Source organism: Rhinatrema bivittatum, chromosome 9, assembly GCF_901001135.1.
Source record: "Rhinatrema bivittatum chromosome 9, aRhiBiv1.1, whole genome shotgun sequence".
NCBI lineage: Eukaryota > Metazoa > Chordata > Amphibia > Gymnophiona > Rhinatrematidae > Rhinatrema > Rhinatrema bivittatum.
In genome coordinates this window covers 176807600-176879688 of record NC_042623.1, presented here as the reverse complement: position 1 = coordinate 176879688, position 72089 = coordinate 176807600, and the positions used below count along the sequence as shown (strand labels likewise).

Sequence of the window (72089 nt, the reverse complement as noted above, 5' to 3'; positions counted from 1 at the left end):
GAATAAGCAGATAAGCACCGACACACAGTACTTAGGACGATACAGTAGAGTAGTCTATGAACCCCACATCACAACTAGCATATTGATAACACTATGTATGATAAATTTACCCGTAAAAGTACTTTCAGTACACTCGGTCATGACACACTTCTCTAAAAATTATTTTGTCTAATGATATATTGTAACCGAACCTTTGACGGCACCTGTTAGAATGTACTATAGTACACTTTTACCTACATTAAATATGTGCCTACATGTAAACCGTTGTGATGGTGTATAACTTAGCGACGGTATAGAAATGATTTTAAATAAATAAATAAATAAATAAATGTTGGTATTAATTTATTTTGTTTGAGTAGAATTCCTTTTTTTGCTTTGTGGATGAGTTTTTTGTATTCTGCTAGGTGTGCTCTGTATGCGCTTAGTAGTGTGGTTGTTTTGTTGTTGTTCCTCCATGTTTTCTCTTTTTTTCTGAGTTCATGTTTGGCTGCTCTGATTTTGTCGTTGTACCATTGGTTCTGATGTTTTGGGTTTTTTATAGTTTTCTTGATCATGGGGTTTATTTTATCTGCAATTGTTTTAGTGATGGTGAGCCAAGATGAAGTTGCGTTCTCTGCATTAGATAGGTCTATGTTTGTTAGTTCTGTTTGAAAGTTTTCTTGAAGTGTTTCGATGCAAAACGGTGGTCGGTATGAGAAGGATTTAGGTGGGTTTTTTGTTGTAGTAAATTTACTGTTTGAATATAAATTGCAGTGGATTAAAGAGTGGTCCGACCAGGGTATCTTCGTGATCTTTGTTTGGTGGTTAGTCCATATGTTAGTATTGATGAAGACAAGGTCTAGTGTGTGACCAGCTTTGTGCGCTGGGTCATTGATGATTTGATTAAGACCAAGGGATGAGAGTGCGTCAATGTTTGAGGAACATGTGGGGGAGTGGTGGAAGGTATCTATATGTATGTTGAAGTCATCTAAGATGATTATGGGTTTGTTAATAGATATTTTGGTCAAGAAGAATTCTATAAGTGGTGAGCAGTTCCGATCCAGAGTATTAGGGGGGGCAGTATATAAGACAGATTTGTAGTTTTGGTGAGTCAAATAGTGCAATTTTTATTGGGGTGTAGTTGTTCGATGTGAGTAATTTCATTTGAAGGGTTTTTTTTGATGAGTAGCAAAAGGCCTCCGCCTTTCTTTTTTGTTCTGGGGATTGAAAAAGATCTGTAGATAGGGTTGTTGATTTGGTTGATTAGTACTGTGTCTGTGTTTTTTAATCATGTTTCTGTGATTGCTATGAAGACCGGCTTGACATCTTGAAGTAGGTCGTTTATGATGGGTATTTTCTTTATTATGGATTGTGCGTTAACTAGCAGGAAAGATAGTGCTAGATAGGTGTTCTATGTTTTAGTGTTGTTGTGAGTTGAGTGTTGGTATTTGTGAGGTTTTTTTGTTTTCCTGTTAGTGTCATTATTATGTTTATCTAAGTTTAGAAACAAAGAAATGAAGGCAGAATAAGACCAAACGGCCCATCCAGTCTGCCCAGCAAGGTTCACACTTTTTTTTTTCTCATACTTATCTGTTTCTCTTGGCTCTTATTAACCTTTTGGTTCTATTTCCCTTCCACCCCCACCATTAATGTAGAGAGCAGTGTTGGAACTGCATCTAAGTGAAATATCTAGCTTAATTAGTTAGGGGTAGTAACCGCCGCAATAAGCAAGCTACACCCATGCTTATTTGTTTACCCAGACTATGTTATTCAGTCCTTGTTGGTTGTTGTCTGTATATAGATCCACTTTTCCTCATTCCCCCTGCTGTTGAAGCAGAGAGCTATGCTGGATATGCGTGAAGTATCAGTCTTTCTCCCCTGCCGTTGAAGCAGAGAGCTATGCTGGATATGCGTGAAGTATCAGTCTTTCTCCCCTGCCATTGAAGCAGAGAGCTATGCTGGACATGCGTGAAGTAAGAGCTATGCTGGATATGCGTGAAGTATCGGTCTTTCTCCCCTGCCGTTGAAGCAGAGAGCTATGCTGGATATGAGTGAAGTATCGGTCTTTCTCCCCTGCCGTTGAAGCAGAGAGCTATGCTGGATATGCATTGAAAGTGAAGTATCAGGCTTATTTGGTTTGGGGTAGTAGCCGCCGTAACAAGCAAGCTACTCCCCGCTTTTTTGTGAATGCAAATCCTTTTTGCCACATTTCCTCTTGCCGTTGAAGCTTAGAGCAATGTTGGAGTCGCATTAACCATGTGTGTGATTATTGAATAAGGGGATTATCTCCAGGTAGTAGCCGTCATTCCCGCAAGCCACCCACTCTTCATTCACGTCCTCTAGACTTTATGGATCCACAGTGTTTATCCCACACCCCTTTGAAGTCCTTCACAGTTCTGGTCTTCACCACTTCCTCCGGAAGGGCATTCCAGGCATCCACCACTTTCTCCATGAAGAAATACTTCCTGACATTGGTTCTGAATCTTCCTCCCTGGAGCTTCAAATCGTGACCTCTGGTTCTGTTGATTTTATTCGGGCGGAAAAGGTTTGTTGTTGTCTTTGGATCATTAAAACCTTTCAAGTATCTGAAAGTCTGTATCATATCACCTCTGCTCCTCCTTTCCTCCAGGGTGTACATATTTAGATTCTTCAATCTCTCCTCATAAGTCATTTGATGAAGACCCTCCACCTTTTTGGTCGCCCTTCTCTGGACCGCCTCCATCTTGTCTCTGTCTCTGAGACAGAGACAAGTTTAGATCCTTTCTGTGGTTCTTGCTGTAGTCAGGAGGTTGAGAGTTAGCCATTTCTTTCATAGTTTAGGAGGAAGTATTTGTGGTTTGGGGGTGTTTAATAGTGCTAGCACTAAGGCTTGCACTAAGGGGTGCACAAAGGGGAATGCCCTTTGTCGCGCCCCTTCGGCGCGTGACACACGGTGCGCGATGCCTGGTAGTCGTGCCTCACTTGTAGGTTGGCGCCTGAGCTGATGGCGTCAGGGGGGGCAGGCCTCCCGATCGGGCCTCTCATTGAGGTTCCTACCTTTCTTTTCTCTTTTTTTTTTTCACTTCCTTTTTCTTTTTGTAGACGCCGGGCGTCTGCCGCTGTGGTCCCATGCGGTGCGGTCGCCGTTGGTCGAGCGACGCCTGGTGGTCGTGCCTCACTTGTAGGTCGGCGCCTGAGCTGATGACATTGGGGGGGGGGGGGCCTCCAGATCGGGCCTCTTGTTGCGGTTCCTGCCTTTCTTTTCTCCTTTTTTTTTCACTTCCTTTTTCTTTTTGTAGGCGCCGGGCGTCTGCTGCTGTGGTCCCTTGCGGTGCAGTCACCTTTGGTCAATTTGTAGTCTTTTATTTTGTAATCTAATTTGTAGTCTTTTAGTTCTATGGCTTGGATTTATCAAAATGCACTAAATATCATATGTGATACGAAAAGGGGCATGTTTTATGGTAATAGGCACTTTATCGCAAAGTGTGCTATCTTAGCACTTCACATAGGTATTAGCGCAAACTGCGATAACTTTTTCGCACTTTGCGATAAGTGCCAAAATTGTATTTCCTACATACCACTACTGGGGGGGGGGAGAGCACCTAGCTATAATGCCCTCATACTAGGTAGGTATCTTTTGGTGAGTTTCCTCACTCCGAAGGTCATCAAATCTTCACAAGAGAGCACTGTTCTGTTCATACGTCTCACTTTGAATGTCAAAGTGGCCCCTAACCCCTACACTAATACCTAAACCTCACCTCGAGTTACTAGGTAGGCCTCATATAGATGTATAAATACCTACCTAATATTGAAGGCATTATGGCTAGTCTCTCTCTCTCTCTCTCCTTCTTCTCTCTCTCTCTCTCTCCCTCTCCTTAAAATTGTCCCCCCAGTGGTTGTAGAAGGGCCCTGATAGCTAGGCTGGATCTCCAGGAGCTTAAAACAACATTTGTGATAAAGCACTATTGCATAGCTTTACATAAATGAAAAAGGTGTAGTTAAAGCCATGCAATATGGCTTTGCAAATTATGAAGCCAGCCCAGTTGGTCACAAATCCAGTTCTGTAGTAGTCCACCTTGTTCTGTTATTCCCGTAGGTGATGTATTAATGTTCTAGGGCCTGGTGTAGCATTTGTATTGCTGTTTTTTCATAAGGTTACTGTTATTTGAATCCTGAGAGTCAGTGTTGTGACTGTATGGTATGGAAAAGTTCTACATATCTCTTTCTTTGCAGGAGTTTGTTACTTCACAAAATGTTTAGCAGCGGAGGGATATTTTTTGCTTAGGTGACACCAGAATTTGAATTTTCTTTTTCATTTTGGTTGTAATGTGAATTGCCCTAGCTCTGCTCTGCACCTGTTCTGATGATTAATGCTATTTTATTGTTGTTATGATGATTTCTGACATTCTGCAAAGAGGATTCATGAAAGAATACATTGGTTTTTGTTTTGTTTGTTTTCTTTGCTTTTTACATGATAAACTTGTGCATTATTTATCAATAAGAAAGCAACTAGTAGGTTTCCGACCTGCATGCCTGCAGCCCACCCATGTTAACCTTGTGCCCACCCAAAACATCAGTTCTAGCTAAGCAACTTGTCTAGTGTCCCCTCCCCTACCAGGCTTACAATAGCCTTAGTATCTCTGGAGTCTCATTAGAGCAACAGTAATCTTCAGTCACCCCTGCTGTGTTTGTGTCATTTTTCAAAATGGTGCAGCAAACGCTACTAAGTGCATTTGGGCTCTAAGTTTTTTAAAAATAAATAAAATGAATAAAATTGTATGTTACGGGGAGAGAAGCAGAGTGGGAGAGAGAGCACCGTTCCGACCACAGCTGGAGCTATCCGGGGCGAGCAGTAATTACCTGAACCCGACGGTGAGCCATCAGCGGGACTGCTGACGTCAGGGGGCGGACCCGGCGGAAAGGAAACAGGAAGCTTAAGAACTGGACAGTGTGCGGCGCGCAGCAGAGCCGGCGCGTCGCCAAAGCCGCGCGCGCCTAAGGGGCGCGCAGCATGTCGGCTTTGCCTGGCTTCGCCTGGGTTCCGCCTGGAGAAGCCTGGGATTATCGTCGTCGGAATCAAGGTAAAGCTCTCTCTCTAAAACTCTCCTCCGGAACAACTGTGTGGGAAAATAAGGCAAACAACTGACAAGCAGCTTTAGTTGCCTTAATTAAATTGTTCCTCTATCAGTGGCTATGCCCCCGAAGAGGAAGGGGAAGGTGAGAGTCTTTCCCTCTCTCCCTTTACCCTCTCCAATTCAATTAGATATAAGCCGCTTTATGATCATGACTGGTTCAGACAAGGTAGGATCCGAAGAATCTGGTGTGCCTGCCAGTCAGGGAGGACTGGCAGTACCTGCAGAGGAGGCCTCCCTTAGCCCTAACTCCGGCTTACCACCTGCACAAAGGAACGGAGACGGGGTTGTTGGAGAAGCTTCTTTTGAAGCTCTGGGTGTTGAAGGAGCTGTAGGAGATATAGAATTGTCCCCACAACATGCCAAAGTGGGGGATTTGCTGGTCAACGGGACACCCCCTACCCCGATATCCCGCCCTGCGGTGGTCACTCTAGATGTGTTATGGGACATGATGGCTGGGACTTTAAATAATATCCAAAGGTTGGAAAATAAAGTTGACGCAATGTATGCTGGCAACCAAAGAGATCTACAACAAGTTCACAAGCAAATTAAAGATTCTACAGAGAAAATAAAAGTACTAGAGTTAAATGAAAAGAAAAATCTGGATTTTCAACTTGCAGTTATAAAGGACAGAGAAAACTGTGCTAAGAAACTGGAAAATCTTGAAAATAACCTTAAACGGTTAAATTTAAGGTTTTTAAACTTTCCAAGGGTAATTGGGGAAACTTCTATAATTTCCTTGAAAAAATTCTTAATAGAAGGTCTTGGTTTTGCATTAGAAAGTTCCCCAGTAATTTCCAATTGTTTTTTCTTGCCCAAACCTAGGAATCAAGTACTCCAGACAGAAGATCAAATGTTTCAGGGAGATCTTACAAATTTTTTAGAAAATTCCATGGCTCAGGTTATTGATAGGGGTACTCTGATGGCAACATTTTCCTCGATAGATGATGTAAATCACGTAATGAAAAGATATTTTTCTAAGTTCCCCATCAATTACCTGGGCAAAGATATAAAAGTGTTCCCAGACTTAGCTGCATCAACGCAACAAAGACGGAAATCCTTTTTGGGTTACCGTCAAGAGGTCATTGCTTTAGGATACAAATTTGTGTTAAGATTCCCATGCAAATGTTTAATTTCAAAGCAGGAGGAAGTTTTTATTTTCTTTTCATCCGACCATTTAAGGACTTTCATTGAACAACGAAAATTAATAGCCTCATCCCCATTGGCAGAATCTAGTAAATGAAATTATATAAGACTAGTCTTGTTTGCCCTGTTAAGTATTGAAAGGAAAATTATAGTGATCTCCCTTTATTTTCTATTTTCTCACACCTCTCTCAATATTGATAAAAAAAAAATAATTGATTCAGGGATAGTTGGGATATAGCTGTATCCAATTGTTGATATATTAGTTTTATTTGTTTATTTCTATTTTCCTGAATCAAAATTTGACTATTGTTGTTTAAATAATTTACATGTTATGTAAATTAAGAAAACTGATAAATAAACTAATAAAAAAAAAAAAAATTGTATGTTACTTTGACCTCGTGTGGTGGGTCAAAGTAGCATATGACATTAGCCAGCAACATTTTGAAAATTGATGCAGGCACAGCATCAGTGAGCGAGGATCACCCCTATCCCCACTAGACCCCAGGGATACTGTGGCTACAGTAAACCTCGGGGGAAGATGGCACTAGACCCTAGGGCTTTTTTGTACTAAGTTGGGGGACCACTAGAGACTTTTTTACCTGGGGGTGCAGGACTCTTTTTTGCTTGGAGTTTTTTGCTTGGGCTGTGCAGTCCTTTAAAAATTAATAAATAGTGCACCTGTTTGCTAATAGGGAACACTATTAAGAAGTAGGCATACTACTTACTGAAAACAAATGAAATGGTTGAAACTAAATGCCTGTGGCCCCTAAATGCACAAAAGTATAATTAATACCCCTCAAAAAATAAAAAGCAACAAACAAAATGAAATTTTGAGCATGTACATCACTAATATACATTCCTAATTCATTCATCTTTTTAGAAATGTATCTAAAGTGGAGAGTATATCTCACATATACTTATCTCATGCTTCACCTGTCTTGCAGCTGGTTTCCTGCTATGTATTTAATTTATTGCTATATCCGTGTTGTTTTTATGTTACCATTTTATTGTTTGCTTCATATGTATGAATGATTGTTACCCACTTTGAACTTTGGACGCTCGTGGGCTATAATCTTTTTTAAATAAATAATTAAGACTGAGCAGCACTGAGACTGCAACTCTTAAGGAGTTTCCTTGGGAAATTAACTATCTATATAGGAACAGGTTTTTAAATTTCTGATTATGAATGCAATATACTACACTATTCAGTTAAGAGACTGTCTGCTGCTGGAGTGTATCTTGGGCTAAGCTGAGCATTGGAAGGTGTCAGCACATGAGGGCCACTAGGTCCACCCAGCGGGTGGCTTTACTGTAAGAAAGAGGAGGAGAAAACAGAGAAAGAAAGGCAGAGTGCAGCTAGATCTAGGTGATATGTAAGAGTGAAGGAAAAAGCAAGAGAGTGGAAAAATAATTTATGATACATTAACCCTGCTGACTGCAGCCCTCCTACTGGTCTGAGAGTGGTTTCACTTACCTTATTGCTGTCAGAAACACTCCACTCTCCTATGGAGTGCGTCACAACAGTGGGAATGTGCATAAAAATACTCTTAACCCGCAAAGAGGCCTGCGGCTAGAGATTTAACTCTACTGCTTACAAGTTGTTTGCTACTGAATCTCTTCCCTGCTGTCTCTCTGCTAATAGAGAATACTTTCCATGAACTTCAGTGGCAAAGTAAATTACCAGGAAAACTTTACATCAGTCTGCTATTAAGTATAATAGACAATGATGGATATATATTTCTTAGAAAATTACAAGCCTGCAGAGTTAGAAATGTTTGGTGCAGAGGAAGCACTGATTTAATGTGATTACTGAAGAGGAGGAATCCTGTAATCATTCAGTTTCACGCACAGGACTAATTTAAACCATATCCCATTGACATTCTGCCAAACTAGCAACCTGTGTACAGATTATTGCTGGAGGTGTGAGAATGATGGGAAAGTTACATGAGGGACAGGAAATTTTGTTTGCAGAAATGAGAAAAACATTAATAAGATGTGAAAGAGTGCAGGCAAAAAAACCCCAAAACAAAACAAAACGGAAGGGGGGGGGGGGGGTTTTCTAATACCCCAGAGGGAAGAAAGTTAAGAGCAGTTCAACTGTATGTATATAGAACCTGTCACAGTAAGCTCTCTGGAATAGGGACATACCTACAGTACCTGAATGTAATCTGCTTTGAAGTGCCTGAAAGACAGACTATACATTGCATAACTAATTAACTAAATACAGCTTGCAATGTGTTTTGGTTTTTCTAAACCAAATCAAGATTCAGAATTATAAGGCAAATGAGAATGGCTGGTTGAAAATGAAAACCAAAGTTTCAACCCCTCTAGCAGAGAGAGGTTGAACCATTGGTTGGCATTATGTGGTAAGTGTACTTCATCTTGTTTTCTTGGCCAGAGTTGTTACAAGAGGCAGGCGCCTGCTTGAGGCGCTGCAGCTGCCAGTATCAATCCAGTGGCGAAGGTCTGCTCCCATGGAGCCGCTCTCAGCAGTGGGGCCAGCCATGTCAGGAGGAGAAAACCCCCTCCCCCTGCCTGAGATACCATTATATCTGGCTCCATCCTTTTCTTGGCTCTTCTGGTGTGCTGAGTCTTGCATTGGCTTAGACTCTTAATAATGTTCATTCTACTGAGCTATAATTCTGTACCAACAGTGCCAGCACACCTTCTTTTAAATGACCACTATCATATGCCAAGATCCCCTTTTCAGGTTTTCTTTCTTTTTTTTTTTTATAATGTTATACCTAAATACAGAATTGATACTATATCCAACTGCTCCTAGTTTTCTGTGGTAGTCTGAAGGGAGATTCTGTGATTCGGCATATGAAGTTCTGGAACCAAGATGAAAAGTTTCTGCAGCATGTGCAGCACTTTGGTTCATAGCAGTTTGCTGAGAGCATAGACAATTATCTTATAAAACCTACTGCTGGGGGCACAATGGCTTAATTTTCATTCCTTCCTTTTTTGGTGAATATCTAGTGCTACATCTAATCATAGTAGGTAATTTGGCCAAGTGTATGAATGAATGCTCCAGTGATTCCATATCATATAAGTGTGGTGCCATCTGCTGGCTGGGAAGGTCATCTAGCAGAACGCTGTAATTGTGTAGTCTATGCGTGTGACCAAATGAGGCTCTTTCTATACAGTCATTATAGGAGCAGAGGAAAGCCACTCGGCTAGAAATGAAATTTAATTTCCCTAATAACAATGTTACTACAAAATAAATCAAATAAAGCAATTCAATTAGTGCCAGTTTGTATACAAATTTGTTCTACATAAAAAATACGGTATACCATGCTGGGTCAGACCAAAATCCATTGAGCCCAGCTTCCTGTCTCTGACAGTGGCCCGTCACAAATACCTGGAAGATTACAAAAAGTAGATCTATTTCTTTTTATTCACTCTGAGGGCTGAGTTTTTCACTGCTCTAACTGGCTAATAATGCTTTATGGTCTTGTCCAAACAATGTTTTAAACCCACCATGCTAGCTGCCTTGACCACATTCTCTGGAAACAGATTCCTCAGCTTGATTGTGTGTTGAATGAAAAAGTACTTTTATACAATTTGTTTTAAATTTGCTGGTTTCTAGTTTCAAGGAGTGTCCCCTGGTTTTAATATTATTTGGAATGGTAAATAACCATCCCCTATTTATCGGTTCCACCCCACTCATGGTTTTTTGAACTTCTATCATGTCCCCTCTCAGTTACATCTGTTTCCAAGTTGAAGAACCCTATCCTCTGTAGCCTCTCATCTTTGGGGAGCCATTCCATCCCCTTTATCATTTTTGTCACCCTTCTCTGCATCTTTTCTAGTTCTGCTAGGTCTTTTTTGAGATGGAGCAATCAGAACTGCACACAGTACTCAAAGTGTGTCATGCTATGGACCGATACAAAAATAATATGATATTTTCCAATTTATTCTCCATTTTCTTTCAAATTATTCCTAACATTCTATTTGCATTTTTTGATCATCACCACCACACACTGAGCTGAGGATATTAATGTTTTGTCCACAAGGACTTCAAGGTTCTAATCATAGAGGGTGATTCTCAGTATGGAAGCCAGCATTGTGTACCTGCAGTTGGGATTATTTGCATCACTTTGCACTTTTCCACATTAAATTTCATTTGTCATTCCTATGCCCAGCCTTCTAGTGTCACAAGATCCTTTTGCATTTCTTCACATTCCACTGCTATTCTAAAAACTTTGAATAATTTTGTGTTATCTGTAAATTTAATCGCCATACTAATTCCCTTTTCCAGATCATTTATGAATATATTATGATTAACTTCTTTTATTTAAATTTCGAAATAATAAATCAAGAACTGTTGCAAGTTTGTATGACCTGTGGTGGTGTGCAGAAACCACTCACTCACTACATACACAGTGAGTGTAATTTGAAATGAATAAAAAAATTTGAACATAAATATATAGATGCTCAACTAATATTGGTTGTTGATCTAATACTATTGTAACCTACTTTTAATTTATTGTAATCCACTTTGAGATCATTCATGGTAAAAAGCAGAATAAGAAATGTAAATAAATAAATAAATAAAACCTTGCATTGTGCTTCCAAATTAATTATCTTATCTCCCAACTCCTTGACTATTTGCTTATGAAAGTTGACTTGAGTCTGCAACACCCTAAAGGTAGATATCGCATTGTCAAACCGATCCATTAGAAACTTTTCTAACCTTATGGTAGCTGTCCATAATGTCTCCAATGTATCTGAAGATGGTTCCTCAGGACAAAATAATTGATGGTTCTTCAAGCATTTAGAGTAGTAATCTCATCTTGATTCTTTCTAATTTCCAGTGCCACCTCTTGTACCAAGATCTTCCCATCACCAGAATGGAGATTGATGACACTTTTGGACAATGATCTCACATCTTCAGATCTTGCAACAACTTCAAGCCTAACACTATCAGAGCTAAGGGAGAAAAACGTTTTCTTAAAGGTGGTACTGGAAACAACAAGCTCATCAGTTCCTGAAAACACATCAATAGTAGAGGGATGTATAAATCCTTCTATAGCTGCCTGGGTCAGACTTGGGTGGGAAAGACTGAACAGATCCTTTCCTCTTCTTTTCCATTGGCAAGCAAATGAAAAGAAAGAGCCTCTAAGTGATCTGTATAGCAAAGAAACAATACTTACAACCCACTGGAACATGTCAACTTCTCCCAATATTTCCCAGGGGCGCAACCCTTTGGCTCGCTGCTTCAGCTGCGTGCCATAGGCAGCTGAATTTATTCAGGACCAGATGTCATCTGATAACATCAGACGTTGCCACTCAAATTACCCGATTTCCAGCTGATAATGGAATGACAAGACCTGGGGAAAGAGAGACAGCTGAATCAAATCTTCTCTTCCTTGTAGCAGTCCCCAAATATGTGCCACAGGCAGCTGAATTTATTCAGGTATAATGACATCAGGCATCACCACTCAAAGAGAATATGTTCCAGCTGATAACGTCATCTGATAACGTCAGGTGCTGCCACTCAAAGTGCCTGTATTCCAGCTGATAATAGAAGGGCAGGTTCCTGGGGTAAGAGAGAGAGCTGAAGCAAATCTCTTCTTTCCTGTATCAGTATTCCGACTCCCTCTCATTTATGAATATATTAAACAGAACAGGTCTCTATAGATCCTTGTGGTACCCTTCCAATAACCTTTCTCCATTTGGAAAAAAATTTGGTCCTACCCTACTCCAATAATTCTCAACAGCAACCAAAAAATTGAATTAGCCGAGAAGGTACGCAACCTCAGAGTAATAATTGACACAGAGCTAAACATCAAACAGCACATAATACTAAAGTTAAAAAAGGGTATGCTAAACTTATGGTACTTAGAAAAGTTAAACCATTACTGTTGCTGCCAAACTTTCGCACAGTGCTTCAATCACTGATATTTACAAGCACTGACTACTGCAATGCATTACTACTACTACTTGGTTTACCTTACACTACGATAAGACCACTGCAAATATTACAAAACTCCGCAGCTAGAATTCTCACTGGAAAAAGTAAAAAAGATCACATCACAGATACACTAGCCGAACTACATTGGCTACCCATAGAACAAAGAGTTCAGATGAAAGCACTTTGCACAATACACAAATTGATCCATGACGAAAAAGCAGAATGGCTGAACACAGCACATCCTCCAGACCCATAAGAGAGTACTATAAGGAATCTCTTCGGGTACCTCACTCCAAAACCTCCCTTCATATAACCTTCAGAGACAGGGCATTCTCCACAGCAGGACCTCCTCTTTGGAACTCCATCCCACCGGAGCTGCGGCAGGAACCTTGCCTCCCAACTTTCAGGAAAAGACTCAAAAAGTGTCTATTCAAAAAAGCCTTCCCAGACTCGGAATAAATCTTAACTACCTCTAACCAACTTCCAATCACTACCCTTACGCAGAAAATTATAACTTCCAGTCTCCACCCTTACGCAGAAACTACAAAATACCAAATGGACATGTCCTAGTAAATACCATAAACTCTGTAAATGTACCCCGTCAAATTTCGGTTAATACATTCTGTTAAATTTACTATCACTTTTCTCTGCTCCCAGTTGTACTTTTCCCTGTTTTATTGTCACTGTAATTGTTTTCGTTCAGCACATGTTATTTATTTCGTTCACTGTAACTTTTATCACTCCCCCTGTTTATTGTAAACCGGCATGATGTGATACTCTCACGAATGCCGGTATAGAAAAAACTAAAATAAATAAATAAATAAATAAATAAAGTACACGTCCCACATAGGAATTTAAGATCAGCAAACAAAGCCCTCTTAACCATTCCATCTGCGAAAACAGCAAGACTAACCCAGGTTAGGGAACGTGCACTGTCTCTGGCTGGTCCCATATTATGGAACACTATGCCCCTTGATCTAAGACTTCAGAGAAATCATAAACTTTTCAAAATAAACCTCAAAACCTGGCTCTTCAAACAAGCCTTCGATAAAGAAAACGACGCAGGCAAATAAATAAGGATAAGCGGATATAGAGCACCCAGCACACAATCTCCAGATACTACCTGTAAATTATTTTATCCCTCAGATAATCGTAGTCAACAAACTGACAGGTTGAATAGCAAAACATATACTCTCCCATGAGAATTTCATCAATGTAAATTCCATGTCATAAACCAAATAGTACTTAATGTGTATTTGTTACCAGATAATATTGGCACCCTTTATGTAAAGTATGATCTATTTTTGTTGATATATGTGCCCTATTGTAAACCATTATGATGGTAAATAACTTAATGCTGGTAGAGGGAGGAGGAATAGCCTAGTGGTTAGAGCAGTGGACTATGAAACAGGAGACCAGGGTTTGAGTCCTACTGTCACTCCTTGGGCAAGTCACTTTACCCTCCATTGCCTCAGGTACAAAAACTTAGATTGTAAGCCCTCTGGGGATAGAGAAATACCTACAGTACCTGAATGTAAACTGGTGTGATATCTTGATTGAGATCAAATGGCAGTAAATAAAAATATATAAAAAATTTCCTTTCTTTTAACCAGTTATCAATCCACAATAGGACATTGCTTCCTAACCCATGATATTTTAATTTCTTTATAAGTGTTAGGATTTGTAAGTATGTGGGCCCTTTGGTCGAGGTGAGGATGGTACCACCCAGGGGAGGAACCCCACTGAGCCTCACCATCGGGAGGCGGAATCTCGGCTGCAGAGGTATACAGCAGAGGTAGAGAAGGAGAAAGAGAGGGTGACCCCAGGAGGCAGGCCATGGAACAACAGTGCAGATGCTGACGTCAGACTCAGCTCGGATGACGAGTCAGGCAATAACTGCGGCACTACCCGAGGAGCGGGGGTGCCAGGAGATAGTTACAGTCACTGAAGTTACACTTCAGTGACTGTAAGAGATGGGTCCATAGAGATGGTACACAAGAGGGTTCCTCGGTGGAAAATCACGGTAGTGGTCCGCAGAGCAGGGTACACCGGTGAGGGTTCCTCTAGCGATATCACGGCACGGATCCGCAGAGCAGGGTAGACCCGGAGATGGTTCCTTTAATGATATCACGGCAATGGTCCGCGGAGCGGGGTACACCGGAGAGGATTCCCACATAGATATCACAACAGGGGTCCACAGCATGGTTACTCACAGAGACTGAAGACAAGTAATAGTTCCGTAGAAAGCCTCGGGAAGTGAGGTAGGCAGGAGTCTGGGTGAAAGGCCCTCTGAGGAGTGGATAGCCAAGAGACAAGGAAGGGCCCCCGAGGAGCGGGTACCCGATAGTCTCACACCATGGAAGCAGAAACAAGAACAATGCTGAAGTGAGAGTAGGTAGATACAGCAAAGTGATCTCGTTGCCAAGTCGCCGGCTGTCTGGGCTGGTGAGCTTAAATATCGAAACTGTCATCTGAGGGGACACCCCCGAGGTTCTTGCCATGACATGGTTAAAGCAGGTCGGTGAGCGCGCGCACGCGCCTAGGGAACCCCGAGGATAAGATGGCGATCAGCAGCGTCCATGCTGCTCAGGTAGGCCCGGGAACGGAGGCTGGAAGACCGGCGGTAGCTGGCAGAGGCTGTAAGTTCTTCCAACGGAGCCAAAGCAGTAAAAAAAGAGGTGAGCAGCAGTGGTTGCAGCCGTCTGCGACCGCAGAGTGTAACAGTAGCCCCCTTCTTAGGGCCCCCCCCCCCCCCCCCGGGAGTTTGGGTTTTCTTGGGTGATAAGTATGAAACTGCTTGATCAGTTCTTTATCAAGAATGTTGGCTGCAGACTCCCAGCTGTTTTCTTCAGGCCCAAAGCCCTCCCACAAGATCAGATATTCCCATCATCTTCCTCATTTCCGCATATCCAGGACATCCTGTACTTGATAAGTGATGTTCTCCTCCGATGCCAGAGGTTGAGCTTCAGGTGGCTTTTTGGAAAATTTGGATAGAATGAGAGGTTTAAGTAATGAGACGTGGAAGGCGTTATGAATCTTGAGTGATGTGAGCAGGCACAGACTGTATGTAACTGGGCCCAGACGACGAAGTACAGGGAATGGCCCGGTGTATCTGGGAGCGAAGCGGACTGAAGGTAGTTTTAGACGAATGAATCGAGTACTAAGCCATACTTTATCACCAGGACTGAATTGAGGAGCTGCCCGATGATGGGTATCACAGCATTTCTTGGACTTCTGGGCAGCTTGTTGTAGAAGTCGTTTAGTGTCGTCCCAGAGTTGATGCAACTCTTGAGCGGTGGCTTGTGCCACAGGAGAGGCCACTGACAGGGGCAGTGGAAGTGGAGGCAGGGGCTGACGTGCATATACCACTTGGAAGGGTGAAGACCCAGTGGATGCAGAAAAATGAGAATTGAGGGCAAACTCAGCCCAAGGTAATAACTCGGACCAGTCATTTTGTTGTGTGTTTACGTATGCCCAGAGAAACTGCTTCAAGGTCCGATTTGTCCTTTCCATCTGACCATTGGCCTGCGGGTGATAGGCCAACGTGAGGTCCAAGGCAATGTCAAATTTGTTACATAAGACCCTCCAGAACCTGGCCGTAAATTGCACCCCCCAGTCAGAGAGTATATGCCTCGGGAGTCCGTGGAGTCGGAATATGTGGAGGATGAACAGTCTCGCCAGTTCCAGGGCTGAAGGGAGGCCAGGTAGAGTCACAAAGTGAGCCATTTTTGAAAACCAGTCCACTGTGACCCAAATGGTATTATTGCCATTGGAAAGAGGAAGATCCACTATGAAATCAGTGGCAATGTGTGTCCATGGTTCACTGGGTGTGGGTAGTGGTTGCAAGAGACCCCAGTTGACCGCTTCTCCAAAATGGCACATTTTGTAGTGTTACCAGGATTACCCTCTGCTGTGAAGTTAGCGAAACTCTTTATCAGACACATCTTGCGCCTTCATGGGATGCCTAAGCATATTCTATCCAACATGGGAGTATAATTTACTGCTAAATTTTGGAGAGCTTTATGTCAAAAATTTGACATCGCATTAGACTTAACCTCTGCCTACCATCCAGTCTAATGGTCAGACTGAGAGAATGAATAAGACGCTGAAACAATTTCTGCGATCTTATGTCAACTCAAGGCAGAGTGACTGGGCGGAACTATTGCCGTGAGCTGAATTTGCTATAAACTCACATCCTGCTACTTCCAAGGGGTCATCCCCCTTCCAACTTGTCTATGGATGACAACCGCTTCCTCCTCTACCAATTCCACTATCAGTGGCCTCGCCTGCTGCCCAGGCTACTGCAGCAGAGTTATCCCAACTTTGGAAGCAAATGAAGGAGCTACTCCTTAAAGCAGGACAAAAAGCAAATAAGATCCACGATGCTCATCATCGCGAGGCACCACAGTTTCAGCCTGCGAGGCACCACAGTTTCAGCCTGGAGACAAAGTCTGGTTAAGTACCAAGTATCTCCAACTTAAACTACCATCAGCATGTTTTGCACCTCGCTATGTTGGACCTTTTGCTATCCTTTGGCGATTGGGAAACCTGACGTACAGTTTGAAGCTACCTTCATCAATGAAGATACACAACACCTTCCATGTCTCTCTGATAAAACCCTTAATGCTATCCGAGTTCTCTAAAAAGACACCAGAACCAACTAATCTGGACACTGAGGACAATATAGAATATGCTGTGGATGACATCCTGGATGTCCATAAGAGAGGCAAGACATGGGAGTACCTTATCTCCTGGGAAGGCTATGGACTAGAAGAGAATTCATGGGAACCTCTGGTCAACATCATGGATAAGGACATGGTACATCAATTCCACCTTGCTCATCCACGAAAACCTAGACCACCAGGAAGAGCTCCTAGAGGGGGCCATTTGAAGGGGGGTACTGGTGCGTCTTGTCAGTCGCAGACGGCTGTGACCACTCTGCCTCACCTCTTTTTTGCCTTTCTCCACATCCATGAGCAAGAAGGCTGCCTCCGGTGCCGAGTGCCGAACCCTCAGCGTCTCCAACTCAGCATGGGCATCCCCGTCCGCCATGCTCCTTCCCGTGGCCTCCTAGGGTGCACGTGCACACGTTGCTACACTTATCTACACATCATGGCTGGAACCTCGGAGGCGTCCCCACCGCATGACGTTAATACCTCTGGATATTTAAGCCTCCGCTCTGCTCAGAACGAATGAGTTAGCAAGGACTTTGGTTTAGCTACTCTGACTGCTTCTAAGCTGCATGCTTATACTCCTCGCTACCCTCCTGGGTATTCGCTCCTGAAGAAGCTCTGGGCACCTGCTTCTCGGGGGCCTCTCGCTTCCAACTAACCCTTCAGGGTCTTCTACTACTAACTGAGACAACCGTTCCTCGGGGGTCTTCTCTTACAGGATCAGCTGTGCTACCTGGAACTTGCTCCTCAAGGGCCTATCCAGCTCAGTGATATCCTGCATCACGGACTGCTGGTCCCACCTTTACCAACCACCAGGAGGATCCCTGCACTACTCTTCAGTGAGTACCTCTATGATCCTGCTCTCCATTTCCACCCACCAGGTTCAGGTTATCCTGCTCTGCAGAACACTACCAACCTTGTACATCTGGGTGAGACTTTCCATCTGAGGCTGTCTGAACATATTGGCACCTTGCTGGACTTCAGTGCCATCTCTTCTTGCATTATTACCATCTATCTACAGCAGTACAATAAAGCTTTCCATCTCCAGTGTCTGCTCTCTGAATCTAGCCTATCGTGGTGGTTCCCCACGGGGCCCCTCCCTGTGGGAGGAGTCATCTCCACAGCGAAGAGTCCACACTATGCCTCAAATCTAGCCTACACCAGGCCAACTCCAGTCCACTGTGTCCATTGCATGCAAATGTATCTCATGCATATTTATTGTGAATATCCTAAAAACCAGACCTGTTTATGAGTCTTAAGGACTGAATTTGTCTGCCCCTGCCATACAGATTTGCATAAATTAGCCTCTTGTTTCACAGAAAAATTATGATTCTTCATGCATCAAGGATAAAAGTTAGAGATGATCTAGATGAAATTCCAAGTGGCAACTGCTAGATTAAACTATAAACTTAATAATTTTAACATTTATAAACCACCTCTTCCAGGCTAAAGACCCACTCAAAGTAGTTTCGATCAATATAGAAACATAGAAACATAGAAATGACGGTAGAAGAAGACCATTCGGTCCATCCAGTCTGCCCAGCAAGCTTCACACTTCTTTTTTCTCATACTTATCTGTTTCTCTTGGCTCTTATTAACCTTAGGTTCTATTTCCCTTTCACCCCCACTATTAATGTAGAGAGCAGTGATGGAGCTGCTTCCAAGTGAAATGTTAAGTTTGATTAGTTGGGTAAGCGGCAGCATAGCTCTCTGCCACTGAAGCAGAGATATGCGTGAAGTATTAGTTTTTCTTCTCCCCTGCCGTTGAAGCAGGAAGCTATGCATTGAAAGTGAAGTATGCCTTGAAAGTCACATTAACTATCAAACATTGAAAAGCCTAATAATTGGTAATTGAATAAGCCTAATAATTGGTAATACCTATAGCCCATGAACCCATCCCTGTTTTTTTTTTTCTTTTTTTAATTGGGAGATGGCAGCCCTCCATCCTTCCGCTCCGTGAAGGTGGAACACCAACCACTGGCCAGTGGCATCCCACTCCGTGAATGCTTCTATGGCTACTGCCTCTCCGTGCAGTGTTTTGCTGCCTGCTCCTTATACGCGTCCTCTAGACCTGATGGATCCACAGTGTTTATCCCACGCCCCTTTGAAGTGCTTCACAGTTTTGGACTTCACCACTTCCTCTGGAAGGGCATTCCAGGCATCCACCACTCTCTCCGTGAAGAAATACTTCCTGACATTGGTTCTTAGTCTTCCTTCTTGGAGCCTCAGCTCGTGACCTCTGGTTCTGCTGATTATTTTCTGACGGCAAAGGTTTGTCGTTGTCTTTGGATCGTTAAAGTTTTTCAAGTATCTGAAAGTCTGAATCATATCACCCCTGCTCCTCCTTTCCTCCAGGGTGTACATATTTAGATTCTTCAATCTCTCCTCGTATGACATCCGATGAAGACCCTCCACCTTTCTGGTCGCCCTTCTCTGTACCACTTCAATCTTGTCTCTGTCTCTTTGTAGATACGGTCTCCAGAACTGAACACAGTACTCCAGGTGAGGCCTCACCAAGGACCTGTACAAGGGGATAATCACTTCCCTTTTCTTACTCGATATTCCTCTCTCTATGCAGCCCAGCATTCTTCTGGCTTTTGCTATCGCCTTGTCGCATTGTTTCGCAGATAATATTTAAAAACCCACAGTGTAGAGATCTGATCTACTATGAAAAATTACTTTTCAAGCATTCTGTTAAGGGCTGAAAAGTCAATAAATGTTGATTCATTGATCAGGCTTCCAATGATACACTCCTTCTAGATTTTATAGTGTGTTAATTTGACTGAAGGAGATCAGATCAATTTCACAATAGTCAATATCTTTACCCAGTTGGAATTACTTTGTTGTTTTTTTTTTTCTGATAATTTGCTGTCCTATTATAGGAGGAATTTCCACAAAAGTTACACCACCATCTAATACTGAGGTCATGCCATTGTTTTGTCATTGTGTGGGGATCTTTATAAATCAGGGCTTTGCAATCTTTCATTTCCCCACCCTATTTCACATTTCAAGATGTGACTTTACACAGAATGGCTAATTTTCAAAGGCATTTCCATATGTAAAAAGTGCTTTTCCTGCAGAAATGGCTGGTTCTAAAATTGCCCGATTGATAGGTTAGTAAAATTATCCTATATGAATACAAGGTTACCCAGCCTGAGCAGAAGAATTTCTGGGAGCAGAGTTAGGAGGGTTTTAGAATATAAATTTTCATTAACAATCACTAAAATCCTTCCTTTCTGAGTGTGCTACCAAAATGCTCATCTGTTGTCTTATTACCTCCTGTTTATAGACTATTGCAGCTCGCTCTTTGCCGGTATTCCACAGAACTGTTTTTGTCCACTGCAGTGTGTTCAAAATTCAGCTGCATGACTTATCTACAGTATCTTCAATGTCACTATGACCATGTAACCCCTTTTCTGAAATCGCCACATTGGTTCCCTATCTGCCTCCACATACAGTTCGTGATTCCCTTACTCGCCTATAAATGCATTCACTCTGCAGCAACTTATTACCTAATACCTACCTTATCTGCGGTGTCCTATATCCTTCCTCGTGAATTCTGTTCATCGGGCAAGTTGCTTTGTTCTGTGTCCTGCTCCTGCATCACCAACTCTCAACTCTGCGCTTTCTACCTCGCTGCAACACATGCCTGGAATAGGCTTCCTGAGTTGGTACGTCATGCTCCCTCTATAGCCCTATTCAAATCCAGTTTAAAAACTCACATTTTGAAACTACTCTTAAATCCTAACTACTTCATACAGAAATATGTTAGTCCAATAAAAAAGAAATAACTTTTTTTTTTTCTCTGTACACGAGAAATAGTAGTAGTAATTATTAGGATTTCCTGTGCACAAATTTGAGGTGTAATTGTATGCAGATAGCCTTGGTGTGATAATATTCAAAACAAACACACACACATGTTTGTTTTGAAAATTAGAATAACTTATGTGCATATTTGTCAACATTCTTATACAGACTATTGCAAAATGACCCCATTAAAGACCAACTGATCTGAGTCCAGCGCCATTCTCCGACCATATGTTTGGTGAGGGTAATGAATGGCACAATCCAATTGTAAATTTACACACAGCCCCCACCTCCCACCCCAATGAGATACACCAGAATGGACTGTGTTCAGAACATTAGAAAGACCCCTATAGAGGGCTTCCCAAACCTGCCTTATTAACCCCACAGTCAATCAGATTTTCAGAATATCCATAATAAATAAAGTATGCATGAGATAAATATAAGGGATGTGCAGGTAAAAAAAAAATTGTTTTTGTTTTTTCGGTTTGTTTTTGGGAGGATTTTTTCTCACGAATTTTGGTTCATGGATTGCTTGCTTCGTTTCTTTCATGTGAAAAAAAACAAATCACACAATTAAACCCCCCCAAAAACAGCCCAAAAACAAAAAGAAGCCCTCCCTCCCACCAAAATGCTGGGGCCAGGATCCCCACTGGGACCCACTTATCCAGTCCGATAGAGATCCACCAACTAGGACTGGGGCCAAAGTTTCATCTTAGTCCTAGGCCCAAAGCCTGAGCCTCAGGCAGAACCCGGACCCAGGCCTGATGCCGCAGCCTAGCCCAGAGGCCGGGTCCTGACTCCAGGGCCTTGGCCCTAGCCCAGAACCAACACCACAACCCTATGCCAGGGTCTCAGCCTAGGCTGGGGCTGGGGTCCAGGCCCAGGCCCTATGCCATGACCTAACCCGGAGGTCAGGGCCTAGGTCTGGACCCAGGCCAGGACCCAGGGTCTGGGCTGAGGCCCCTACATCGGGACCTGGTGTTCGGGTTGGGTAGTAGCATCGGGCCTGGGCTCTAGCTGAGGCCACGGTGTCAGGACCTGGCCTCCGAGTCAGGTTGTGGCATCGGGCCTGGGTCCAGACCATGGCCCCGGATTCGGAATCCAGCCTTTAATGGATACCTGACAGATCAGGTAAGGTTTTGGTTTTTTTTTTAAATTTTGGTGGTCTCAGCCGAGACCCTGGCATCTTGCTGAGGCCAAGGCCGTGGTCCTTGCTTTGGGCCTCAGCCTATGCCATAGGTGAGGCCCGGCTTCCGAATTAGACCTAGGTCCAATGCATTTGTTTAAAATGACACAAACAAATAAGATTCATGTTATTCATTTTGGTGCCCCTGAATGAAATGAATTAGCCTTATTCATCACATTTTGTACTTCCGTTTTAAATAAATACACATCCCTAAAAAAATATGTATGCACTGGAGACTCAGCATATGCACATTTATCTCATGCATATTCATTGTGGATATCCTAAAAAACCAGCTGGTTGTAAGGTCACCAGATCAGCCTTGGAATGCCTTGTCCTAGAGTGGGTTTCCTCTCTGTTCTACAACGAGCTGCAGGAGTGGACACTAACATTATATGTGATCTGTGTGTGTGTCCTGGAGCGTGTCATGATTTGGCATGCTACATAGCCTCCCTGCCAGCAGAGGTCATCAGTGAGCCTTGCTCACAGCCACTCTAGCCATCCTATTGCTGATCCTGTAGCATGATGACTCCAGACCTTCTTAACTCAGCCTGTCCATTCCCTCAGTGCCTCTTCATCGAGTCTCCTTGGTTCCTTGACCTGGCCTCCTTGTCTTACTCTCCTGCCATATAGCCTTCTCAGCATTCTGCCTTTCCTTGTGGCCTATACTGGCCTTCTACCTTAGCCTTCTGTCTTGCCTCATGACCTACCCTAGCATCCTGCCTTGCAGCCTTCTTTGGCCTCACGCCTTGCTCTGCAGCCTTCCAGGCATACCTGCCTTGCTCTGGGCCCTTCCAGTGCTTCTGGTATTACTCTGCAGCCTTCCAGGCATACCTGCCTTGCTTTGGGCCCTTCCAGGCCTTCTGGCCTTGCTCTGTGGCCTTTGAGGCCCACCTGCCATGTTCAGAACCCTCTTGGGTGTTCCTGTCCTAACTTATGGCCTTTGGGCTTCTATATTCACCTAGCCAACTTTGTGCCCTGTTTGGGCTTTCTTGTTTCCTATTGGCTCTTCTACTCCTGTCCTGGTTCAGTCCTTATCTAGTCCTGGCCTTGTCTTGCCTTGCCCAATCCAGTTCCTTGAAGCTATACCAGGCCTTATCTTTACCTCTGGTCTATGCCTGCCGTTGATTCCAGCCTTGTCTTCTGCTCTGCCTGTATCCAGCTTACTGCCTTTGCTTTGTACCAACTCCCAGCGCCTGCCATGATTTTGTACAAATCCTGCTGGCCACCAGTATCCAAGAGCTCAACCTGCAGGGATGTGGCTGGTATAGGCAGAAGACACAGTCTGACCCTGCCCCTGAGTCTGGCCCTACTACTGCTGGGGGATATCCCAGCCCAGCCTGCCTGTCCCATGATACAGAGAAGCCATTGGCCAAGAGGTCAGGAAATTGTGAGCTTTCCCACTAATTTTTAAGAGGAAAGAGGATGCAATATTTTTCTCATCTTATTTTTCTTACAAAGTTGGACATCGTGAACCAGTACAAGAGGGAAAAGTTATCCCATGTTCTAGGGGTATAGCTTTCACTCCTAGTATTTTTCTTCAGATAGAGAAAATCCTATTTTTTCTGATTTTTGGCTCTCCAGAAAGGGTTCTTGAAACTTGCAGCAACCCACAGTTTTTTGTTTTTTTTTATGAGGAGAAGGAATTGTCACTAGCTTATCTAGCTGGTGTACATGTACCCACCTAGCACTATGAAAAGAGAAAATGAGAGTGCCCATTTGGTACTAAACACAAAGGAGAGGATGAGGACAGCTGTCCTACAGCGACACTGCTTGGTCATGGAAATCAGGTACAGCCCATTCCAAAAGGAAATCCTGCTACTGAGAGAGGGTGTGTGTTGTCTGAATGCAATAGGGAGGATGCAGATTTATTTCCTAAGAAATATACCTTTTGTGAGATTTCCACTAAAGAAGTTGAATTTTGAAATAAAAAAAAGTTTATTTGCTGGAACAATTAGAAAACCCTGAATGATTTTGGAGTAGTCCACTTTTTGAGAATGGACCCCTAGGGACCTAAGTAAGTCTGGCAAGATGGACCCCAGCATAGAGTAGTTGTAGATGGACAGACAAGATAAGCCAAATGTTTCTTTGTTTTGTGGTGAGGACATGGGGAGGGAGGTGCTAATCAAAATGGCACCCAACAAGGAACCTGAGGGCTTACTGGACTTGAAAGTAATTGTTTTGGCGTTGACATAACTATTTTCTTGCATGCTGAAATCACTGTTTCATTCAGGAAAGAAAATTCCTCCCCTGCACGTTTCGAGCAGGAAGAGCCCAAGAAGAAGCGGTGCTGTGCACATGCCCATGACATCACAAAACCTGTCATCATGATGCAGCCAATGGGAGCATCAAGGAACTAGGGAGAAACAAAGCAGGGCTTGAGCACATCTCTGTTCCAGTAGACTTCAGTTAGAGACTGGACTGCGTCTCAGCTTGCAGAACCGCCCGCTGGAAAGGGAGAAAATGACCTAATGTATAAATGATAGTGTCTGGCTGCCTTAGAAGAAGGTGAGATTGGTTCATTTCATCTGCAAAGCATGCCGCTATGTTCAGGTCACATTAAGTATTTAGTGTGAGGCAAGAAAGACAGCAGGAGGTTGATATAATAGCACAATACCTGCCCTTCTTTTATCTCAGTGCTGCAGCTGGTCTTGCCTGTAGAGTAAAGGAGCAGCTTACTGGTTTGTCTGCAGGGAGAGTTGGGCTTTAATCTGCTCTATTGGAAGGCAGATCCCATGGAAATTAGGTGCAGGTTCTGTCAACTTTTTCACTAGTGAAGTCTCCTTGTGTTTCTCGCAGCAAGACCAAGGCTCAAGAGTGAACTGAGCACATGAACCTCTGACTTCTGGCAGCTTATTGCTGCTACTCCCAAAACCTGGGGCAGAGTATAAACAGAACTGAATAGCAGAAAGCACAAACAAAGCCTGGTCAGGATTACAGAGGCATGTCTCATCTGGTCATTACATCTGGCTTCTCTGGTAGCCAGAGTACTGCCAGTTTATTGTTCCAGTAACTATCAACCTGATTTACTGCAGTATTTAAACCCTCCTGCAACACTGGCTTCTTGCTAATACAATGGGACCTGCTTTCTGAAGTGTCTGCTCCGGCCTGTTACTGTAGTTTGGTTCTCATGACCGTACCTGTGATGGACCCTTCACCTCTTACCTCTGCTCAGACTTGGCTCCTTATCATTTCTCTTACAGTGGAATCAGGTACATTCCAACTTATTAGTTCCTCTAGCTGCTGGTTGCCTACATCCTGACCAGTACTGATAGGCTGTCCACATTACATTAGCAAAGGTGACCTCCTGATCACTTAGATGACCTAGAAGCAGAGCCAAGCTATACTCACTAGTTCTGTGATGGAGGGTGATGGGCTGTGCTCCTTATGAAATGACTCCTTAACTACAGGAATCCACCTTTGCTCCTCTTCAATGGGTGGTGATCTCCACTTTTTTCCATGTCTGCAGGTGCCTTTTTTCTTGCCTTTAGGTGGCAGTCTGTGCTTAGGGTCTTCTGTAGTACGAGGTGGTTTATAAAAATGTTCATCTTACTCCTAATTTCTACCCATAAAGCCTTCATCCCTATGCATCAATGTCCTCCCTGACGATGGGCTATATTTCAGACCTGATATAAAAGCCAACATTACCATCTTTCTTATAAAAAAAATGTTTTTTCCAAATAGTCTGCAGTTTGGTATAGTTGCTGTTTGTGTGAGAGTATGTTCCTACCAAGTCTTAATGAGTCTAACGATAGGGAGGTCCCTATTCAGTGCCACTTAGCTGAATAAGTTTTGACTTATCTGGCTAAGTGGCAGTGGCTGAATATGTGTTCAGGATCAGCAGCCACTTATCTGGTTAACAACTTATCCTGCTAAATAGTTAGCTGGCTAAGTGGCAGGCGGGGCAAGAGAGGAGCTGAGATAGCTGGATAACTTGAGTTAGCCAGATAACTTATCTGGCTAAGTCTGGCCAGCCCATAGACCTGCCCTAAAGTTATCCAGATAAACTTAACCGGCTAACTTTAGGATAGCTGGGTATATTAAGCGGCATGCCCATGCCACTGAATATACAGGTTAATTTAACTGGATATGTTTATTTGACTAACTAGCCGAGCCACACAGCGGCTGAATATGGACTTCTTCATTTCCACCCGTGGCTGCCGTCAATTCTAACTGAAGTTTTATTTGTCATGCTTCTGGCATTTGCATGCAAAACATTTTGTTTTATTTATTTATTATATTTATTTATTTTCATTTATATTTTGACCCTACAAGGTCCTATGGGCTTTCAGCTCAACTGAAATCATCCTCTACTGGGCTACAGCACCATAATCCATCATTTGTAACAACTCAGGGCTTCTCCACATTTTATAACTCCGCTCCCCTTCCTATCTAGCCCAGCTATTGCAAAAGTGATCCTTGGCCAGGTAACATTAAATGAATATTTTATATTCCTATATTCCACAAATTTCCAATCAATTGTTCAATGTAGATGATAAAACAAACATATAAATATGCCGTGTAAAAATTAATATACTATATATATTTTTGCACAGATTGTAGATCAACTATTCGGCAGATCCCGAATTGTAGTTGATCTACAATCTGTGCAAAAACATCTCATGCAAATTCATTATGGATATCCAAAACAGACTGGCTGAATGGGTCTCGCTGATCAAGTTGGGAGCCACTGGTGGCTATGGGCCTAATTTCTTAAGATTTTTCCCAAAGATACAGAATGGTAGAAAAGCCTTAGTAAAGCAGGGCCTATGGCACCTCGATTTGACCTTAGTAGGGAAAAATAGTGCATTATAGAAATAGATGGACTAAGGGGCCTATGCATTAAAGCATGAGCAAAACTAATTTAAACATGGGCTTGCGATATATATATAATAAAGATGTTAAAAAGCTACTTATGGAATGATGCATAAAGATGTTGCATGCTTGTAATAAAAAATGTCAGTAATAGCATGTTCACATTATTCTTGTACATGAAAATTTGAAAATGCATTGGCTAAATGGTAAGAGCATGCCGCTTACTGGGACCAGCATGCTAAATTGAGCATTCTTGCTTCTTTTTTTTTCTCTTGACTTCTGCTGCTGGCTTCCACAGGGTATACAACTAAGCCTAGTACATGAGCTTTGCTTGTCAGTGCAGAAGGAGGAAATAGACAAGCTAATACACTCCAGGTGAGGAGGTCAATGAAGAGTGGAGGGTTCCAGGAGAGGAAAAAGCAGACATTACATATTTAGAACCATCTGTCAGTAAGGATCTTCAAACAGTGATTTTAGAGGATGTGGTTAGGGACAGAAAGGAACCCGTAAAGGGAAAGGTACTGGCATCTGACCATTCCTCTCTCTATGACCATTCTGTAGTATAGACACCACAATGGCTACACCACATGGTTTGCTACCTCCTCAAAGCTCACAGACATAAGCTCTACATGGAAATCAACCAATTGGTCAGCTGGAAAAAAAAGCATTTGAGGCTCAGATTTCTCTTCAGCCTTAAGCCTCTGAATACCTACAATAACTGAATGACTACAATAACAATGTCAATGACAGCACAAACCTTTAGCCTCTGGTAACTTATTGCTTGGAAATATATTTGCCTTGTGTAAAGAAAGGTGGATTTATTTTTTAAGTGCTCAAGTGTATGTCAGTCAGTCTCTGTCACCTCTTTCTCTCTCTTTCATAGAAACATAGATATGACGGCAGAAGAAGACCAAGCAGCCCATCCAGTTTGCCCAGCAAGCTTTCCCTTTTATTTCCTTTCATTCTCTCCCTCTCCTCCATATCTTCCCATGCTGGTGCCCTGCGAGAAAGTTTTCTTTCTATATTTTGGCAGAAGGACCATGTGGCCCACTCACTAGTCATTTGCCCTGGGGGAATCCACCAGGAAGGAGGCTCCTTGCTTTTGTGACTAGACAGGGGGTGGGGGTGGGGCTGGGCTTCCCATAAAAAAGGCTGTCATGGATAAACTTTTAAATGCCAACATTGCTTGGTGATCAGACTAACCCCAGTAATGATAACAGTGATCCTGAGAATCACGGCAATACCTTGGAGCCTTTTCATTTCCACACCATTATGAAACCTCTGTGCCTTCTACATTGTGAGGTATGGAGCAATGCTTTAAGAGTCTCTGAGGAGACCTATTTGTGGTATGAATATGTGTATATATGTAAGAATTTGTGCAAAAAGTGTGTGTTAGCTCTCACGCTTTTGTTTTAGCAAAGAAAAGTATAGTCAAATATATTCAACACCAAGGAACTATGGGGTAGATTTTAAAAGATTTGCGCGCGCGTAAATGGACGTGTGATATAAAATGCCAGCTCAGCCCGCGCAAGAGGGGGAGGATTTTTGCTGTTATGTGCGGCGATGCATCGGGGCCTTCCCCAGTTCCCTCCCAGTCTGCTCCCATTAAGGAGCGGACTGGGAGGGAAGTTCCCAACCCCCTAGTCTGACCTCCCTTCCCCTTTCCCTTCCTCTTTCCCTATCCTGTCCTCCCCCTATCCCTATCCTAACTCCCCCCCCCCCCTAAATACGTTGTCTTACCTTTTGCGTCTGCTTTGAGCAGGCACAAGTTGTGCACACCGGCATCCTTTCGGCACGTGATCCCCCGGCACAGCGGCAAATGGCTGCTGAGCCAGGCGCCTCTAGTCCCACCCCGCTCCCCGGACCACCCCTTTCACCAACCCTGGGACTTACACGTGTGGCTGGGCCTAGGAAAATTGGCCCAGCATGCGTAGGGCCCAGCCATGCGCATAAACCTTTGAAAATCTACCACTATGTATATGATCATACAGGGTTATCTCCGTGGTCTTCATTTTTCAGTCCCTCTATCTCCAGCTAGTTGAACTCTCTCATACTATTTAACTTGCCCTCGGTAAGTAACATGTTCACTTTAGTAAGTTAATATCAAGTCTTAGTAGATATTAAATAGCATCCAGTTAGTGAGCATACCATGCTATTTAATGTGAGTTCAGCAATTACTTATTTGCATATAATGTTCCTTCATTTGCATGCAGGGATGGCAAATTGTTACATGCTCATCCTATTCTAGGACCCATTTAATATGCATAGCAAGGCCTTCCCATATATCTTTCTAATTTTATATGCACAAGAGAGCATTAACAAGCATGTTAAAGTTTATTGCATAGGCTTCTAAGTATATTAATTATTTTCAATGCACTTGCATATAAGAACAAAAGAGGTGCCATCTGCCATGCTGGGTCAGACAAAGGAACATTGAGCCCAGTATTTTGTCTCCAACAGTGGCCAGTCCAACTCACAAGTGCCTGGCAGAGCCCAAATAGTTGATCTGTTTCTTGTATCTTCTAGGGATAAGTACTGACTTTCCCATGTGTAACTGGCTAATGGAACTTTCCTTCAGGAACTTGTCCAATCCTCTTTTGAACCCCACTATGTTAGTTGCCTTGACCACATCCTCCGGCAACAGGTTCCATAGCTTGATTGAGCACTGAGTGAAAAAAATACTTCCTTCGATTTATTTTAAATTTGCCGGTTCCTAGTTTCATGGACTAGTCCTAGTGTTGTTTGAAAGGGTAAATAGTCATTTTATATTTACCCATTCCACCCCATTCATGATTTTATGCTATCTTGTACAGTATTATTGGTGAAATCAACACTGTATGGACAGTAATCCCCATGGAGCTAGAAAGCACTTAAGGTATGGACTAATCATTGTCTCTTTGTTACATGTTTTGAAAGTTGCTTTAAATCTTAGAAGATGTGGTCTCAAAACAAGATGACACATTTGACCCATTATCTATAGATAAAGTACATGCTGAAGAGTATTCCTATTCCTTACTTTTATAAATAGGATTTTTTAAGGGTTGCTTGTTTTCTTGCTTTGCAAAAGAATATGAAATTTTTTTTCAAGAAAAGATTATCTATTCAATTAGTAAATGATCTTCCCTTTTCAACATTTATTTTATTGTTTCAGATTTTCTTTCATCTCTAGGAACTATATAAACTCTGTTTCCTCGCTCAGCAATATATTACAGTACATAAATGACAACGCTTACATTGGTACAAAATATATATAGAAATATAGCATGTACAGGGCACATTTTACATGAACGAGACATGATCAGCTTCCAAGTTCTTCTTGCGATATTTGAAAACCTTCTTGCCTATATAACAAAAAAAAAAAAGAGTAACTGCATTGTTTAAAATCACATGATCCAGGATATACTGTAGAGTGCCCTGCAAACTTACCGGTATCAAGAGAAGACAATGTAAACCATCACTCCACAACCGACAATCCAACCGGCTAATAGAAGCGCAGGGACAATGTAACGGGTGTACTCCACTTCTCCTATAGAGATGAAAAATATATTTCATGCAATCGGGTCAGAATGGCACGTGAGGTCAATTATGAGCAAAATACGGTGAGACAGACAGCCCCAGAAATCATGACAATGATAATAAGAAAAATATGGTGTTGATATTAATTTCCTAACATATGGAAATATGATTGCAGAAATTCAAATTCATTGCAAGGTAGAATATCGAGAAGGAAGACGCTTTCTGCTGTGCTAAAGCCCATGCGTTTCTCTCACCCTATATCCTCTTTCTGAGCCCACAGATTGATTTGTATCTCATTCAGAGTTTTTCTTTACCTCCTTGGGTCTATTTAGTGTCATTCGTCTAAGTTGGGATTCAGCGCAAAGTACATTAAAAAGTTAGGGAAAACTTTTACCGCTGAAATGATTTGTGATCATGGGGAATGCGACAGACAGCTGTGGAATTCCCACCTGTGACTGCTGACCGGCTCACATAAAATAAAGGCAAACCACCCTGCAACCAAACGTTCAATAGAGCAACAATGGCATGCTAATGCAGACCAGCTTATTTACTACCCCTTCTGTGTTTCATAGTGCATAAGAAATCCTAGTCTTCCTCTGAACAGAATCAAAATGAAATATTCAAGGAAAGCCTTCACTAGGTGCATGCTAACAGCCTCCAATCCAATCCCTTTTCAGAGAATTTTGCTCAGGAAAAATGTGCAGAATGTCTTTTAGGGCATGCCATTGAGCTGTAATTGAAAATGTCTAACTCCTGCTCTATTCTGTTTTTAATATTGCTACTACTGAGAAGTGCTAGAATTTATTATGCAATCATCTATTCCAGCGCACGTACAGGCATTTTAGGTATGTAAAATGTATTGGACTGTCTTGGAGACAACCCAATAAACCTATGAAACATGGGAGGCTTATTTTTAGATGCTGCATCAGTTTCACCATCGTTAACCCACCAGTTACAGAAGCTCTCCATGAGGTATCAAGTTTTTCTCATTCCACTTCCACCTGAAATATATTTCTTCATTAGCTCTCTTTTGACAGATAGGCATTATTGTGAAACTTTACTAACCCAAAATATCAATGTTGTACAGAAAATGTAACACAGAATTGTAGGCCAGATTGATGAGTGAGTTTATATGTAAGGAACATTACCAAATGTTTTAATGCAGTTAAACAGGGATTGAAAATTGCACCCTATGAATGTAGGTAAAAGTATGCACGCCAAATGACAATGCACAGATTTTCACTCACATCATAAAGGGGCACAGCTGGGGGTGAATTTAGGACTAGCACCAGAAACCATGTGCAAGGATTTTGTTTTGAAATTTCCACAAGTACTTTAGCCTGCATACTTTGAACCTTCAAAGTATGCAGGTTTACAAGTATCCACACTCCCCATGGTCTCCTGAATTTTCAAAGAGAAACTCCTGGGGGGGGAGTTTGAAAATTACTCCCCTAAGCACTATAATCTCATATTGTCTGCATGGTCTTGTATGTTCAGCAGGCAAGCTTATTTTATTGTTCTGAGCAAATGCATTTACTCACTGATATTTGTAATAACACCACATTACCCAACCCCACATGCTAAAAGATATAAGGGATTACAGATTCAGGAGCTTGGATCAAGATCCACGTACTTCCATCATTCACCTTGTTGAATGATGTAAAAATCAAACACACAGTGTGATGATTCAGAAATGCAACAAGTTCCAAGCAGAACTAATACAGCCTCACTTTCCAGAATGCATGCACGTAGCTGTGGATCTCAAATTAACCACCCTATCGGGATCGTCTTGTGCTCCTCTCCCCTCCCCCCCCCCGACATGTCCTGGTAAATTGGTGTTTGTAGATCACCAAACATAAAGAGGGCAATTTTCAAACACCCCGTTTAGCAGAAAAGTCTGCGCATGCATTAAGAATTTTCATAAATTTGCTTTCAAATTTTGTGAGTAATTGGTCAGAGATTCACTCGCATAAATTACACCTCCTCTTCAGAAGCCTTAACTTATGGACATGCATTTAAAAATCTAAAGGTTGTGCGGGTGGCAACTGCGCCCCATCTGTATTTCTGTGTTTTATGGTTTCATCTAGCAAATAAAGTGTGAAGACCTTTGGAAAATATCATTCAAACACTTCACTTTTGCACATGTAGACACTACATCGAAAGTAAAAAAGTCCAAGACTACTGAAAGTGATGCTTTTTGAAAGGCTCCAATTGGGGCAGAAAATGAGCAAGTTTCAGGCTTTGATCAGGGTTATAAACCAGTACTCAGAGGGAGCTGGGCTGTACCAGGACTGAGCACACTACTTTGGAGAAAATAAAATTGTACAGGCACATTTTCTGCCTTACAAAATCTGCAAAGCTGGTGAGATGAGAATGTCATGTGGCCCTGGACGGCAACATCAGGAGAATGTATTCACATCACCTCCCCTAATTACAATGGCTGTCTTTTTACCCCTACCAAGAACTCTGCCAAATTCCTAATGGCAAAAACCAATCTTCATTTGGGTAGAAGGGAGTTCAGTGGTTAACTCAGAGAGTGGAAACAGCAGAAATCAAACCAAGGTCTCCTGGTCTTCAGCCCTCTGTCCACTGTGCTACTCTGCTAGACCACATTATTAACTTACGCAATACAGTACCAGAAAAAAGATAAAAGCATTGATAACGTTAAAATCTTAAACCAATTCTATGTCCATTAGAATTTGAAGCATCTCTTTTCAATGATTATTATTTTTTTCTCTACCATATATAAGTACCAAAACTGACAGGTAGCAAGCTAGAAATCCCAGTAAACCACTGAAGACCAGACTGAAGTGCTTTCAAAATAAAGTCATCGTTTCTTATGGAGAAAGCAATATACTGCACACAGGTACTACACAGTAAAACTTATATATTATATATATATGGCCTCTATGAAAGGAGTAATTCAATGTACAATAAGAAAAATCATATTGAGGGTCTTTGCAAACAGGGCAGGTACTTGAAAAGTAAATAGGCTTCAAGCTTACCAGACTCTGCCATTCCTGTGTGTGTTTGTGCTGAATTATTTTCAAAGGCTCAATGTCTGCTTGTGCTATTGTTACTGTCAGGGTGCAGATGCTTTAAATAGAGCCAAGTTTGGAATGCAACTGCCCACTTCACTTACGCCAGTTCACCCCTTTATGCAGCTGATGGCCTGAAGGGAAAGGTTCTCAAAGTGTTAACGGCTTTTCAGCTCATTTGTCTCGACAGTGCACACTGGTACACAGATGGATGCCCAGTGATCAGGTTTTTACTTTTTAAATGAACCAGAAAGATAAGGCTGTATCACAAAGCATTAAGTTATTTAATGTGCAGTGATGGGTGGTGGAGATTTATTTGTGGATTGACAGTAATGGCTGAAGACTGTTCTGTAATCTGTATCCTACTACATTTCATGTCGTTATTTATGTTAACCTCAAATGTAAACAGAAACACACAAGGTTATTTATGTGAATTGGTTATTTACTCTTTCGGATAGTAGAAAGACTAGGGGGCACTCCATGAAGTTAGCATGGGGCACATTTAAAACTAATCGGAGAAAGTTCTTTTTTACTCAACGCACAATTAAACTCTGGAATTTGTTGCCAGAGAATGTGGTTAGTGCAGTTAGTATAGCTGTGTTTAAAAAAGGATTGGATAAGTTCTTGGAGGAGAAGTCCATTACCTGCTATTAAGTTCACTTAGAGAATAGCCACTGCCATTAGCAATGGTAACATGGAATAGACTTAGTTTTTGGGTACTTGCCAGGTTATTATGGCCTGGATTGGCCACTGTTGGAAACAGGATGCTGGGCTTGATGGACCCTTGGTCTGACCCAGTATGGCATATTTCTTATGTTCTTAAGGAGGAGTTACTTAAAGAAAAAAAAAACCAGCATGGAAATAGTTAATCTTTAACTGATAGGAAGCTTTAGAAAATATTTCCAAGAAGGGATCAATCAAATGATTCATTCTAAATTAGTGTTATTCACATGGGGCCACATAGATGAAGCTGTTGGCTAAAGTAACACAGTGTATTAAGAGAACATCCATGCAGCCACCAAATATCTATGGTGAGAGTGCCTGTTCTAAGGTAAACATTGTGTTAAGTTTGGCACTTACGTTTTGCTGCTTCCACGAAATATTCATTTTGGATTAAAGTCTGTGATCATACATTTTCCACATAAGCAGTCAGCGATAATAGATTGCTCACTACTGACCACCTAAGCACCTTCACAAATAGAGTCCCCTGTGCAGGGACAGACCAGCTTTTTCATTATTTCAAGAAGCAGCAGTCATTCTTCATTCCATATACATAATAACTCTTGTGGCTATGAGCTCAGAATATCAGGCATCTAGATTACAAAATCCCAAACCTATTTTAAATAATAATACTCACATTTTTAAACTTCTTTTCAGACACATCATTTTGAATTTCTCATTGATTATGGCAGGCGTAAGGGACCTCTAGCCGACAAGCTGCATCCAGCCTATTGCTTAATTTCATCTGGCTTTTGACAATATCCCTGGAAACAGTTGATCATGGCAGGAGCCCCTGCTCTGCTCTCACCACAGACTTAGCACTTCCCCAAACAGCTGCTTCCTGTGTTTCTGTTTATTTGTGAGCTTTAAAGACAAGGTTATGCATCAGTTTTCTACAACTAATAGTTGCGTTTGTCGGTCTCAGACGGCTTTGACCTTTGTGCCTCACCTTTCCCTCTGCTCTCCCCGCTAGCCTTGGGAAGATGGCTACCACCGTGTCTGCATGCCGCTCTCTCCAGCATCCCCGGAATGGCTATGGCAAAGCCTCACGCCATGTTTCTCCTAAGGTCCTCCTAGGGTGCACGCGCGCACGCCACCCACGTATTTATCCACATCATGGCGGGAACCTCGGGGGCGTCCCCTTTGAGTGACGTCACGCCATCCAGGTATTTAGCCTGCCCTTGTTTGCTAGCTCATTCAGTTAGCAAGGATCGTGAATGGATGGAAAGCCTCCAGTCTGAGCTACTCTGCTGCTTCCTTACTGCCACTGGAAGCTCTCTCTGCCCTTTGGGGTATTTCTCTAACCTGGGTACCCGCTCCTCGGGGGCCCTTTACTTTCTTTCAAGTGCCTTTCTGGGATCAGGTACTTGCTCCTCGAGGGCCTGCTCTCCTTGGCTTGGTGCCTGTGTTCAACTACTTCTGCCTGCTGGGATCTCCACCTATACAGCTACCAACTTACAGGCCGATACAGTAAGGAGCGGTAGGAAGAGCTGCGTTAGTGCCGGGCGCACCCGCGTTTGCCGCACGCACAGTCCGGCTCACCTACCGCTCGATAATGTATTAAAACCGCATGCAAATTCAAGCCGCGTCCAACACGCGTCCAACGCGCGCCCATGAAGCCCAATCCATTTTACTGTATAGGCGCTTTATTCAGCGCCTATACAGTATCCTGGGTGCGCTGGTACCTGTCATTTTAAATGTCATTTCAACTGACATTTGAAATGACAGGCACCAGGAAGTGGATCCCAACTTTAACCAAAGAAAACCTAAAAACCTAAAACCCCCTCCTCCCGAAGCGACTCGACATGTAAAATATTTGAATAAGTGTAACCAACTTACTTTTTGTTTCTTTTTCAGCCCTTTCAGCTTTCTCTGCCGCCCTCTGGAGGGGGCAGCCGGCGGCGAAAGCGGCTTCCAGTGGCCCCCGCCGGCGAAGACGGACGAACGCACGCCCGTAGTGCACGGGCGCTCAAGCCACTGAAAGCACATGGACGGGCGTGCGAGACATACGCCGTGACGTCATGGCCAGCGAAGCGTATGCCATGACGCCATGCGCTTCACTGGCTAGAGCGCCCAAATTGACGGGCGCTCTAGCCAATGAAAGCACATGAACGCGTGTGCATGATGTCACGCACGCCCGTCCATGTGCTTTCGGTGGCTTGAGCGCCCATGCACTACGGGCATGCGTTCGTCTGTCTTCGCCGGCGGGGGCCACTGGAAGCCGCTTTCGCCGCCGGCTGCCCCCTCCGGAGGGCGGCAGAGAAAGCTGAAAGGGCTGAAAAAGAAACAAAATGTAAGTTGGTTACACTAATTCACATATTTTACAGGTCGAGTTGCTTCGGGAGGAGGGGGTTTTAGGTTTTTAGGTTTCTTTTGGGGGAAAGCTTGCTGCCTACCCTTACCCCTGCCTCTAACGCAGGGGTAGGGGTAGGCGGTAAATTAGCAGGTTAAACGCGCGGCTAAACTGCAGGTTAAAAAGGCGATAGTCGGGGCTCGCGTTACTGAATGGGGGGAATAGCTAATCCGATCGTTTACATCTCATAAACATGCCGCGGGCGGAAAGGGGTACCCGTTGATTTAAAGAAGCGGTAAGGATGGGTTAAAAGGGATAGTGAATCGCGGGTTGGGCTAACGTGGCAAAATTGTGAGTAGAAAGCGGGTTAGAAGCAGGGTAATCATGGACGCACTTTACTGTATCAACCTGTTAGTGAGTAATCTAACTTTCTCAGTCTGTCTCATCTACAGCTCTGCTGCGCTGAGAACCTGCTTCTGGATATCCCTATACTATCTTTGTGAGACGGGTCCCCTCTGCCAAGGGTCCCTGGACTGCTACCTCTGGATCACCTCACTACTGCCACCTCTGGTGGTATACCTCAGCTGTATAATAAAAGACGAATCTCTGTGTTTGTGCGTCCCAAGTCTAGCCTAGTACTGTGATTCCTCATGGGGCTCCTCCCCGTGAGCGTGGTCATCTCCACAGTACCCAAGAATCCACTCAAACAACTCAAAACCATAACAGTAGTTCATTTGTGGTAGATGTGCATGGCGGAGAAACCAGATTAACAGCTGCTGACAGGTTCTGCCATTTCAGCAATTTCTTGTCTACCTGTATTAACATTAATATTAATATCAGATTAGTCAAAGCAAATTTTACATGTGAACCATTGAAGCAGTATCTATTAGAGATGTGCAATCGCTTTTTGACAATTAGGAAATTCGTACGATATTTCCTAAACTGTCATGGATCGTGAAACCGATAAAATGATTGCATTTCCCCCGAATTTTCGTAAAAAATCATCATGGATTGTGAAACCGATAAAACGATTGCATTTTCCCCAAATTTTCGTAAAAATCGTTTTTCAGCTTAGCTCATGCTAATGGGAGTTAATGCGCGCTAACTCTAGTTAGTGCACGATAACAAAAAAAATTAGTTTTTGTTACTTTTTGTTATTTTTGTTAGTGTGCGCTAACTCCCGTTAGCGCGCACTAAGCTGAAAAATTATTTTTCACGAAAAAAGAAATGCCGATCCGCGGGAATACGAGATTTTCCCGCGTCCACACGAACCTGAAAGCGGAAACGATCGGGCACCCGATGCACATCTCTAGTATCTATGAAATATGTTACGAGCGCGCGCGGGCGCGGTCGTCTCGGGCGGGTGGTGAGCCCTTGGGCCACGGCAGGACCCCAGGAGGAGCCCGAGGCCACACCGTGGGAGGTGAGCTGAGCAGGCATGGTGAGCCAGGCAGGCAGGAACAGAAGCAGGAAGTCCGGCCCTCAGCCGGACCTGCATGCCCATGGTAGCCAACACGGGGAAGTTGACTAATGAACAGTCCTCCGACTGTTCCCGGCCCTTTCGGACCTGCCGCAGGGAACAGCAATGGGCAGCAGGCCGGACAGAGGCGAGGGCAGACAGAGTCCTTAAACAGACAACATCAGACAGGGCAGAAGCAGGCTGAAGCAGACGGAGACATCAGGACAAGGGCTGAAGAGAGACACTAGAAGGATCCAGGCGAGTAGGAACTCCGATGCTGGGATACTCACATCCGAAGCCCCCTCGGCTGGCAGAGGAAGACATCAGGGTACGGGCTGAAGCAGACACTGTAGACAAGGCTGGACGGGAACATTGCACTGTCCATCAGGGCACCCTACTCAGCCCACCCGTGGGACTGAGTCACGGACCACCCTGTCCCAGACGCGCCCTACACAGCCCTGAGAGGCTGGTCGCGGACCACGCTGAGAAGGAGGCCGCGGGGAAGACCCAGGCGAACAGGACTCCGATGCTGGGAAACTCACATCCGAAGCCCTTACGGCTGGCAGGCACAGGAACAAACATCCAGGCAGGGTCAGAGACAGGCATCAAGGCAGAGACACTGGACATCAGGAACATCAAGCAGAGACAGGACAAGGCGCCATCAAACATGGAGGACCTGGATCAGCTAGGTTACAGGCGACTGTAATGCTCAGATCCAAGGCCAAGACACAGTGAACAGAAGGTCCTTAAATACTGGAGGTAGAAGGCAACTCCCTGGGAGGAGCTTGCCAGGACCGCCCACCGCTGGTCCTATAACTAGGGTAGAGAGCTGCGGGCCAGCCCCTAGGGAAGGGCGTCGCCCAACAGGAAGTCCAAACACTGAGGCTGCAAGCCACCGGCACAGCTAGGCCTCTCAGGCCCTGGAACAAGTCCTGGATGATGCGCAGGCGAGGCCCAGGCTTCAGAGCGGCCTCTGGAGGAAGGTAAGAAACCTCCTGCAGCGCAGCAGCAGGGGGGATCGCAACAGTACCCCCCCCTCAAAGAATCCCCCCCCTCACAGAGGGACCAAAAACAAAAGCCAAGCAAGCAAACAACAACCACACACACCACAAGCAAGCAAACAACAACCACACACCACAAGCAAGCAACCAACACGACGAGAGACCAACCAAACCCAAGGAAACAAGAGACGACGTGAACACGAGACCGAGGGAACAAGAGACTGAGGGAACACGGGACCGCGGGAGCAGCGACCGCGCGAGCAGCGACCGAGCGAACGGAGACCGCGCGAGCAGCGACCGAGCGAACGGAGACCGCGCGAGCAGCGACCGAGCGAACGGAGACCGCGCGACCGACACACACAAAAACAAAAGAGGGAGCAAGGGAACGGAGAGCGAGGGAGCAGCAAGCAAGGGAGCGGAGAGCGAAGGAGCAGAGAGCAAGGGAGCGGAGAGCGAAGGAGCAGAGAGCAAGGGAGCGGAGAGCGAAGGAGCAGAGAGCAAGGGAGCGGAGAGCGAAGGAGCAGAGAGGGAAAGAGCGGAAAGCGAGAGAGCGAAGGGAGAAAGAGCGAAGGGCGCGGAGAGCGAAGGAGCAGAGAGCAAGGGAGCGGAGAGCGAAGGAGCAGAGAGGGAAAGAGCGGAAAGCGAGAGAGCGAAGGGAGAAAGAGCGAAGGGCGAGAGACAGGAAGCAGGGGAAACAACGCGGGAACGAGGAGGACGGGAACCCACAAGCAGGAAACAACAAGCGGGAAAACAGCACAAACGAGCAACACAGGGAAAACAAACAACAAGCAACACAGGGAAAAAACAGCACAAACGAGCAACACAGGGCCAACAGCACAAACGAGCAACACAGGGCCAACAGCACAAACGAGCAACACAGGGCCAACAGCACAAACAGCACCCACACAGCACACAGCACAAACAGCACCCACGCAGCACAAACAGCACCCACGCAGCACACAGCACAAACGAGCACCCCCAGGCACACAGCAGAAACGAGCACCCCCAGGCACACAGCAGAAACGAGCACACCCAGGCACACAGCAGAAACGAGCACCCACGGCAGAAGCAAGCAGAAACAGGCAAAAGCAAGCAGAAGCAAGAGCAAGAACAAGAGGGGGGGAGGGCGGGCAGAAACTACAGCAACATCAGGAGGAGCGCAGGCGCCTCCTGCAGGTCGTGGAACTCCATCCTGGGAACAAGGAAACGATGGTTTGGGCGCAGGCGCCTCCTGCAGGTCGTGGGAACCCAAACAGCTGGCGCCTCCAGCAGGTCGTAAGCAAAAGCAGAAGCTGGCGCCTCCAGCAGGTCGTGAGACGAAAGCAGACAAAAGAAAAAATCCTGGAACTAGACAAGTCCATCACGAGCACAGCCCACCGAGCTCATGGCCTTCGGATTCTGTTACGAGCGCACGCGGGCACGGTCGTCTCGGGCGGGTGGTGAGCCCTTGGGCCACGGCAGGACCCCAGGAGGAGCCCAAGGCCACACCGTGGGAGGTGAGCTGAGCAGGCATGGTGAGCCAGGCAGGCAGGAACAGAAGCAGGAAGTCCGGCCCTCAGCCGGACCTGCATGCCCATGGTAGCCAACACGGGGAAGTTGACTAATGAACGGTCCTCCGACTGTTCCCGGCCCTTTCGGACCTGCCGCAGGGAACGGCAATGGGCAGCAGGCCGGACAGAGGCGAGGGCAGACAGAGTCCTTAAACAGACAACATCAGACAGGGCAGAAGCAGGCTGAAGCAGACGGAGACATCAGGACAAGGGCTGAAGCGAGACACTAGAAGGATCCAGGCGAGTAGGAACTCCGATGCTGGGATACTCACATCCGAAGCCCCCTCGGCTGGCAGAGGAAGACATCAGGGTACGGGCTGAAGCAGACACTGTAGACAAGGCTGGACAGGAACATTGCACTGTCCATCAGGGCGCCCTACTCAGCCCACCCGTGGGACTGAGTCGCGGACCACCCTGTCCCAGACGCGCCCTACACAGCCCTGAGAGGCTGGTCGCGGACCACGCTGAGAAGGAGGGCGCGGGGAAGACCCAGGCGAACAGGACTCCGATGCTGGGAAACTCACATCCGAAGCCCTTACGGCTGGCAGGCACAGGAACAAACATCTAGGCAGGGTCAGAGACAGGCATCAAGGCAGAGACACTGGACATCAGGAACATCAAGCAGAGACAGGACAAGGCGCCATCAAACATGGAGGACCTGGATCGGCTAGGTTACAGGCGACTGTAATGCTCAGATCCAAGGCCAAGACACAGTGAACAGAAGGTCCTTAAATACTGGAGGTAAAAGGCAACTCCCTGGGAGGAGCTTGCCAGGACCGCCCACTGCTGGTCCTATAACTAGGGTAGAGAGCTGCGGGCCAGCCCCTAGGGAAGGGCGTCGCCCAACAGGAAGTCCAAACACTGAGGCTGCAAGCCACCGGCACAGCTAGGCCTCTCAGGCCCTGGAACAAGTCCTGGATGATGCGCAGGCGAGGCCCAGGCTTCAGAGCGGCCTCTGGAGGAAGGTAAGAGACCTCCTGCAGCGCAGCAGCAGGGGGGATCGCAACAAAATAAGCACAGTATCCATGTGAAGGCAATGTTGATACTCTTATTGAGCAATTGTACGCACAACTCAACTCTATGGATGCTAGTCCCAGAGACTATACCATAGTAGGGATGTGCAGAGGGACGCCATACGTTGCATTCGGGATACGTATTCGTCAGGGGGCAGATACGTTGCATACATCCGTATGGCGCCCCGATACGGTTATACGTCTAATTCTATTCGTTACCCGGCTAAAATTAAAATTTACTACAACCCCCCAGCCTCCTGACCCCCCCAAGACTTACCAAAACTCCCTGGTGGTCCAGCGGGGGGTCCGGGACCCATCCCCTGCACTCTCACACCCTCGGTACCAGTTCAAAATGGCCCCGATAGCCTTTGACCTACTATGTCACAGGGGCTACCGGTACCATTGGCCAACCCCTGTCATATGGCCATCGGCGCCATCTTGTGCTCCTACCATGTGACAGGGGCTGACCAATGGTATCGGTAGCCCCTGTGACATATTAAGGGCAAGGCTATCGGCACCATTTTGATTCCTGGCACCCGACGGCACGAGTGCAGGAGATCGCTCCCGGACCCCCGCTGGACCCCCAGGGACTTTTGGCCAGCTTGGGTGGGCCTCCTGACCTCCACAAGACTTGCCAAAAGTCCAGTGGGGGTCCGGGAGCGACCTCCTGCAATCGGGCCGTTTTGCCAGTATTCAAAATGGTGCCGGAGCTACCTTTGCCCTCACTATGTCACAGGGGCCGATGGTCGGTGACATAATGAGGGCAAAGGCTAGAGGCTGCCAGTACTCAAAATGGAGCCGGCGCTAGCCTTTGCCCTCAGTATGTCACAGGGGCCGACCGTCGGCCCCTGTGACATAGTGAGGGCAAAGGTAGCGCCGATGCCATTTTGAATACTGGCAAAACGGCCCGATTGCAGGAGGTCTGGCTTGGTCCGGCTTGGTCCGGCTTAGTCCGGGGGAGTCCGGTGTCTGGGACATATTTGTTTCTTTGATTACCTCATGGGAAGGAAAAGAAAAGCGAAAGTTGCAACTTCGTCTCCAGTGCAGTATCATCGCACTGGCCCGATGGACCATCACGTGACAAGACGGATGGAAACGCCGAATGAGGGCACCGTGGAAGCTGTATCTCTGGCTTCCTTAAGTCATGGCGAAGGACCGAAGTCTCCACCGCAGCCGAATGGAGAACTGGTAGGAGTAGTTCATGAAGATTCAAGCTTGGCAACACAAGCAGCAATCTCACAAACTGAATATAATGTTTATGCTCTTACACAGAATTTGGTAGAAATTAAGCTCCCAGTTGAATTTGAGAGTAATATTAGTCCAAATGAAATATCTGACAATATTACACTGTTAGACCTAGGGCGGATGATATCGAGATTGGATAGCAATATAATGAATATGAATAAGTCATTGTCAACTGTAATTAATGGAAATATTGTGGTAATTGAGGAACAAGGGAAAAAAATATCTAAATGTGAGAAAGAAGTAGATATCTTGACATCAAAATTGCAGTTAATACAAAATTCTGAAAATGTATTTATTAAAGATAGTTTAGTAACGCATAAAGAGATTGAACATATTGAAAATATATATAGATTGAAAAACCTTAGGATATTGAATTTTCCCCAAACTCGTTTGTTATCACCCTTTGAGATGTTTAAAAATGTTTTGAAAGAAGTTTTATTATATGGGGGAAGAGGAAATACCTAAGGTGTCAAAAATGTACTACTTTCCAAGGAAAGTTGTAAAAAATATGGAAGAACAGAGGAATGATGAAGCTACTTCCCACAGTATAGGTATATCAACTTTCCTAGAAGAATCTCTAGATGTGATTACTAACAGGGCAACTCTTTTTGTTTCATTATTGGTAGAACAGGACAAAGACATCTTATTTAGAAAGTTCTTTAGAAATAAAGATGCTTTATTTTGTGGTCAGAAAGTCCAAATTTTCCCTGATGTGGCACGCGCCACTCAGGCTAAGAGGAAGTTTTTTCTGTCTTTGAAAAGTCGTGTGCTCGCAGTTGGGGCAACCTTCTTTTTAAAGTTTCCATGTTTTTGTTATGTGACCTACCAAGGGAAGAAATTTGGATTCACGGACCCTACTCATTTGGAAACGTTTTTGATTGATACAAATCCAACCCAGATATCAGAGAATGACGTCCAGAAAAAATGAACCAAACTCCCTCTCCTCAAAAATGATATTGTCCCAAGAGTGCCCAGTTCAAAGGGCATAATTAGGGAAAGTTTATATATGTATTGAATTTATTTCATACATTACATTCTTGTTTTCCCCCATTTTATGGAAATGTGATACAAACAATGTGAATATGGTTTGTAATTATTTGAGAGAAGGTTGATGATTTGTACCACATTTTTCTTGTATTTTCATGGTTAACTATTGAAGAAAATAATAAAGTTCAAATTAAAAAAAAAAAATCCTTAGTGAACCCTCCAGGTCACCCCATCATATCAGGGATTGAAACATAGAAACATAGAAATGATGGCAGAAGACCAAACGGCCCATCCAGTCTGCGCAGCAAGCTTTGCACTTTTTTTTCATCTCATACTTATCTGTTTCTCTTGGCTCTTAGTAACCTTTTGGTTCTATTTCTCTTCCACCCCCACCATTAATGTAGAGAGCAATGTTGGAACTGCATCTAAGTGAAATATCTAGCTTAATTAGTTAGGGGTAGTAACCGCCGCAATAAGCAAGCTACACCCATGCTTATTTGTTTACCCAGACTGTAATTCAGTCCTTGTTGGTTGTTCTCTGTATAAACATCCACTTTTTTTAATTCCCCCTGCCATTGAAGCAGAGAGCTATGCTGGATATGCGTGAAGTATCGGTCTTCCTCCCCTGCCATTGAAGCAGAGAGCTATGCTGGATATGCGTGAAGTATCAGTCTTCCTCCTCTGCCGTTGAAGCAGAGAGCTATGCGTGAAGTATCGGTCTTCCTCCCCTGCTTTTGAAGCAGAGAACTATGCTGGATATGCGTGAAGTATCGGTCTTCCTCCCCTGCCGTTGCAGCAGAGAGCTATGCTAGATATGCATTGAAAGTGAAGTATCAGACTTATTTGGTTTGGAGTAGTAACCGCTGTAACAAGCAAGCTACTCCCCGCTTTTTTGTGAATGCAAATCCTTTTTTCCACATTTCCTCTTACCGTTGAAGCTTAGAGCAATGTTGGAGTCGCATTAACCATGTGTATATTGATTGAATAAGGTTATTATCTCCAAGTAGTAGCCGTCATTCCCGCAAGCCACCCAGTGATCTTCATTCACGTCCTCTAGACTTTATGGATCCACAGTGTTTATCCCATGCCCCTTTGAAGTCCTTCACAGTTCTGGTCTTCATCACTTCCTCTGGAAGGGCATTCCAGGCATCCTCCACCCTCTCTGTGAAGAAATACTTCCTGACATTGCTCTGAGTCTTCCTCCCTGGAGCTTCAAATCATGACCTCTGGTTCTGTTGATTTTTTTCTGACGGAAAAGGTTTGTGGTTGTCTTTGGATCATTAAAACCTTTCAAGTATCTGAAAGTCTGTATCATATCACCTCTACTCCTCCTTTCCTCCAGGGTGTACATATTTAGATTCTTCAATCTCTCCTCATAAGTCATTCGAAGAAGACCCTCCACCTTTTTGGTTGCCCTTCTCTGGACCACCTCCATCTTGTCTCTGTCTCTTCAGAGATACAGTCTCCAGAACTGAACACAGTACTCCAGATGAGGCCTCACCAAGGACCTGTACAAGGGGATAATCACTTCCCTTTTCTTACTCGATATTCCTCTCTCTATGCAGCCCAGCATTCTTCTGGCTTTAGCTATCGCCTTGTCACATTGTTTCCCCGACTTCAGATCATTAGACACCATCACCCCAAGGTCTCTCTCCTGCTCCGTGCACATCAGCCTTTCTCCCCCTATCGAATACAGTTCATTCGGATTTCCACTCCCCATATGCATGACTCTGCACTTCTTGGCATTGAATCTCAGCTGCCATATCTTCGACCACTCTTCCAGCTTCCTTAAATCCCGTCTCATTCTCTCCACTCCTTCCGGCGTGTCCACTCTGTTGCAGATCTTAGTGTCATCCGCAAAAAGACAAACCTTACCTTCTATCCTGTCCGCAATGTCGCTCACAAAGATATTGAACAGGACCGGCCCCAACACCGATCCTTGCGGTACACTGCTTAAAACCACTCTCTCTTCAGAGAGAGTTCCATTTACCATCACACATTGTCTTCTGTCCGTCAACCAGTTTGCAATCCAGGCCACCACCTCGGCACTCACTCCTAAGCTTCTCATTTTATTCACCAGTCTCCTATGCGGGACCGTATCTAAAGCTTTGCTGAAATCCAAGTAGATGACATCAAGTGCTCTTCCTCGATCCAATTCCTTGGTTACCCAGTCAAAAAAGTCAATGAGATTTGACTGACAGGATCTTCCCCTGGTGAATCCATGCTGCCTCTGGTCCAGCAATTCTCCCGACTGTAGATAGTTCACTATTCTCTCTTTCCACAGTGACTCCATTACTTTTCCCACCACCGAAGTGAGGCTAACCGGTCTGTAGTTACCAGCCTCTTCTCTGTTCCCACTCTTGTGAAGCGGGACCACCACCGCTCTTCTCCATTCACCCGGCACCACTCCCGTTTCTAGGGATCTATTGAACCGGTCACACAGCGGACTTGCCAGCACATCTCTGAGCTCCCTCAGTATCCTGGGATGAACCTCATCAGGCCCCATGGCTTTGTCCACTTTCAGTTTCCCCAGCGCTTCCCATACATTCTCTATTGTAAATGGAGTTACATCTATTCCACTCCCCTCCAATTTCTTGTTAACTAGTGACGGTCCTTCTCCAGGGTCCTCTTTAGTGAACACAGAATGGATCCCTTTTGAAACCATGGAAATTGGATCCCTTTTGGAACCATTGTCTAAATTTACTGACATTTTTTTAAGACCCTTTGTTCCACAGATTAAATCTTATTTTAGAGATTCCTCGCACTTGATTTCAATTTTACACAACCTCACATTACCTTCAGATTTTTGTTTTTTGGTCTCTTTGGATATAGTATCACTATATTCCAATATTCCACAGGAAAAAGCTTTAAAGGTCATTGAATTTGAGATCTGGTCAGTTTAGAGTTCCAACTGATTTTTTTTACTAGATCTGGTCCATATAGCTTTAACAAATAACTATTTTTCTTTTGATTCTAAATTTTATCAGAAGGTAAAATGCACGGCTATAGGGGCCACTATGGCCCCTAGCTTAGCCTGCCTTTATGTTGCAACATTTGAAGAGAAGTATATATACCCTTCAGACTGGTCTCAATTTCTATTTTTGTGGCTTAGGTACATTGACGACATTTTTTTAATTTGGTTAAGTACTGACATTCAGTTTTTTGTTTTTTTAGATTGGCTTAATAACCGTGACAAGAATATACAGTTCAATTTTGATATACAATCTACTTGTATTCCTTTTCTTGATATTTTGACCTCCATTGAAAATAGAAGCTTTCATACCACCATTTTTCATAAAAGTACTGATAGAAATACATTACTAAATTTTGACAGTTGTCACCCCTGTCTTCTTAAGCATAATATTCCCACAGGTCAATTCCTTAGGCTCCGTCGTCTATGCTCTACGAGGGATGAATTTGTTATCCAGGCTATGCAGATGACAGCACGATTTACTTTGAGAGGGTACTCTCGCAAGTCTCTAAGACATGCTTATAAACGAGCATTATATATGAATCAGGATTTACTTTTTTTTTCCAAAAAATCGAATTGAAGATGATTCTGTGAATTGTATTCTTCCATTCTCTACCAAAAGTAATGCTATCTCTAAGATCATACGTAACCACTGGTTGGCCTTATCTCTGAATAATTTTTTTAACTCTTCCCCGGTTTACGTACTGCAGAGGTAGAAATCTAAGAGATATGCTGGTACATACAGTACATAGTTCTGATAATGAGCTTTCTTCCGCTGGGAATGGCCACAGGCCCTGTGGCCACTGCTCAGTATGCCCTTTAACTATAGCGATTTCAAGTTTCACACACCCGACCACATAGAGAACCTTTACTTTACAAAGTTCCTCTGACTGTACATCCTCCGGGGTGGAATATATCATTAGTTGTCCATGTAAAAAATTATACGTGGGTAAGACATCCAGAATGATCAAAACACGTATAATTGAACATAGATCAAACATCAATACCCATCAGGAAAATGCCCCATTGGTGGAAAACTGGGCCCAATACTCTTACTCTGTAACTGACCTTAATTTTTTTGTTGTTGATGTAGTTCGCCCTCTGGTGCAGCGAGGTAATTACTCTGACATTCTGATAAAGAGGGAACAAAGATGGATCTCCCTTTTGGGTACGGTTGTCCCTAATGGGTTGAATTGCGATTTTGAGTGGAGTTTCTTCACTTGAGATTCGTCCTTTACTTCGGGTTTTCATTGAGACTTACCTGCTATGTTCTGATTGGCTACCCTTTCCTTTCATGTGATTGGCTGTTCTCATTCGCGCCAAGATGATCAAAGCGTTTAAATCTTGGTTACACTGTAATATTGACGCATTCCCTGTAACTCTCTACTTGTATACTGATAAGGTATGTCCTGACATTTTTATGGTTGAATTTGTTTCTGCTCAAAGTTATTTCAATGTCGGATGTTCCTATATATATCGTTGATCCAATTTCTTGAATTCGTTTTTACACTTGTTTTTGTAGAATATTTGGTTTAACGGTGTTGTCCCTCCCGATGCAGCCAGTTGGCGAAACACAGGGTCCATGTCAGGGGACCCTGACTTTGCATTGGAATATTATCATTAACAGTGGAGTTGCCATATCAATACAAATAAAAAAACCTTTTTGGATCAACAAAATATTGGCTGCACTTCTCGTGGTTTTTACTAACTGTTCAAAGTGCTGCACTAGCTCGTATACTTATGCTTTGGATTCATGCTCTCTTGGACATTTTCTTCATACTCCATTGCCTTATTGTTCTAGTGGTTATTGCTCTCATTCATTATTTAGCCTTTGATGGATTATACCACATAAAAAGGCAAGGGCTGCAGAAAAGCAACACCCAGAACTACCAGGACTGCGCTCCTCCATGATAACTGCTTCTGAGGTAATGGAAGCAATATTTGTAAAATCTGGTTCAGAAGAAGAATCATGTTCTGAATTCCCTGCGTCACAGGACATTAAACCGCTAATAGCTAAAGAACATTTGGTGCTTCTAGGGAAGACCAACTCCAAGGCCAAATAGCAATCTACCTTTGGAAATGACCTTAGGCCTCCTCCAGGTGGCCTAGGGCTTTGTTCCAGTTTGGTTAGTACCTTTTGTTCATTTGGAGCTTTGCACCATGCATGATGTTTTGGGGTCTTCAGGCCACTCTAGCACTGCCTTGGGGGATTTTATGCTTCTTGTAGTGTTTTGTTCCCCCTTCATGGTGCCTTGAGCTATTTATGCCAAACGTGGTGCCACTTTGCCCCTCTCGTTTAGCCTTGGGGTTCATGTTACTTTTGTTGGTGATTTCTGCCACATGTTTGATGCCTGGTTAGTCTTGCTGCTGTTTTGCTCCTCTGACAGTGCCTTGGAGAATTCCTGCCATTGCTGGTACTATTTGATCCATTGCAGGTCCTTGGGGTATTCATGCCACTTTTTGTGCCATGTTGACATAGTCTTGATGTGTTAGAATGCCTTCACCCTTCTGATGATGTCTACCCACAAGTTTCATTAGATATGATTAGAAAACCCCAATTTGGAAGCCTGATATAGGCTGAATTGCTTCCTTCATTAACTATAATGGCAAATGAATGAATGGATACAATGAACAAAATTATTATTTTTTATTTATATTCCACTTTTCAACACTTCAAAGCAGATTACTTTCAGGTACTATAGGTATTTACCTATCCCCAGAGAGCTAATGGAACAAATGGATGTGCCCTATGCAATGAATGAATGCACTGAAATGAAAATGATTCCTATGCACACCTCTAAGAGACACCATATGTAATTTTAGCTGCATTGAGGGACGGTCATTATCTGATGGCTGATTTACCCAAGTAAATGTTGTGTTCGTGCCTCTTCTCACCCCTCACTCCACCCTCTTTACCTGGGATGCGACTCCCTTTGGCTCTGACGGACAGTGCAGCCGCGGTTTCTCTCCGCCTCTATAGACCCAGTTCACCCGGGCTGGCCTGACGCTTTGGATCCGCCATGTTTCCGATGACGTAAGGGTGCAAACTTTGTACTTGCAAGGGCGCGAACCTCAGGGGCATCCCCCTGTAGTGACGTCATCCATTTGCACTTTAAAAGGTCTTTGTTTGCTAACCTCTAACGAGTTAGCAAGGAACTCCAACAGGACTTGCTTCGGCAATCCACGATACTTGCAACAACGATCCAAGTCAGCCGGGGAACCCGTCCCCACTGCTCAGCTTTTTCAAACTTATCAGGAATACCCACTCCACGGGGGCTCCATTCTCTCTTCTTGATTTCAGATTGCCAGAACACTCGGAAGACTCCTCATTTCTTTGAAGCAATCGCGGACATGAATACAGTGAGTTCTATTACATAGGAATCGGTACTCGCTCCACGAGGGCCTACATTCCTAATGTCTGAAGACTCCCTTCCATCCAAGACGTTATCGCAGGTACAGAGACCAAGAGTTACATTGGCAAGATTACAGATAGGAACCGGTACTCGCTCCATGAGGGCCCATGTTCCTAGAATCTATTACAGACTCTCTTCTACTTTAGAAGCCATTTCATATACAGCAATTGTGAGTTCTTATTACAGACTGTTTGTGGCAACCATCGGTCGCCTACGGCTCCTGTTCCTGAATGTACTGAAGACTCTCTGTGGCATAGAGACCATTGCAGACATCTACTATTGTGAGTGTACCATCTTGTATCCAGTATACCCTGTCTACTCACTATTTCTAGTCTCTCTCTACAGCTCAGCGACCCAGAGATTATATTCTAGTATCAGAAGGACTTCAGTCTTGCCGGACACAGCGACTCACTACTGTCACCTCTGGTGGTCCAGCTTCCAGTCTAATAAAGAACTATTGTGTTTATCTCATATTCTAGCCTAGCCGGTGGTTCCTCTCAGGATCTCCTCCTGGGGGTACTGCCATCTGTCATCGGCCCAGGGATTCACCATTCCCTCCAAGTGGTCATTCCTTTCACTATTGTCACCCTGTGGAAGCCAACCACTACAGACCACTGACTCCGCTCACGGAAGTATTATATAGACAGCTACTCCTCTCTGAGACTTGCCAGCAGCTTATATATATATATACAGATTGCTACTCCGTAGCGGGGGGCATGATAGCTTACTATCTCAATAGCGAAGTACTATGTACCTATTGCCAACTCCTCTTCCTTGGAGAGTTAATCCATAACAGATTGCTACTCCTTAGCAGATTGATACAGCTTGCGACTTCCTTTCCTTAAAGGAGCATCTAACAGCAGTTCGCTAATAGAATTACAGATAGCTAACTCTTCCCCTCTGGAGGAGCAGGTCATGTCATATCACTACTCCTTCCCCTTTCAGGAGCACAGCAGAACAGTGAGTGACAGCAGATTGCTGGCTCCTCCCCTCTGGAGGAGGAGAGCATAACAGATTGCTAACTCGCTAGCAAGGTTGATAACAGTAAAATGCATTTGTTCCACATAAATGTCTTGGAAAGCTGTCCTTCCCATAGTGTATTTGGATCTATTGCCTGGAGGCAGTCCAGGCAATATATCTATTAGGGATGTGCATTCGGATTGACCGCATATGGAAAACGCAACTCAAATTTTTTTTTTTACTTAAAAAAAAGATGGGGCGTATACGAGCAGATTTCCGACATAAATGAACATAGATATGTCGGATACGGCGAATCGCCATGCGCGCGCTTTCTCGCCGCCATTACCTGCGACTCGAGCTCGGAGCCCCGGATTACCTGAAAATGGCGGCGCCCCTGCGGTAACCATGCCAACCTGTCTGACCCTGTCCTGTGAGTTTCAGTGACTCACAGGAAAGGGTGGGACAGGTCGGCATGGATACCGGAACGCAGCGAATCTGCGTTCACCTTTTCAGAGAAGCACTGAATGCAGCGAATCGCGCTGTCATTCCGTGCTTCTCTGAGGATTTCCTGACGAGCCAGCAGCACTATAAAAGCAGCAGCAGCACGAGGACTGACGGACATTTTCAGCGATTCAGTGGGGAGGTGGGATCGGGATCGTGCAGGGTGGGCTTAGGCAGGCTGAGGCAGAGAAGATAGCAGAACCCGATTTGATAGACAACACAGAACAGAACCAGATTTGATAGACAACACAGAACAGATTCTTTGTTAGGGAAAAAAAAAAAAGAACATTCTTATTGAGTGAGTCTGTACATTTTATCCTGGGCAGTGCCAGGCAGGGCTGGCAGTACTCTGCCTCATATTTGCTATTTTTAAACAGACTTAAAAGCATTCTCCTTGAGTGGTTCAGTGCTGGCTGGGCAGCAGTTCCAGGGCTGGGAGTACTCTGCCTCATATCTACTTTAGTTCTATGTGCACTGCAGTGCACACAGACAGACACATTCCGTGCATTGCCAGGCAGGCAGTGAGGCAGTGGGCATTGTAAACAGAGTGAACATTGCCCTTCAGCAAGTCTGTTACATTTGCTATTTTTAAACAGACTTAAAAGCATTCTCCTTGAGTGGTTCAGTGCTGGGTGGGCAGTGCCAGGGCTGGCACTGGCAGTACTCTGCCTCATATCTACTGAAAAGGAAGCTTGTTCTCTGTGCACTCACTGCACACACACAGACACATTCCGTGCATTGCCAGGCAGACAGTGAGGCAGTGGGCATTGTAAACAGAGTGAACATTGCCCTTCAGCGAGTCTGTTACATTTGCTATTTTTAAACAGACTTAAAAGCATTCTCCTTGAGTGGTTCAGTGCTGGGTGGGCACTGGGCAGCAGTTCCAGGGCTGGGAATACCCTGCCTCATATATACTTTAGTTCTATGTGCACTGCAGTGCACACAGACAGACACATTCCGTGCATTGCCAGGCAGGCAGTGAGGCAGTGGGCATTGTAAACAGAGTGAACATTGCCCTTCAGCGAGTCTGTTACATTTGCTATTTTTAAACAGACTTAAAAGCATTCTCCTTGAGTGGTTCAGTGCTGGGTGGGCAGTGCCAGGGCTGGCACTGGCAGTACTCTGCCTCATATCTACTGAAAAGGAAGCTTGTTCTCTGTGCACTCACTGCACACACACAGACACATTCCGTGCATTGCCAGGCAGGCAGTGAGGCAGTGGGCATTGTAAACAGAGTGAACACATTCTCCTTCAGTGGTTCAGTGCTGGGTGGGCAGCAGTTCCAGTGCTGGGAGTACCCTGCCTCATATCTACTTTAGTTCTATGTGCACTGCAGTGCACACAGACAGACACATTCCGTGCATTGCCAGGCAGGCAGTGAGGCAGTGGGCATTGTAAACAGAGTGAACATTGCCCTTCAGCGAGTCTGTTACATTTGCTATTTTTAAACAGACTTAAAAGCATTCTCCTTGAGTGGTTCAGTGCTGGGTGGGCAGTGCCAGGGCTGGCACTGGCAGTACTCTGCCTCATATCTACTGAAAAGGAAGCTTGTTCTCTGTGCACTCACTGCACACACACAGACAGACACATTCCGTGCATTGCCAGGCAGGCAGTGAGGCAGTGGGCATTGTAAACAGAGTGAACATTGCCCTTCAGCGAGTCTGTTACATTTGCTATTTTTAAACAGACTTAAAAGCATTCTCCTTGAGTGGTTCAGTGCTGGGTGGGCAGCAGTTCCAGGGCTGGGAGTACCCTGCCTCATATCTACTGAAAAGGAAGCTTGTTCTCTGTGCACTCACTGCACACACACAGACAGACACATTCCGTGCATTGCCAGGCAGGCAGTGAGGCAGTGGGCATTGAAAACAGAGTGAACATTGCCCTTCAGCGAGTCTGTTACATTTGCTATTTTTAAACAGACTTAAAAGCATTGTCCTTGAGTGGTTCAGTGCTGGGTGGGCAGCAGTTCCAGGGCTGGGAGTACCCTGCCTCATATCTACTGAAAAGGAAGCTTGTTCTCTGTGCACTCACTGCACACACACAGACAGACACATTCCGTGCATTGCCAGGCAGGCAGTGAGGCAGTGGGCATTGTAAACAGAGTGAACATTGCCCTTCAGCGAGTCTGTTACATTTGCTATTTTTAAACAGACTTAAAAGCATTCTCCTTGAGTGGTTCAGTGCTGGGTGGGCACTGGGCAGCAGTTCCAAGGCTGGGAATACCCTGCCTCATATATACTTTAGTTCTATGTGCACTGCAGTGCACACAGACAGACACATTCCGTGCATTGCCAGGCAGGCAGTGAGGCAGTGGGCATTGTAAACAGAGTGAACATTGCCCTTCAGCGAGTCTGTTACATTTGCTATTTTTAAACAGACTTAACCGCATTGTCCTTGAGTGGTTCAGTGCTGGGTGGGCAGCAGTTCCAGGGCTGGGAGTACCCTGCCTCATATCTACTGAAAAGGAAGCTTGTTCTCTGTGCACTCACTGCACACACACAGACAGACACATTCCGTGCATTGCCAGGCAGGTAGTGGGCATAAACAGAGTGAAGATTGGCCTTAAGCGAGTCTGTTCAATTTGTTATTTTTAAACAGACTTAACCGCATTGTCCTTGAGTGGTTCAGTGCTGGGTGGGCAGCAGTTCCAGGGCTGGGAGTACCCTGCCTCATATCTACTGAAAAGGAAGCTTGTTCTCTGTGCACTCACTGCACACACACAGACAGACACATTCCGTGCATTGCCAGGCAGGCAGTGGGCATAAACAGAGTGAAGATTGGCCTTAAGCGAGTCTGTTCAATTTGTTATTTTTAAACAGACTTAACCGCATTGTCCTTGAGTGGTTCAGTGCTGGGTGGGCAGCAGTTCCAGGGCTGGGAGTACCCTGCCTCATATCTACTGAAAAGGAAGCTTGTTCTCTGTGCACTCACTGCACACACACAGACAGACACATTCCGTGCATTGCCAGGCAGGCAGTGAGGCAGTGGGCATTGTAAACAGAGTGAACATTGCCCTTCAGCGAGTCTGTTACATTTGCTATTTTTAAACAGACTTAACCGCATTGTCCTTGAGTGGTTCAGTGCTGGGTGGGCAGCAGTTCCAGGGCTGGGAGTACCCTGCCTCATATCTACTGAAAAGGAAGCTTGTTCTCTGTGCACTCACTGCACACACACAGACAGACACATTCCGTGCATTGCCAGGCAGGCAGTGAGGCAGTGGGCATTGTAAACAGAGTGAACATTGCCCTTCAGCGAGTCTGTTACATTTGCTATTTTTAAACAGACTTAACCGCATTGTCCTTGAGTGGTTCAGTGCTGGGTGGGCAGCAGTTCCAGGGCTGGGAGTACCCTGCCTCATATCTACTGAAAAGGAAGCTTGTTCTCTGTGCACTCACTGCACACACACAGACAGACACATTCCGTGCATTGCCAGGCAGGCAGTGAGGCAGTGGGCATTGTAAACAGAGTGAAGATTGGCCTTCAGCGAGTCTGTTCAATCTGCTATTTTTAAACAGACTTAACCGCATTGTCCTTGACTTGGTCCGTTCATTTTGTTATTTTAAACAGACTGAGCATTCTTCTTGAGTGGGTCTGTTAATTTAGTTATTTTAAAACTGACCGAACATTATTATTGTGGGACAGTGGGCAGTGTTACCACTAGTACTCATTGACATTAAATCCATAATGTCAGGGAAAGGGAGATGCAAGCGACTTAGTGGGAATGGCAGCGGAGGCACCGCAAAAGACACCAGCGCAACACCACCAGTACAGGTAAAAAGGCAACTGTCGCAATCAAATGTCTTTGTAGGGGATGGCAGTTCCATGGCAAAAAAAAAGAAATCAGACCATGAAACTTTGCAATCGCCAGCACCTGTTTCTGGCACTGTAGTTTTGGAGGAGAGTGAAGAGGAGGCAGAGTCTAGCCAGACAAAAGTTACACACCCAAGAGCAGCCAGGGGACAGAAGTGTCCTGCAAAACTTTGCGGTGACAAGGTAGCGCTGGCACTGTTAGCTTCTGATTCAGAAGAAGAATCTTCTTGGATGGGATTCTCATCAGAAACGGAAGATGTTATACCTGAGCAATCTTCGGTAGAATTGTCAGTTAGTCCTGTTTTAGCCTCCACCTCCAGAAATCTGCGGCAGGGGAGACATTCCACTGATATCGAGGAGGAGGAAGAGCTGTCAGAAGGGAGACAGAGGGTGACTGTTGCCCCCGCTGGCATTGCTTCGCCGGGTGCAGTGGGTGCACCACCCACACCCAGTAGTACCTCAACTCCAGTGCCACCATCCACCCCCAGGGCGGGAAAGAGAGGAGGATCACAAAAGAAATCTGCGATCTGGGCACATTTTAAAGTGACAGAAGACCCGCGTTATGCTCGGTGTAATTACTGTGCCAGGGATATTAGCAGAGGCAAGCAACTGGGACATCTGTCAAATTTTGGCATGGAGTATCATGTTAAGAGGCAACACCCAACAAGATTACTGCCATCTGGGGATGGTAGCATTTTCCGTCAGGGGACCCCTTCCCCTTCCAACCAGGGTGCAGTGGTAGGAAAGCAGCAGAGTCAGCCCACGCCCTCATACCCTTCTAGCAGTCAGGCGGCAGGCCAGAAACCCACTGACATGTGGGAGAAGCGACAATGCACCATGGAGGAAATGGGGTGGAGTGCGGTAACGCTATCCCGGGGTAGGAGGCAGGCAGCCGCAAAAGTAGTAACCAGGAGCATTGGGGAAATGATTGCCCTTGATGACCAGCCCCTGCAGTTAGTTGAGAATGTGGGTTTCAAACGTTTCTTGAAGGTCGTACTTCCAAATTACAAAGTCCCCTCCAGAACCACATTTAGTAGAAAGGTCATCCCCAGCCTGTACAAGCACTGTGTCAGTCGCGTGCAAGCACTGCTAGGTAAGGCAGACGGAAGAGTGCATTTCACCTGCGATATCTGGACCGCCATGAATGCTGCACACTCTTACCTCTCTCTGACAGCACACTGGTGGGACATGGCAGAGGCAGGGGCAGCCAGCAGCTCTATTACTGAACAAGCATCAGGGTGGAGGTGGGCTTTACTGAACACCCACCTGACGGACCATGCCCATACCGCTGCCAATATTCTAGCATGCATCAGAAAGATGCTGGCGAGCTGGAAAGTACACCAGCGAGACAGTAAAACGCGGGCAGGCTTTTTTGTCACAGACAACGGTGCAAACATGGTTAAGGCAATAAGCGATGGGCGGTTTAAGAACATCCGATGTTTTGCACACACTCTGCATCTGGTAGTGAAGTCAGGTTTGGGCTTGGAGTCCAAGGACAAGGAGACTGAATACCTGCGTAGGTTAATACAGAAGTGCAGGAACATAGCAGCACACTTCCACAGAAGTGTCAGGGCGGGGCAGGTTCTCCGAGAAAATCAGACTGCTTTGGATATGCCCGAGAAGCGTCTCATTCAAGACGTTCCCACCCGGTGGAATTCCACCTTTATGATGCTGGAGAGGTTATTGGAGCTGCAGACACCCCTTCATGAACTTTCTGGTACAATAGACATAGGTGTACAGAATCCCCTAGGGCATCACGATTGGTTAGTCATGAGTCAGCTGGTAAAAATCCTGCAGCCCTTCAAGGACGTCACGGAGGAGCTGAGTTCCAGAAGTTCCACCTTGGCTGACATCATCCCTATAGTGAAATTCCTGGATGACCATTTGGAAGGCATTAAACGGCAAGAGGGAATGACTGCTGAGGTGCTGCAGTGTGTGGACGTTTTGCAGCAGCAGGTGAAAGACAGATTAAGGCCTTTAACAGAGGACAGCACATACATGCTCGCCTCTGTCTGTGATCCCCGTGTGAAAGGTAAAATCGCCCTACAGACCAATTGTCTGTCATTTGTGAAGGAGCTGTTGTTAGCACAGGTCCGTGAACAGGAGCACCATAGGCGGAGACAGATTAGGCTTGAAGCACAGGTGGAAACAGCAGGCACGTCACAGAGTTGTGCTGCTGCTATCCCTGGCAGGAGAAGGACTGTGTCAGTGACAGATACTATTACTAGTGCCTCCACCTCAACGTCAGAACGCCCAAGGCATGTTGGCCATAAAGATACATCAGTAGTGCAACAGGCGAGAGAGAAAGTAACTGGATTGAGTGACTCTCAGCCCTCCCAAGCACAGGAGGAGACAGCAGCAGAGCTGTCAGTGAAACGGTATCTCTCAGAGCCGATAGAGAATACGCAGACAGATCCGCTGGCATATTGGGCACACAAGTCCACTGTCTGGCCACACCTAGCCAAAGTGGCTGAAGGATATCTGTCATGTCCACCAACAAGTGTGCCCAGTGAACGTGTTTTTTCAATGACAGGGGATATCATGAGCCCTCACCGCTCAAGGCTTTCACCGGTCTTGATGGAAATGCTAGTGTTTTTGAAAGTAAACCTGCCAGTGCTTGGCTTTCCCGATTTTCCTTGTGAATGGCAAGATGAATAAAAGCTATTGAAAGGAGCCTTGCAGCAGTTCCAATTGCCTCCTATGCTCAAGATAATGTAAGCAGTAAGCACTGCAGCACATGTTCTTGACATGAATCGCTGTGTCTGACCGGCATCTACTGTGCAGCCCTAGTGTTCCCACAAGTGTTTTAACTCCGTTGCTGTTCCTGCCTGTACCTCCAGGCCTTGTGTCCCTAGCTGGGCAGTTCCATTTTGTTATTTTAAACAGACTGAGCATTGTCCTTCAGAGTGGGTCTGTTGATATTGCTATTTTAAACAGACTGAGCATTGACCTTCAGAGTGGGTCCGTTAATTTTCTTATTTTAAACAGACTGAGCTTTCTTCTTCAAGGCCGAAGTGGAGAAGGGTTCCATGTGAACAGCAGTTCAACATGGGTCAGCCGGTCCTAACAGATAGGCGAGCGCCGTTCGGAAGGGACGGGCGATGGCCTCCGTCGTCCTCGGCCGATCGAAAGGGAGTCGGGTTCAGATCCACGAACCCGGAGTGGTGGAGAATCGGCGCTGGGCTCTTCCCTCTTCACTCGCCGTTACTGAGGGAATCCTGGTCAGTTTCTTTTCCTATGCGACTTGTGTCCCTAGCTGGGATTGACCTCTGTCCTCCAATGATGTGCCTGTTCCTCCAGGCCTTGTGTTCCCACAAGTGTTTTAACTCCGTTGCTGTTCCTGCCTGTACCTCCAGCCATTGTGTTTCTACTGGTGTTTTAACTCCATTGCTGTGCCTGCCTGTCCCTCCAGGCCTTGTGTCCCTAGCCGGGATTGACCTCTGTCCACCAATGATGTGCCTGTTCCTCCAGGCCTTGTGTTCCCACAAGTGTTTTAACTCCGTTGCTGTTCCTGCCTGTACCTCCAGCCATTGTGTTTCTACTGGTGTTTTAACTCCATTGCTGTGCCTGCCTGTCCCTCCAGGCCTTGTGTCCCTAGCCGGGATTGACCTCTGTCCACCAATGATGTGCCTGTTCCTCCAGGCCTTGTGTCCCTAGCTGGGCAGTTCCATTTTGTTATTTTAAACAGACTGAGCATTGTCCTTCAGAGTGGGTCTGTTGATATTGCTATTTTAAACAGACTGAGCATTGACCTTCAGAGTGGGTCCGTTAATTGTGTTCTTTTAAACAGACTGAGCATAGTCCTTGAGTGGGTCCGTTAATTTTGTTCTTTTAAACAGACTGAGCATTGACCTTCAGAGTGGGTCCGTTAATTTTCTTATTTTAAACAGACTGAGCATATTCCTTGAGTGGGTCCGTTAATTTTGTTCTTTTAAACAGACTGAGCATTCTTCTTCAAGGCCGAAGTGGAGAAGGGTTCCATGTGAACAGCAGTTCAACATGGGTCAGCCGGTCCTAACAGATAGGCGAGCGCCGTTCGGAAGGGACGGGCGATGGCCTCCGTCGTCCTCGGCCGATCGAAAGGGAGTCGGGTTCAGATCCCCGAACCCGGAGTGGCGGAGATTCGGCGCTGGGCTCTTCCCTCTTCACTCGCCGTTACTGAGGGAATCCTGGTTAGTTTCTTTTCCTACGCTGCTTGTGTCCCTAGCTGGGATTGACATCTGTCCTCAAATGATGTGCCTGTTCATCCAGACCTTGTGTTCCCACGCGTATTCTTATTTCTGAGAGATTTTCCGATTCCTTTGTCATCAGCTAAAGTGCATAAGATGCGTTGATGAATAGTTTTGAAGATGACACATATGGCTTTATAGATGATACGGAAGTGGACGGGTAGCCAATGTAACTCTTTCAGAATGGGAGATATGTGGTCTCTCTTTCTTGCGCCTGTTAGTAATCGGGCTGCTGAATTTTGAACCATCTGTAGTGGTTTGGAATAGGATGAGGGCAGACCTATCAATAGGGAACTGCAGTAGTCTAATTTCGCAAAAATGACTGCTTGGATGATCGTTCTGAAGTCTTGAGCATGGAAAAGAGGTCTTATCCTCTTCCGAACCTGGAGTTTATAGAAGCAGTCTTTGGTTGTTTTGTTGATATGTGCCTTGAAGTTTAGCCGGTTGTCTATTATCACTCCTAAGTCTGTAACTTGTGTGGTAGGTAGGTTGGTGGGAAGAGTAGTGTTGGAGATATTGTTTTCAGGAGAGATGAGTAGGATTTCTGTCTTGGATGAGTTTAAGATGAGGTGTAGGTTGTTTACTACTTGTTTGATTTTCTGGTGGCATGTTTCCCAGTAGTCAAGTGTTTTAGAGTATGTGTCTTTGATATGGATGATGATTTCAATATCATCTGCGTAAAGGAAGTACTTTAGATTGAGGTCGGTAAGAAGTTGGCAGAGAGGAAGAAGATAGATATTAAATAGGGTCGGAGATAATCAAGAACCTTGAGGGACTCCTATGACAGAGTCAAATCTTGAGGATTCCTTGTTTTGGAGTTTAACTTTGTAACCTCTGTTATCGAGAAACGTTTTGAACCAGGATCGGACGGTGCCGCTGATTCCTATGGACGAAAGCTGGTTTAGGAGGATGGCGTGGTTGACCGTGTCGAACGCTGCGGAAAGGTCTAACAAGATCAATAGGAAAGAGTTTCCTTTGTCGAGGCCCATTAAGATATAATATTATATCTTACAGTTGTGGTTTGGATCATATTCTTTAGGTCAAGACGGTTGTCTATAATTACTCCCAGGTCTCTCACATGCTTGTGGGTGAGAAGGTGTTTGTGATGGATCTGAGATGGGAGGTTTTCTTGCTTGTAGGAAATGAAGAGGAGTTTAGTTTTAGAGGCATTGAGGACCAGGTTTAGACTGTTGAGGAGATTAGTGGTGGCTTCGGCTTGTAAGCTGTTGTTCCAAAGTGCGATGGCTTTCTTAATAGATTCTGTTATGGGAATAAGAATCTGAACATCGTCTGCATAGATGTAGTGAATGAGGTTAAGACTACTTAACAGTTGGCAAAGGGGAAGGAGGAAACGGCGGGGGTAACGGCAAAGCTGCTGCCAGGGGGGGCTATAACACGCGCCGCCGGAGCGGCGGGCCACCTGCCCCCCCTGGGCCTTCCCAGCCGACACGGAGCCAGTTGCGGCGCTCCGCCGCGGAGGAAATGCGCCCTGCGGCCGTCCGGGAGGCGTTCCCCGCCCCCCCGCGAAAGGGGTGGGGGATGCGCCGAAAGCCCCCCCGGTCCCACCGAACCCGCCGCCGGGTTGAATCCTCCAGGCGGACTGCACGCACCCCACCCGTTTACCTCTTAACGGTTTCCCGCCCTTTTGAACTCGCTCTTGAAAGTTATTTTCAACTTTCCCTTACGTACTTATTGATTTTACTGCTTTACTTTATTTTTTTTATTCCTGGACGGGGCCGGGGCCGTCCGGGAGGCGTTCCCCGCCCCCCCCGCGAAAGGGGTGGGGGATGCGCCGAAACCACCCCCGGTCCCACCGAACCCGCCGGGTTGAATCCTCCAGGCGGACTGCACGCACCCCACCCGTTTACCTCTTAACGGTTTCCCGCCCTTTTGAACTCGCTCTTGAAAGTTGTTTTCAACTTTCCCTTACGTACTTATTGATTTTATATATTTACTTTATTTTTTTATTCCTGGACGGGGCCGGGGCCGCGGACTGCACGCACCTCACCCGTTTAACTCTTAACGGTTTCCCGCCCTTTTGAACTCGCTCTTGAAAGTTGTTTTCAACTTTCCCTTACGTACTTATTGATTTTATATATTTACTTAATTTTTTTTATTCCTGGACGGGGCCGGGGCCGTCCGGGAGGCGTTCCCCGCCCCCCCGCGAAAGGGGTGGGGGATGCGCCGAAACCACCCCCGGTCCCACCGAACCCGCCGCCGGGTTGAATCCTCCAGGCGGACTGCACGCACCCCACCCGTTTACCTCTTAACGGTTTCCCGCCCTTTTGAACTCGCTCTTGAAAGTTGTTTTCAACTTTCCCTTACGTACTTATTGATTTTATATATTTACTTTATTTTTTTATTCCTGGACGGGGCCGGGGCCGCGGACTGCACGCACCTCACCCGTTTAACTCTTAACGGTTTCCCGCCCTTTTGAACTCGCTCTTGAAAGTTGTTTTCAACTTTCCCTTACGTACTTATTGATTTTATATATTTACTTTATTTTTTTATTCCTGGACGGGGCCGGGGCCGCGGACTGCACGCACCTCACCCGTTTAACTCTTAACGGTTTCCCGCCCTTTTGAACTCGCTCTTGAAAGTTGTTTTCAACTTTCCGTTACGTACTTATTGATTTTATATATTTACTTAATTTTTTTTATTCCTGGACGGGGCCGGGGCCGTCCGGGAGGCGTTCCCCGCCCCCCCGCGAAAGGGGTGGGGGATGCGCCGAAACCACCCCCGGTCCCACCGAACCCGCCGGGTTCAATCCTCCAGGTGGACTGCACGCACCTCACCCGTTTAACTCTTAACTGTTTCCCGCCCTTTTGAACTCGCTCTTGAAAGTTGTTTTCAACTTTCCCTTACGTACTTATTGATTTTATATATTTACTTAATTTTTTTTATTCCTGGACGGGGCCGGGGCCGTCCGGGAGGCGTTCCCCGCCCCCCCGCGAAAGGGGTGGGGGATGCGCCGAAACCACCCCCGGTCCCACCGAACCCGCCGCCGGGTTCAATCCTCCAGGCGGACTGCACGCACCCCACCCGTTTAACTCTTAACGGTTTCCCGCCCTTTTGAACTCGCTCTTGAAAGTTGTTTTCAACTTTCCCTTACGTACTTATTGATTTTATTGCTTTACTTTATTTTTTTATTCCTGGACGGGGCCGGGGCCGTCCGGGAGGCGTTCCCCGCCCCCCCGCGAAAGGGGTGGGGGATGCGCCGAAACCACCCCCGGTCCCACCGAACCCGCCGCCGGGTTCAATCCTCCAGGCGGACTGCACGCACCCCACCCGTTTAACTCTTAACGGTTTCCCGCCCTTTTGAACTCGCTCTTGAAAGTTGTTTTCAACTTTCCCTTACGTACTTATTGATTTTATTGCTTTACTTTATTTTTTTATTCCTGGACGGGGCCGGGGCCGTCCGGGAGGCGTTCCCCGCCCCCCCGCGAAAGGGGTGGGGGATGCGCCGAAACCACCCCCGGTCCCACCGAACCCGCCGCCGGGTTCAATCCTCCAGGCGGACTGCACGCACCCCACCCGTTTAACTCTTAACGGTTTCCTGCCCTTTTGAACTCGCTCTTGAAAGTTGTTTTCAACTTTCCCTTACGTACTTATTGATTTTATTTATTTATTTTATTTATTTATACCGGCATTGCATCCGCTGTAGGCTTCCCTGGTCGGTCTTGTGCATTTGAATAAACGGAGAGGAATTTGTAGGTCGATAATGGTGTGTTGGTGAATGATTTTTTATATCAAGGTGATGGATTTGTAAATGACTCTGAACTGAATTGGTAACCAGTGGAGGTCTTTTAGGACTGGGGAAATGTGGCCTCCTTTCCTAGTGTTTGTTAGTAGACGGGCTGCTGCGTTTTCAACCATTTGGAGTGGTTTCGTGTATGAGGAAGGGAGTCCAAGTAATGTAGAGTTGCAGTAGTAGAAAATGAGGGCTTGGAGGATGGTTCTGAAGTGCTTGGCGTGGAAGAGTGGTCTTATCCTTTTTTAAACTTGCAGTTTATAGAAGCAGTCTTTGGTGGTTTTATTGGGGGGCCACTACCGGCCTAACACCGTCCGCCGGCTGATCCTCCATCAGAAGGACTTGGGCCCCCGAGCGGCGCTGGGGAGCCGGTCTTCCGTATGCCACATTTCCCGCGCCCGCCGGACAGGCGGGGATTCGGCGCTGGGCTCTTCCCTCTTCACTCGCCGTTACTGAGGGAATCCTGGTTAGTTTCTTTTCCTCCACAGCTTGTGTCCCTAGGTGGACCCTGCGGGTCGGTACGGCAAGAGCGGTATTCAAACAGCAAGCAATGGGGTATGAAAATACAGACCCCTGTGTACTTACTTGGTATAGGTTTTGCTAGGAGTAAGAATTTGTTGAGGATAATGTCAGTTTCTTAATAAGATCTCATGCTTTGACTGTTGAGGAGATTAGTGATGGCTTGTAAGCTGTTGTTCCAAAGTGCGATGGCTTTGTTAATAGATTCTGTTATGGGAATAAGAATCTGAACATCGTCTGCATAGATGTAGTGAATGAGGTTGACTACTTAACAGTTGGCAAAGGGGAAGGAGGAAACGGCGGGGGAAACGGCGAAGCTGCTTCCGGGGGGGGGGGGGGGGGCAATAACACGCGCCGGAAATGGTATTTAACCTTAGATGGAGTTTACCACCCACTTTGGCCTGCATTCCCAAACAAACAGACTACGAGAAAACCCGGTCCCGGAGCGCCGGGGGCCGCTACCGGCCTAACACCGTCCGCGGGCTGAGGCTTGATGAGAAGGACTTGGGGCCCCGAGCGGCGCCAGAGAGGCGATCTTCCGTACGCCACATTTCCCGCGCCCGCCGGACGAGCGGGGATTCGGCGCTGGGCTCTTCCCTCTTCACTCGCCGTTACGGAGGGAATCCTGGTTAGTTTCTTTTCCTCCGCGGCTTGTGTCCATAGGTGGGATTGACCTCTGTCCTAGAATGATGTGCCTCTTCATCCAGGCCTAGTGTTCCTACTGGTGTTTTAAGTCCATTGCTGTGCCTGCCTGTTCATCCAGACCTTGTGTTCCCACACGTATTATTATTTCTGAGAGATCTTCCAATTCCTTTGTCATTTTCTGAAGTGCATAAGTAGGGTAGCTAAATGAGGAGAATATTGGAGGGGCGAAGTTCCATATTGAAAGCTGAGTAGCTTTACTTATCTAGTGAAAGTTTGAAGGATCAGGGAAGGCTTGTAAGAATAGCCAAGTTTGTTAATAGATTCTGTTATGGGAATAAGAATCTGAACATCGTCTGCATAGATGTAGTGAATGAGGTTAAGACAAGTTAACAGTTGCCAAAGGGGAAGGAGGAAACGCCGGGAGGGGGGGCTATAACACGCGCCGCTGGAGCAGCGGGCCACCTGCCCCCCCTGGGCCTTCCCAGCCGAACCGTAGCCGGTCGCGGCGCACCGCCGCAGAGGAAATGCGCCCTGCGGGGGCCGGGGCCGTCCGGGAGGCGTTCCCCGCCCCTCCCCCACCCCCCGCGAAAGGGGTGGGGGTGGGGGATCCGCCGAAACCCCGGTCCGACCGAACCCGCCGGGTTGAATCCTGCGGGCGGACTGCACGGACCCCACCCATTTACCTCTTTACAATTTCACGCCCTCTTGAACTCCCTCTTCAAAGTTGTTTTCAACTTTCCCTTGCGGTACTTACTTATTTATTTTATTTATTTAAGGTTTTTTTATACCGGCATTCATGAAATCGTTCACATGATGTCGCTTTACAGAAAACAGGGGTGCAAAGAAAACAACCTATAACATAAATACACGTGGTGAAGAGATGCAGTTACAATTAACTGGGGCTATGAACTGGGAGTGTAAGAAATAAAGAGGGATAGAGGAGGTTAATTATATACATGTGTAGAATATAAAAATATACAAGAGTACATTACAAATATGGCGTCCAATATATACAGCTTCTGAGCTGAGAATTTATTGATGGTGTGTGTTAGGTGCAGTTCGGGAAGGCTTGCCTGAAAAGCCATGTCTTGAGTCTTTTCCGAAAGGTTAGGAGGCAAGGTTCATTTCTGAGATCTGGGGGGATGGAGTTCCATAACGGTGGACCTGCTGTGGAAAGGGCTCAATCTCTAAAGGTGCTGTGATAAGTGGTTTTGGAGGGTGGAACAAGGAGGCATCCTCTGTAGGCTTCCCTGGTCGGTCTTGTGCATTTGTATAAACGGAGAGGAATTTGTAGGTCGATTATGGTGTGTTGGTGAAAGATTTTGTATATCAAGGTGATGGATTTGTAAATGACTCTGAACTGAATTGGTAACCAGTGGAGGTCTTTTAGGACTGGGGAAATGTGGTCTCTTTTCCTAGTGTTTGTTAGTAGACGGGCTGCTGCGTTTTGAACCATTTGGAGTGGTTTTGTGTATGAGGAAGGGAGTCCAAGAAATGTAGAGTTGCAGTAGTCTAATTTGGAGAAAATGAGGGCTTGGAGGATCCTGGTTAGTGTCTTTTCCTCCGCGGCTTGTGTCCCTAGCTGTGATTGAACTCTGTCCTCGAATGATGTGCCTCTTCATCCAGGCCTTGTGTCCCTAGCTGGGATCGACCTCTGTGCTCGACTGCTGCGCCTCTTCATCCCGGCCTTGTGTTCCCACAGGTGTTTTAACTCAGTTGCTGTACCCATTCTTCCGGGCCTTGTGTTCCCACAGGTGTTTTAACTCAGTGGCGGTGCCTGTTCATCCAGGCCTTGTGTTCCCACAGGTGTTTTAACTCAGTGGCTGTGCCTGTTCATCCAGGCCTTGTGTTCCCACAAGTGTTTTAACCTGGTTGCTGTGCCTGTTCATGCAGGCCTTGTGTCCCTAGCTGGAATTGACCTCTGTCCTCGAATGATGTACCTGTTCATCCAGGCCTTGTGTTCCCACACGTATTCTTATTTGTGAGAGATCCTAGGCTCCAATTTGTTTGTCATCAGCTGAAGTGCGTAAGTACAGTCTGAATTCACTAGACGCCAACGGAATTCACTAGACGCCAACGATATTCACTGGACGCCAATGTAAACACCGGGTACACACAACTCTAGGGGTGGACCCGTTCCAGGGAGTCCTTCCCTGAACAAGCATGAGGGTGGAGGTGGGCTTTACTGCACACCCACCTGACGGACCATGCCCATACCGCTGCCAATATTCTAGCATGCATCAGAAAGATGCTGGCGAGCTACCAGTGTTTTAACCTAGTTCCTGTGCCTGTTCATGCAGGCCTTGTGTCCCTAGCTGGGATTGACCTCTGTCCTTGAAGGAAGTGCCTGTTCATCCAGGCCTTGTGTTCCTACTGCTGTTTTAACTCCATTGCTGTGCCTGCCTGTTCATCCAGACCTTGTGTTCCCACACGTATTCTTATTTCTGAGAGATCCTCCAATTCCTTTGTCATCTGCTGAAGTGCGTAAGTACCGTCTGAATTCACTAGACGCCAACGGAATTCACTAGACGCCAACGATATTCACTGGACGCCAATGTAAACACCGGGTACACACAACTCTAGGGGTGGACCCTTTCCAGGGAGTACTTCCCTGCACAAAGGAAAGGGAACTCTCTCCTGGGCCAATTGATAAGAAAACCACAATTCTGCAGCCAAAAATAGGCTGGAAATCCTTCCCCCATTGACTTTAATGGGCGACATATGTACATATACCCAACTCATTAGATTTTTTTTATGTCCATATTGGCCGCAAGTGGGACCCACTTTCGGACATAAGAAATATGAACATAAAATTTTGCTCTGCACATCCCTAATATCTATTATCTGAAGTAGTCCAGAGAAGGGCAGTCAAAATTGTGTGGGATCTTTATCGGAAGACTTATGCAGAGAGGCTGAAGGATCTAAATATTCAGTTGGAAAGGAATCAATATAACTAGAGGTCACAAAATGAAACTCCAGTGGGGATGACTCTGAACTGTCAGGAAATATTTCTTCACAGAGAGGGTGGTAGATGCCTGGAATAACCTTCCGGAGGAGATAGTAAATACAAAAACAGTCAAAGAATTCAAAGGGGCATGGGGTAAACATCGTGAATCCCTAAAAGCTAGAGGATGGAAATGAAGAAAAGCATGCATGGGGTAATAATCCCCATGCCTTAACAGAAGGCAAGGGGATTATTACCCTTAACCAATAAGCCTTTGCTTCAACAACAGGGAGAAAAGGGAAATTGGATTCAGACAACAACCGATGAGGGCCCTGACTTTTATGGTCTGGGTTACAGATACATAGACATAAGGGGAAAAGCACAGGACTGCTTCTATGACCAAATCCAGAAGCAAAGCTCGTCAAGCTGCACTGTCTGAATTTTCAAGAAGGCTCATCACCCAGTAAAAATGTTGCTAGCAGTAATTTTTAATGGGTTATCATAAGGCTTGGGGATAAATGCATGAAGCAGTAGTTACTACCCTTAACAGAAACATGGGGTAAAATCACAGGGTGTGGCAGTTACTACCATAAGAAGTTTGCTGGGCAGACTGGATGGACCATTTGGTTCTTTTCTGCCGTCATTACAAGTAGCAATATTGAGCCTTGGCCAGATAAGTTATCCGGGTAAGTTATACCTGCGAACAAGTGGTTTAACATAGCCAGCTATAACTTATCCAGCTAAGTAATGGCTTGATGGTGGATATTCAGTGGCATAGCCTTACCACTGAGTATCCCTTGAACTTAGCTGGAAACTTTTATCCAACCAAATTACTTGAACGACCATCTTTCAATTTTTGGGCCTTATGTTACTACTTTACTGCGCAGAATGAACTAGAGCCAAATGTTTTCCATAGACACGAATATAAAACACACCAGACAACACAAGAGGCATAGGACTCCCTCAAGACACAGAAAAAAAAATTACTGTAACCTATTTCTTGTCTGTATCGAAATTCCAGATAATTAACCCTATTTTCCTGTTGGCTTCCATTAAAAAACCTGGACATGCCTGCTACGTCTAAAACAAGTCAAAAGAAATTACCAAAAACAAGCTTTTAATATTGATTTGTTAATTGTTTTTAGAGAGGGAATGTCAGTCTGATCATCTTTGGCAGCTTTAAAACCTGGCATGGACTTTTGCTTGCAGAAAAGGCCACTCTCATCAACACTGAAAACTTGCGAGGGTTTGTACCCTCCACTTGATTTTCTTCAGCAGCGCAGTATAACCATGCGAAGTCTCTATAGGGCCGAAGTAATAAGCCTCGTTGAGCCTACCACGGGTTTTTACTCCAGTTTTAGAGTGGGTTTTTCGGCACTAACCTTACCCAGATATGTAAAATGAGTTTTAGTGCCAAAAAACAGCACAAAAAATCCTAAGTGTGATTAGCACTTGTGCATCCAGATCCCATGTAAAAGAAGGCATTAACTATTCCCCAGCAATGCAGGCAGGTGCGTTAAAGGACAGACCGCTTAAAGCACATTGTCTTAACGCTGGAGATTTAATTCCTGGGTCAGAACAGGAGTACATTTCTGAAGGCCATATTACACTATTGCAGTGCCCAGTGAAGTAGTGTCTAACTGTTTCTACCAGGGCCGGTGCTAGCTTTTTTGCTGTCCTGTGAGAAGAATTACTGTGCTGCCCCCGTCCTACCCCCGTTCATTCATTCTCTGTCCCAGGCCCACCCAAAAAAGACCCAGCTCCCTTCAGTGATACTGACACTGTCCCCTGAAAAATGGCTGGTGCAAGGGCATTAAGTGCCCTAGCCTTGCACAAGGCCCCCCCCCCCCCCCCCCGACACATTACACACTCACAGCTAAGAGTTATGCATTTATATTTTACATGAATAATATCACAGTATTCTGAGGTAAAAATATCACTTACATTATATTTACATGCACTGCTGTGATGCCAGCCAGAAATCCCTGCAAAAAAGACCCTTGGAACGCATATGGTATTAGGCCTATTGTGATGTGTGTTGTGTGTGGGCTTGACCCTCTGAAAGCCTGAATACACTAATACACTTCCTATTAGGAAATTGCCTCATCTCACATGCAGAACATAAACAGACCCTGACCAAATACAGAATAGAGCAACAAAAAGTAGAAATAGAAATGCATAGACAATAACTGAACTGGAAACCGCAAGAAGCCAGACACTCTATGCAGTGCAACAATGAAAAAATAGAACCATCACCATTCTTCAATCATCAAACAATAAAAGCAAGAAATACAATAAATACATAATCATAATACTAAAAACAACTAATATTTCAAAAAAAAAAAAAGCTATGGTTAAAAGATCAAATAACTAAAAACTCATGTACCATTTTTTAAATGTCCTAAACACTAATAAAATATTTAAAAATAGCAGACACATCAAATAATACCTGAAAAAAAACTAAAAAGGATATTAAAAATTCTCACTCTCCAAACCTGGGAACTTTTGATTTTCACTCACCCTGAGATTGTCTCAGACAAACCGGCAGGCATCTCCAGCTCTTCTTTGGTTGGGATTTACCTAGCCCCAGTCCCTCATCTTCATTTCAGCTGCTGGCAGGTTGGAATCCACCTGCAGCACCCATTCTCTGTCTCTCTCTCTCTCTCACACATACACATAAACATACACACACAACCCAGGCAGCTCCCATTCTCTCTCACTCTCTCTCTCTCTTACACACACAATCCAGGCAGGCTTCCATTCTCTCTCACAAACACACACACACACACACACACACACACACACACACACCGATCAAACTCCCATTTATACCCACACACCCCAGGCAGGCTCCTATTCACATTCACCCAAATCTCAGGCAGGCTCCCATTCTCATACACACACACACACCGTGCTCATCCCAGGAAGTCTTCCATGCATGCATGTACACACACACAACACACACCAATAAAACTCCCATTTATACCCACACATCCCAGGCAGGCTCCTATTCACCCAATTCCGAGGCAGGCTCCCATTCTCATACACACACCCCCTGCCCATCCCAGAAAGGATCCCATACGTGCATGTGCACACGTTCAACCATCCCAGGCAGGCTCCAATTTATACACACACCCATCTTAGGCAGAATCCCATTCACACACACACACACACACATGCCCATCACAGGCAGCCTCCCATTCACTCACACACACACATGCAGTCCAGGCAGTCAGGGTATATGGGTCATTCCTCCTCCACTGCCATTGCCAGCCTGTACCTTCTTCTTTGTGGAGAGCAGCCATTCTGCAGCTCCTCTTCATGTGCTGGCCCTCAGGTAGTTCATCACTCATGGTGCTAGCACTTCCTGTATTCTCTTCTGCTATGACCTCCTGTTTCTTCTGCCGCTGGTGTAATCAGATCCATTGGTAGCAGCACAAGCTTCCTTCTTCCACTGCCAGTGGGATCGGGTCCACCAGCGTCAGCACAGGTCTCTTGCTTCTTCCGCCTCTGGTGGGATCGGGTCCACTGGCAGCAGCTCAGGCCTCTCCCTGCTCCCAATACTGCCTCATCAGGTGTGCCGCCCTGTGCAATTGCACGGTTTGCACACCTGGTGGCACTGGGCCTGGCTTCTACCAGACTGGGCGCAGCAATAGAATAAATTTGGCAACCAGAAATATAAATTTACTCCACCTTGGACCCAGGAGTTTAATTTCAAGTGAATACTCTTGGGGGGGGGGCACCTACAGCTGAATAGTATACCAGTGCTGTACATCCTGACTTTGGCGTACTGTTTCACTGTTGATGCCCATCACAGGGAGTTTACACTTTGTTGAGCTAGCTGTAAATGCCCATTCTAGAGAGCAAATTCTTGCATTGAAGGCCATTTTGGCAAGAAATGGCAAGTAAAATCAAAGCATAAGCTCTCTGTGGCAGGCACTTACATCTAGCTTAATAAAGCATAAACTCTCTAGGGGGGCACCTACCACTGAACAGGACACCTGTTATAATCTGGTATGGTTGTGGACCCTGCATCGTAGTGAGAGCTGACTCCACCCACAGGGAGGAGCCCTGTGGGGATTCACTACGATAGGTGTGGCCTCACTGGAGACAGACACAGTCTATTAGACTAGTGCCTATTAGACTAGAGCATGGGTAATACCCACAGAGTGGAATGAAGACACAGTCCAGAGTAGTGAGGTAGCTCAATGATAATATCCCTGGTAGTGACTCGCAGAGCGGGGTACGCCGAGAATCAGTGAGTAGTAGTTCAGAGAGGTGCAGGAGGTCAGTAGAGCAAGATAGATGGTGGTATTTACTCCGAAGTGTTGAAGAAGTGCGATGAGCACGGAGTGGCCTGAGGCATGGGGTACACCGACGGTTCCGTCAGCAAGCTGGTAGAAATGAAAAGCGTACTCACAAGGCTGAACTAGGCAGGATCCCAAACAAGGATAGATGGATTCTCCAGGCAGGAAGGCCCTCCGAGGAGCGGATAGCCAGAACATGACAAGGCCTCCGAGGACCGGGTACCTAAGGTGTTCTAAGTCCAGGAGTTCAGGAATGAGTTCAGAGAATGAGTTCAGGAATGAGTTCAGAGTAGCGAAGCAAAGCGTCTCCAAGAGGAGTGGAATAAGCAGGAAGGAAGTCCTTGCTAACTCGTAGGAAGCATAGGTTGGATGGATTAAATACACTGGCGGGTGAGGTCATGCGGATGGGACGCCCCCGAGGTTCCCGCCATGACGTGAATAAGAGAGGGCCTGGCACGCGTGCTCTAGGTAATCCCTGATTCAAGATGGCGGATGGGATCGCCCGCGCCATCCCGGGGACGCTGAGGAAGGCGGCGTTTGCAGGCTGAGGCCTCCATGGATCTGAGAATCGCTGGTGCAGGGAAAA

General features: G+C 45.5%; 1 protein-coding gene across 1 annotated transcript; it reads right to left on the bottom strand.

Annotated features, from left to right (window-relative positions):
• Nucleotides 1-29741: 29741 nt before the first annotated feature.
• Nucleotides 29742-70643, bottom strand: STRIT1 (small transmembrane regulator of ion transport 1). The gene is made up of 3 exons (XM_029617187.1): nt 70477-70643; nt 30058-30157; nt 29742-29972 (listed from the first exon to the last, which is right to left on the bottom strand). Exons 1-2 carry the CDS (start codon nt 70547-70549, stop codon nt 30063-30065), a joined length of 168 nt encoding a protein of 55 aa, XP_029473047.1. The 5' UTR covers nt 70550-70643; the 3' UTR covers nt 29742-29972; nt 30058-30062.
• Between the last annotated feature and the right edge of the window lie 1446 nt (nt 70644-72089).

Bases quoted from the DNA above. Each gene is read 5' to 3' on its own strand.
- STRIT1 (XM_029617187.1), bottom strand. From the start codon at position 70,549: ATGAGTGATGAACTACCTGAGGGCCAGCACATGAAGAGGAGCTGCAGA. The intron at 30,158-70,476 runs GTACAGGCTGGC...TCATCTCTATAG, and splicing joins TGCTCTCCACAAAGAAGAAG to GAGAAGTGGAGTACACCCGT.